This window comes from Papaver somniferum, unplaced genomic scaffold (genome assembly GCF_003573695.1).
Source record: "Papaver somniferum cultivar HN1 unplaced genomic scaffold, ASM357369v1 unplaced-scaffold_79, whole genome shotgun sequence".
NCBI lineage: Eukaryota > Viridiplantae > Streptophyta > Magnoliopsida > Ranunculales > Papaveraceae > Papaver > Papaver somniferum.
Window position 1 is genome coordinate 1,789,711 of NW_020650859.1, and position 72,089 is coordinate 1,861,799.

At 36.6% G+C, this 72,089-nt stretch overlaps 4 protein-coding genes, 1 long non-coding RNA gene and 1 pseudogene across 6 annotated transcripts in view; 5 read left to right on the forward strand and 1 right to left on the reverse strand.

The window, feature by feature from the left end:
• Positions 1-6,770: 6,770 nt before the first annotated feature.
• Positions 6,771-11,412, forward strand: LOC113344688 (protein PAF1 homolog). 2 transcript variants are annotated; one of them, XM_026588613.1, is made up of 13 exons: positions 6,771-6,861; positions 6,957-8,026; positions 8,158-8,226; positions 8,359-8,466; positions 8,554-8,734; positions 8,834-8,910; positions 9,006-9,125; positions 9,523-9,628; positions 9,868-9,954; positions 10,104-10,172; positions 10,262-10,333; positions 10,423-10,569; positions 10,713-11,412. In XM_026588613.1, exons 2-13 carry the CDS (start codon positions 7,122-7,124, stop codon positions 10,851-10,853), a joined length of 2,082 nt encoding a protein of 693 aa, XP_026444398.1. In that variant the 5' UTR covers positions 6,771-6,861; positions 6,957-7,121; the 3' UTR covers positions 10,854-11,412. The 2 variants fall into 2 exon arrangements, with proteins under 2 accessions (XP_026444398.1, XP_026444399.1); XM_026588614.1 differs by having other exon boundaries at positions 6,790-8,026.
• A 718-nt stretch (positions 11,413-12,130) lies between these two features.
• On the forward strand, positions 12,131-13,712 carry LOC113344689 (aspartic proteinase PCS1-like). The gene is made up of 2 exons (XM_026588615.1): positions 12,131-12,636; positions 12,728-13,712. The coding sequence occupies exons 1-2, from the start codon at positions 12,159-12,161 to the stop codon at positions 13,528-13,530; spliced, it is 1,281 nt and encodes a 426-aa protein (XP_026444400.1). The 5' UTR covers positions 12,131-12,158; the 3' UTR covers positions 13,531-13,712.
• Positions 13,713-14,685: 973 nt separating this feature from the next.
• On the forward strand, positions 14,686-16,531 carry LOC113344628 (annotated as a pseudogene).
• A 7,133-nt stretch (positions 16,532-23,664) lies between these two features.
• Positions 23,665-26,377, forward strand: LOC113344629. Its single transcript, XM_026588561.1, has 3 exons — positions 23,665-24,341; positions 24,941-24,986; positions 25,094-26,377. Exons 1-3 carry the CDS (start codon positions 23,665-23,667, stop codon positions 26,375-26,377), a joined length of 2,007 nt encoding a protein of 668 aa, XP_026444346.1.
• A 4,851-nt stretch (positions 26,378-31,228) lies between these two features.
• Positions 31,229-34,298, forward strand: LOC113344739 (receptor-like protein 43). The gene has a single exon (XM_026588674.1). The coding sequence runs from the start codon at positions 31,261-31,263 to the stop codon at positions 34,264-34,266; it is 3,006 nt and encodes a 1,001-aa protein (XP_026444459.1). The 5' UTR covers positions 31,229-31,260; the 3' UTR covers positions 34,267-34,298.
• A 37,444-nt stretch (positions 34,299-71,742) lies between these two features.
• Positions 71,743-72,089, reverse strand: part of LOC113344746 — a 1,908-nt gene continuing 1,561 nt past the window's right edge. Inside the window, exon 2 of the long non-coding RNA XR_003357910.1 lies at positions 71,743-72,086. This is a non-coding gene — a long non-coding RNA (uncharacterized LOC113344746). The remainder of the gene's footprint in view (positions 72,087-72,089) is intronic.

A 72,089-nucleotide genomic window follows, 5' to 3' on the forward strand; every position in this document is an offset into this window, starting at 1 on the left:
CAGCAAGCTTGGCAACAACAACAGCTTGGCAGCAACAGCACCAGCAGAGCAGCAGCAGCAGTTGGCAGCAGTTGGCAGCAACTTGGCAGCAGCAGTAGGAGCAGCAAGCTTGGCAGCAGCTCTTCAGCACTGCAACAGCACTAGCAGCACCAAGTTGGCAGCAGCAACAGCTTGGCAGGGCCAACAACAACAACAGACTTTGATGCACACACAATACACTAGCAGCAGCTTGAAAACTTCAAAAAGATGGCAGCCAGCTCCCCGGCAGCGGCGCCAAAAACTTGGTGTGAATTCTAAGATGCACACAATATGCTTGCAAGTATACAAGGTCAATATTTGTAATAAAAGAGTGAGTAGGGGTTTGTCCACAGGGAGAGGAGCATATGAGAAGTTTTCCTAGGCTAATAAGAGTGGCAATGCACTATGGCAGTGAGCTAAACATGTAACTGATATGAACCAAGGCTTGGAAAGTAAAGCAGCAAAGAAACAGCTAAAAGAAGCAGCAAATAACCAAGGCTTGGAAGCCAAGGGCAGGTTGAGTTCAGTGCACTGACTTCAGTGCACAATAGCTACAAAATGCATGAAAATGAAAGGCAAGAAAAGTAACTGAAATACAAGCATACAGGACTGAAATTAAAAGTGACTGAAATTAAGATTGACTGAAAGAGAAGTGGTGGTAAGCCAAGGCTTATGATCCACCTTGTGTCCTAATCAAGTGACATGGTCTAGGTTATGTTCAATCCTAAGCATACAACTAGAAATGAAAGAACACCAACTTGCTCACTAGTCTACCCCTAGCATTGGCTGTCTTTTGACAGTACAGCCAATCACAGGCTCTATGAGCATTGGCCTCTCTCATTTGCACATTCAAAACATAGCAACAGGAAGTAACTATCTAGCTCATTCACACTTGACAGTGCACAAGGCTTCACTGAGCCTTGGCCTGAAACTGATTAGCTCATGCTAACCATGTTTTGGCAACAAACATACATCATATGAGATAAGTTAAACATAAATTGCAGCATATCAAATAACTACAACACATAAGCAAATTGCAACTGCAAACATACAAGCACTGAAATTTTCAGTTCATAAAATTTTTCTCCAATTCTCTACTGGCTAGTCCAGAGAGGTAAATAGTGTCTTTCTAGTACTTCCCCCAACACCCATTTATACCCCATACACATAATTTTGGGTTTCCCCAATTTTTCCCAAAGTCAGTAAAATTAGGTTTTGGTGAAAAATTAATTTACCTACTGTTGATGAAATTCTCGCTCCATCTCGTCGACCCAATCTTCTCCTGCTTCTTCTCGTTCCTCCCCAGCTCCAATTGATGCTTTAATCATCATATATATCATCAATTTCTCACCTAGGGTTTCAGGCAGAGAGATGAGAAATTGAGGTTGTAAATGATGATTAAAGAGATGGTACGTGATGGGTTTAGGTAGAATAGAGAGTTGGTGGTTTGGTGGCTGTTGCAGGAGGGGTGGTGGTGATGGTGGTGCGGCAGGGGATGGTGGTTGTTCTGCAGAGGGGGTGGTGTAGGTGATGGCTCGACTGTTTGGGAGAAGGGGGGTGTGTCTGGTTAGGTGGATGGCGCTCGGTCACTAGAGTGTGAGGCGGGTGTATCTAGTTTTGATGTTCTGTGACTCTGAGCTGCGAGATGCGAAGATGGTTGGTAGATCGGACGGTGATGTGGAGTGAAGCTTGGAGCGACCGTCAGATTATATGATACAGCAAAATCAACGATGCCAGATGGAGTTAGGTGTTGTAGTGTTAGGCGGAGATATCAAACTTTGATGCACAGCAATGGAGCGACCGTTGGATTCAACTACCATCTAATCTGAAGGCTTGGAATTTCAGCGCTGTGGTGCTTGGCAGAGACTTCAGATTTTGATGCTCTATGAAGGAGCGACCATCGGATGCTTCTGGGAACTGATCTGACGGCTGAGAACGGAGGCGCTTTTGTGTGTAGAAAATGAGGTTGTGCGCACCATTCTTCGCGGCTTCCTTGCGTAATTTCTCCCGGCTTTTCACTACTTTTCTGCTCTTTTCGCTCCGCGACTCATCCGAACTTTATTTATTACCTAAAAATGCAAAATTAATTAATAAAAATATTTATTCTTGAAAACAATGAAAATACAGAATATGGGATAAAATGTAGAATTCATGCACAAAAGATGAGTTAAAATGCCAACAAAAAGGGATAAAAATATACAATATTTGGCACTCATCATTAGCGCATTTATCTTCTCATTATTTATTGAAAACCTTTTAGAAAATAAAAACCAACCAGGAACCAAGAACCCTTTCAGTTTTTCCTCTGAATCTAAAAATTTCACAAATTTTTTAAGCTTTTATTCGTGCTTTCTATATAAACTAGTTTCTTCCTATCTTGGAATTATGAATAGCGAACCTAGGGTTTTTGTTTCTAGAATTTCTAGAAAATGGTTTCGAAACGATCAAAACCACTTCCCAGAAGAAGCCCAAGATTTGAAGATAAACAAAAAGATAAAATACCCTTTGAAATCAAGACATGTGAAGAAGAATTTTAGAAGAAGCTTTGAAATCAAGACATGTGAAGAAGAAGTTTAAGAAGAAGCTGAAGATATATATCATTCGAAGAAGATGAATAAGAAGAAGAATAAAAATAAGAAGTTACTTCAACTGAGGAAGGATCTTAAGAAAGCAAGAGGGAATGTAAGAAATGTAAGATGAGAAATTATTGTCCGTATAATTTTTTTTTTTTGATAGGAAAGATAAATTCATTGATAGATCAAACAGTTACATATGTACGGTCGTTCTCCAAATTAGCAATTAGAAAATTTGGAATGCCCAACCATTCCTCATTTGAAACATTTAATCTAGCATGTTTTCCTAAGGTATCTGCGCAAGAATTTGAAGTTCTCTTCTTGACAGATGTACAAACCCATTTATTCACTAACCTAAGTTTAACTAAACAATCTTGAACTACACTACTTGTAGTCCAACTAACACTAGAAAAGGAGCCATTGATGGCTGAAACTATATTACTACTATCAGATTCTAAGTGTAGGTGCTGAGTTCCTTTTGCAGTTTCCCATTGTATTGCTTCCAAGACTACTAAGGCTTCAGCTTGCTCTTCATCTAATGCTCTCGCTCTGCAGCCCTTTGCTCCTCCAAATTCACCTGTAAAATTCCTTAATATCAATCGCGATATTTGAATCATCAAGTTTATCAAACGAAGCATCCACATTGATTTTCACCCATCCAAATTCAGGAAATTGCCAGCTTTCAGCAGAGCTGGTTGTTTGAACTTTAGATAGCTTGTTATTTCTAACAAAATTTTCCCATTCAGAGTGTTCTGATGAGCAAGATTAATTATCTTCTACGGATTCACCTGTACCTTATCAAACCCAACTGAACATCTATGTTTCCAAACTGTCCACATACTCAAACAGATAAATCTTAAGGATTGCTGATAGTTCTCACAATTAAAGTTATTATCCTTAAAATAAGAACATCCAATCAATAAAATTATTGTTAATAGCAGGGGACAATAGAAAGTTATCAAGAGCAAACCAGATTCTGTGGACCACCCCAAAATAACCTCAATCAAAGTCGTCACCCGAAACAACATGTGAGAAAATATATTTTAGTTTAGGACGTGCACAAAAGAAATTACCGGACAAACAAGATGTTCCAATAACAAACTAAAATCAACACGATTATGTTTAAATGTTTGTGATAGATTGAATGGTTTATGAGGAAGGATCCATGGACACTCTTAGATGGACATTATCATACATAGTTTACGTCATTTTTTCCTCAAAACCCAAACGACAATAAATTTAAATCTAACATTTTGATGACACACTCCTCTTATAAGACTTTACATTCCTACAAAAAATGAGCACAATTCGAGACGTATAACACCACATCTACCCCTTTGAATATCAACCTTAAAAGTTAATAGTTGAAATTAAGATCGGTAGATGATAAGGTTTGGTATCTCGAATTATACTCATGTTTGGTAGGAATAAAAAGTCTTATAAGAGGAACGTATCATCAAAATATGAGATTTAAATTCATTGTCGTTTGGAATTTGCTGAGAAACTTGCACACATCATGTATGGTAGTGTCCACGGATCCCCCCTCATAATTTATAATCTTCTTTATATGGGTAAAAGGAGAAGGATATAAATAGTATGAGAAAAATGTTGCATGAACAAGGATTGCGCCCAATGGATTCCATCAAAAGCCTAATGAAGATTATTTTTAATTCAACCTCATATAAGATATATAATTGAACATTTTTATGCGATACAAGATGAAGTTACAAGAATTAATTATCCACTTATAGAGGATGATACAACAAAGAACAAACTTGAAACACTGGTTTTATAGGTGAAACTCAAAATTTGAATGATGCTCATCCCACTAAAGAATTAAGTCAACGGGTTCCTCATGGGTCAAGCAGGAGAAAAAAAGGAGATAGACAGGCGTTTAGACAACAAACCATATCATATGAATTTAAATGCCTAACTATCGCCTCAGATTAATTACATTAAAACCTACTACCTACAATCAAGTTCATGCCGGCACTTCTACATCTTTATTCGTGTAAAGCAATCATCGAAGGCCTAGGAACCCTCGATAACCTAAACCATATACACCTCACTATTCCAACAGCTACCGCCAATGCAATTCTGATCCGGAGTTTGCTTCTCAACACTGCGATCCACCGTCATGTTGCTGGAGATTTCTGGCATACCGATCCAATTGCAATTCATAACTATTTGGGTATCACATACCCTAATGTAATAGCTCTTTAGTAGTTTAATAAATCTCATTCTTCAACAAAAAAACATATTGAAATAGGTTTTAGTTTTAGAAGACAAGTCCTGAATTGAAGTTTTGTTTATCGTTTGTTTTTAAAAACTTGTAATTTACTGTTAGCTCTTATGCCACCAAAATGCACCTGGAGTGGCGAGCAAAAAACTTCATTATTATAGATGGATACCTCTTTGAGCACTCTATCCATTACAAACTGAAAGCTGAGGTGAATTTAAACTTTAAAATGGATTGAGTTTCATGCAAGATCTCCCATCTACATATGATTCCACAAAAACTTTCTTATAAGACAATATAAACAATACAACCAAGACCTTCTTATAACATATAATATAACACAAAGACTTTCTTATAACATAATATAATAGAAGTGTGCTATAATGTTACTGTGAACTAGTCATAAATCATATAACCTCACCGAGCATGTGCATAGAATGAAAAAAATTCATGAGCAATTCATTTTGTATCAGTCTCTATTATATTTGACATTGAACACATGTATATAAGGTCACTTCTATGATCTTATTATATTAGCGTTATTGAACCTTTAAAGCGGAATAACAAGATGCACACAACAAATTAAAAGCAGTTGGAAATGAAAATATTCGGTGTGATGTTGGAGTAATTGTTATCATTTAGGAACATGATCCCTCAGTTAAGAATATGGTGAGAAGGTATCAGTTCATTCCTAGACTTGATATGGTCTCAGATTGAAAAATTATGTTTTCTTTCATGGTTTTATAATCTAGCAATCCTTAGGGAAGCTCCAAAGAAATTTGGGCTACTAATTTATTCAAATCCAAAGAAGGTGAATATGGGGTGTCCTAGAGATAAAATATGTCCTTCTAACCCTTTCTTCCAATTTTTAATAAATTTTTCTTTATTCTTAATTATATATTTTTTAATTTATTTAAATTTTTTCAACTTTTAAAACTAAGATGATTCTTTTTCTTTAAAAGAAAATAAAAAAACGAATTCGATAGATTACTAACTACTGGTCATATAAGTGACCCCATATTGAAGTGTTTTTCCAGGTTTTGGAATTTGAAATCCGGTTCGTCAAAATGTATCGATTATAACATTAGCTCCGAATTTAAATGTTTTATCATATATATTAAAATTGATTTATATAATTTGCAAAAAAGAATTACAATTATTTTCCGATTATTTAAATTTTCGTGTCGAAAAAACCTGATTAATTTTTTTGGGTTGTAATCGACAATATTAAGATTTTTCAAAAATTGTCGACAATAATTGGTAGATAATAGCTAATTCGGCCCACTGATTATCAATATTCTTCAAAAACGAAGAACACCATTCACCTGTTAATTAGATTCCAGCATATTCATGATAAAAAGGAAAACGATCATATGTATGGGATGTAGTCACTTAAACCGCACAATTTGAAACATCGTAGTTAAGGGAATGTTTGGATACCAGAGGTAGAAGTCAGTCCATAAAAGATTTTCTTCACAAAAGTTAGTTTTTTTATTAACTTTTCTGAGTTTTGCGTTTAGATGTCGGAAAATAACTTCTCAACTGATAACCAAACAGGCTACAAAAATTTGTTCCGATGCCTTCTTACAAATTACAGAAAGGAAGAAAGCAATTCCTTATGTTTATTTTTATGATCTGGGACAGTAGTCTCTTCGACAACATCCTTAATTCCCAGTTATTTCTAGTAGTTTCTAGTAATTATGAGGTTCCAACCTACCTCCATAGTGGGAGGGGGCATGCCTATAATCGGATCTACAACAAGAAAACAAGAAAGTCAAACTTATATCAAAGTGACTTGGCGTTTGATTGCCGTTAGATGCATCTACACAGATTCAACAAAAACAATCAACGGCTATCCACAATCACGTCACGTGCTTCTCAGCCTCATCAGCTTTCCTATTTCCGGACTCTCTATTTCTTCAAAGTCCCCCTTTTTAAAAGCTGAACGAATCGGTATAAAGACCAGAGAAAGAAACCGATTCAGGAAACTCCCGACTCACTTCAGTCTCTACTTCCTCTTCATCATCTCCGGTAAGCCCCTCGTCCATCTATCTATATATACTCTCTCTCTCTCTCTATATATATATATCACTGTCGATCTCAATCAATAAAGGTTTCAACTGTAGGGTTTTCAGGATCAAAATCAAGAATTTACTCGTTTCAATCGAATTTTTCTAGGGTTCGATCAAATTCTTGGGTTAGAACACACTAATTAAGAAATTGAGATTCTGGGTTTTTGTTTAAATTACATTAGGAACAAACCCCTTGAAAGGATTTGATAGAGAATAGTAATGGCATCATTTAGGTCATACCCACCACAACCTCCGCCACCATCAAATCAAAACCCAGTAGCGCCACCACTTCCAGGTGGTGGAAGTAGTCAAAGTAGAGGTTTTTCAAGTCAGAAACCACTTCCACCAGCTCCTACATCATTCCCCCCAAATTCTCAACCAAATTCAAACCACCATTATAGACCAGCACCACCACAACCGCAGCAGGCGTATCCGTATCAGCCACCGCAAGTTCCACCACAGCCTTATCCAGCAGCAGCAGCAGCACCATCTATGCCCCCATCTGGTTCGCAGTATTATCCGGCATCACAGTATTCACAGTTTCATAATTCAGTACAGCCACCTACAGTGCCTCCTCCACCAGGACCACCTCCACCTTCATCGCCTCCGCCTCCACCTCCTCCATCTGTTCCTCCGCCTTCACTTCCTCCACCTCCACCGCCTTCATCGAGCTCTCAACCACATCACCAGTCTAGAGATAACAGGAGTAATAATCATGGGCACCATGGGCATCATAGAGGAGGACCTAGGGATTCTAGTGGCTCAGGTTTGCATGATCAGCCAAGGCATCATTTGAAACACGGGTTACCTCCTAAACAACACAAGTCATCAGGTCCTCCACCGCCCGCATCGCGTCCTGGTGGAAGGGTAGAGACGGAGGAAGAGAGGAGGATGAGGAAGAAGAGAGAGTATGAGAAACAAAGGCAAGAAGAAAAGCATAGGCATCAAGCAAAGGAATCTCAAAGCTCTGCGATGCAGAAGGCACAGATAATGGCTTCTGGGGCAAAGGGACATGGATCAATTGTTGGGTCACGAATGGGAGCGGGGAAAAGTACTCCATTTTTGAATGCAGAGAGGATTGAGAATCGGTTAAAAAAGCCTACCACATTCTTGTGCAAGTTGAAGTAAGTATGTCTTTACTTTCGTGACCAACCACCAGCTTTGGTTCACGAAGGCTGCAATTTGATTAGTTATTATTATTTTGTAGCTTAAAGTTCTGACCATCTGAACATTTTTTACTCATTACTCTTTGAAGGTTTAGGAATGAACTTCCAGATCCGACAGCACAACCGAAGTTAATGTTATTAAACACTAATAAAGATCTGTATGTTCCTTACCCTGTATTTTTCTACAAGCTCTGGTTATAAACCGTCATTTAAACACATTCTAATATTCCATTTGTTATCTGATGTCAAGTTCTCGTATTGATATGATAAGCTTACTGAACGTCCTGCAGATACACTAAGTACACCATTACATCATTGGAGAAAATGCACAAGCCTAAATTATTTGTCGAGCCTGATCTTGGGATACCACTTGACCTACTCGACATCAGTGTATACAAGTATGGATGTTTCAAGTTATTGTTTTCTACTCTTTGAGGACTTAATTCATGCCCTCACCACTGGTATCGTAAATTCTGTCCTTTCAGTCCTCCCGACACAAAACAAACTCTGGCTCCCGAGGATAAAGAGTTGTTGCGGGATGCTGAGTCAGCAACTCCTATCAAACAAGACGGCATAAAAAGGAAAGAGAGGCCTACTGATAAAGGTCTGTCGTGGTTGGTCAAGACAGAATATATTTCTCCTATTAGCATGGAAGCAGCAAAAACGGTTTGTGGGATCTTCTCTGGCTATTAAATTAAGTTTGCTGCAGGATAAAATGTTCTCCACTTGTTTGTCTTCATCTAATGTAACATTCTCATTTCGCAGCCCCTTAGTGAAAAACAAGCCAAAGATCTACGAGAAATCAGGGGAGGTCGCCATATTTTGGATAATACCAATAACAGGTCTTTTTTCTATTACACTTATTATGCACCATTACAGAAAAATATCAATTACTGTCAGACTTGTATGTTTAATGGATTTTAAAGTTTCATTTCAGGGAAAAACAAATCCAAGCAATTAATGCATCCTTCGAGGCATGCAAGTCGCGGCTAGTTCATGCCACTAATAAAAGGTTACAGCCTGTTGAGATTCTGCCGTTGCTCCCGGACTTTGATAGGTATGGAAATTTGACTTCTGGTTTCATAGGTGTATGTCCATATTTGCTTATGTTGCACGACTATAACGTTAGTTCTTAATTTATCACGCTTGCAAACCCTAGGATTACAGTCATCCTCTCTATTTACTCATTGCAGTAGTGGTTGATAAAAGAAGACATGTGAGTTAAAGCAATCTATGTCGTATGACTGTATTAATATCATGTCAGAAGGCCTGTGGATGAATTGGAATTTAAATCACTTAGCATGATAAGTTAGTAAAACAAGATCTGGAAGTATTTGTAGCTCTTGAAAGAAACCTAATCCTCAATATTAGTTATGATATTTGCATTGGCAGCAGGCATTCAGTTATGGGTGTTTGGCTTTTATCTAATAAAAGGAATCATGTTGCTGAATCAGGAGTAATGATAAATTTGTTATGGCTACATTCGATGGCGAACCAACCGCTGATTCAGAAGTGTTCAGCAAATTGGACAAAACTACGCGTGACGTGCATGAATCACAGGCGAGTTATTTCACTCCATCTCATATGTCAGTGTTATCTGTGCATGTATTCACACATTCGTTCACATTAACTTTTTAGTATAAGAATATCACGTTTGTTGTTTCTCCGTGATTTTATACAATTGTATGACTTAAATATACTTTTTAAGTGCAAACCCTTATTTTCCTATTACAATTGTTACAGAAGGGTAAACTTCATTGTGTATTATTTTCTATACTAATTCATTGTATTCCTGACAGGCAATTATGAAGAGTTTTACAGCGTCTGGCTCAGATCCTGCTAAGCTGGATAAATTTTTGGCATATATGGCTCCTTCACCAGATGAGGTGTATCTAACATATTACATATTGCTGAACACTTTGTAGACACACAATCACTTTCCTATTCTTTTGCACTGAAATAACTTGTCTACGTTTTCTGTGCTCTCTGTACATTTTGTTTCATACTAATATGTATATTTTTCTTTTGGCTGCAGCTTTGGAAGGATGTCTATGAAGAAAGTGAAGACATTTCATACTCCTGGGTCAGGGAGTATCAGTGGGATGTACGTGCCTTAGACACCAAATGTCTCTTTTCAGTCTTAGCTAAGTTAGTATGATGGCCATGTGAACCATGTCAGTTTGTAATGTGCAGGTTCGAGGTGATGATGCAGAGGACCATGCAACATATATTGTTGCTCTCGGTGAAGAAACAGCACGTTACTTGGTAATTTGCCGGAATTATATGTTTGACATTTACGCCATAATATTTGATGATCGTGGTCTTGATCACAGTAGTTCCCTCCTTTGATGCAGCCACTTCCGACAAAGCTTGTTCTAAGGAAAAAGAGGGCTAAAGATGGTAGGTCCAATGCAGAGATTGAGCATTATCCAATACCTGCGAGTGTGACAGTAAGAAACAGACCAGAAGTTTCTGCAAAGGAGTTGGTGAAGGATTCAGGAGTAATATTCTCAACCACTTTATTACTCGGAATTCTGTTTTTATATTGTTGATTCGAAGTTTTCTTCATTAAGGGAAGCTTTGGTATTTATATTTTTAGTTCAAATGTCAAATCCCTGACTGTTCTGTTTATACCGACAATCAGGATTATACAAATTCAAAGGGGAATTATTTAAGTTCCAAACGAGGGAGGTCCGGAAACGAGGATAACGTGCGGCATCATAAGTCCTCTCGAGTCCAAGAGATGGATAACTATAGTGGGGGTGAAGACGAGATGTCCGATTGATCTCCTATCAAACAAAAGTTCCCTATGTGGGTTTAGAAATTACAGTTTTGTTTGTCAAATGATGTAAGATAATTTTGTTGTCGCCGACTGTCAGATTCAAGAATAGAGAAGCGAAAATGATACTCTGGTTTTGTAACGTTGCTGCAATAGAAAGTTGAACGGTATTACAATGTTCTTCTGTTATTGTTATCTTTATACTCTTCCTACGTTTGTTATAATGCTAAATAAGGTGATGGTGGGGCAACAAATGTGCCAGTAGAATCAACCTGACGGTGCTCCTGCACAGAATCAACCTGATGCTCCAATCTGAATTCTGAAGGCTGCATTCGCAAACTAAGGTGAGCAAACAATTGTCTTATCAGTCAGAGAGAAGAATGTCTACTTTTTGAACAGTTGTAGCGTCAATGTTGTTATAGGTACACATGATTAGAGACACTGAGTAGGTTGTACATCTACATATTTCTCTTACAACCTTGCAACCCTTTGGTTAATTTTTTGCCTGCAACAATGATATTTTTTTTGATCAGATATATATTCGAGTGTACAATCTGTTTAAACTCTTTTCAGCTGAGTGTCATATTGCTCTGATCTTGCAATAGGAATGTTTACAATTATCATAATCATGTCAGAGTTGTTTTCTCTGCAACTGTGAGTGGCTTCTTTGTGTCAAACAAATTATATTATGCAAGTGGAGAAGTAATGCTGCTTGAAAGTTGAAACTGTCCATCTTTGAATCAACTTTACGAAAAGGAATATTGAAATCCTCCTTTTCTTTACTTTGCTTTTTCTTTTTCTGTATCAAGTGCATGTTACAGAAGTTTGAAAACAAGAAACAAAGAGTCATTTATGAACTATTCTGTCGGTGTCATTAAAAAATCGTCTTCTTTTCTAGATTCACCATAACGTGTCAGACAATTTCGCTTTCTGCACATATTTTTGTTACCATCAGCAGTAATTTTGTGATCTCCTCTTTCCGCCTGTTGATACTCTTCACTCTGTCTTGATCTGCTGGTGATAACGGGTTACGTATAATGTCAATGTCATTATTACTAATCAAGTTTTTCTTGCTGTAGCTGATGAATTTGACTTCAAAGTGCCAATTAAGTACTGTTTTTGCTAATTCAACTTTCTTTAACTATGACAGCAAAGTCATATCTCATTAAACAAATCCTAACATCTGTAAAGTTGAAAATACCCCAAAACCAACAGAATAACAGCAGGTAAATGGTATATGTTCTCAGTTATTAGAAAGGATTTTGAGCACTCTGAAACTTCTGTTCGCCTGTTCTTGCTTTGTGTCTTCACATGGCGTATATCTATATCCGTGCATTTCATCTGGTTTTACTCATCTTCCTTCAACCAGAAGTGTTCCTCTGTTCAGCTCTGAAAACGCTCGTATTACCCCTCAAAACTCAGCTATTACCTTCACCAAACTATCTCTCTTTCCACCGTAATGTCAGCTTAACAGTTTCGCTTACAGTAGGAACTCCTCCGCAAAATGTTGTAATGGTTCTTGATACTGGAAGTGAGCTTTCATGGTTGCGCTGTAATAATCCGCCCCTTCCAAATTCTCTGCCCACATTCAATCCTCTTAGCTCCTCATCCTACTCTCCGATGCTTTGTTCTTCTCCGGCTTGCAGCACCCAAGTCAGGGGGTTTACAATACCTTTATGGTGTGACTCGAATAAGCTCTGCCATACTACATTGTCCTATGCTGATGCATCATTCAGTGAAGGGAATCTTGCTTACGAAACGTTTCACATCGGAAGTTCCGCTGTTCCAGGTTAGTATAACCTTGAATTGCGCCATGTCCTTTTAATATTTCCTGATACTATAAGCAGGTCTAAGGGTGAAGAACCACATTCTTCTAACAGGTACAATCTTTGGGTGCATGTCTACGAGCTTTAGTAGTTCTAGCGAAGAAGACCCGAAGAACACTGGATTAATGGGAATGAATCGTGGGTCTCTTTCGTTTGTTTCTCAAATGGGATTTCCGAAATTTTCTTACTGCATATCTGAAGGCGACTCTTCGGGTGTTTTACTACTTGGAAACATGAGTTCACCTTGGCTGAAGCCATTGAGTTACACTCCACTGCTTCAAATATCTACACCATTGCCTTATTTTGATCGAGCTGCCTACACGGTCCAACTCCAGGGAATTATGGTGTCACAGAAGTTGCTTACACTACCCAAATTCGCCTTGGTACCGGATCATACTGGAGCTGGTCAGACAATGATCGACTCAGGGACACAATTCACATTCTTACTCGGCTCGGTTTACGAAGCATTGAGAAATGAGTTCGTCAATCAAACTCAAAGAATTCTACATGTTTTGGAAGAGGAAGACTTTGTATTTCAAGGAGCAATGGATTTGTGCTACCTAGTTCAAGCAACCCGAACGAGTTTTTCTGACCTGCCCACAGTGAGTCTGATGTTCAGTGGGGCAGAAATAGTGGCAACCCCGGATCAGTTATTGTATCAAGTTGCAGGAGAAATGAGAGGAACTGACTCGGTATATTGTTTCACATTTGGTAACTCGGAACTGTTAGGAATAGAGGCGTTTGTCATTGGGCATCACCACCAACAAAATGTATGGATTGAGTTTGATCTTCAAAACTCGAGAATCGGGTTTGCACCGATTCATTGCGGTATTGCAAGTCAACGACTCGGTATATGAGTCGTTGACATATTCCGGATCCTCGTCAAATCGATAAAAATGTAAAATCAATAAATATCGAAAATGATTTATGGCGCCCAGAAATCCGCACCCAGTGCACCCAGTATGTCAATCATTGTCTCCCCGAAGCTATAACATTTTCAACAGTTTTTATTTTCCTTTACCCATTTCAAATCCTTCAATTCATGGCCTTAAATTTCAAAGTGATAAAATCACTCAAGATTTGTCATTAATTTACAGCTACAACACATTTTCTGCAAACTAAAAATAGCGAGTAAAAGAGCGGAAAGAAAGAAAAAAAACATTAAAAGAGACCAAGAAGATAAACATGTTAATGCAAAATTATGTACTGACTACTATTTGCTCACTGAATGTTGCTACCACAAAACATGAAAAGCTATTGCATATTTGATTTTAGAAAATTCTAGTTCCTCATATGTACTGTGTTCCTTTTCGTTTTTTCCTCTTCTTCTTTTCAAGAAGAGGACGAAACTTAATCTGTTTCTAACAGCACAACCATATCCAAAGAAATAAACCTAAAAAATTTGTATTTAATCCGTCGATTCAGATGTACGGCTGAGAAAACTCAGTCAAAGTCAAAAAGAAATTTCACTCTTAACTGCTTGTCGGGTGACGTGGCGTTTAACAGGTTTTTTGCTTTTGTTGTGCCAGCTCAAACTGGGTGCATATTTCTGGGCGCCATAAATCATGATTGAATATCGAAAATGATTTATGGCGCCTAAAGAACCTAAAGAAGTCGGAAGAAAAATGACTAAAGAAAAGGTAAATGTCATGTTTAATTAGTACAATAATAAAGACGTTTGGTTGATTACATTGATACTATGTCTTTATTTACGTTGGATTTGAGTCGGCTGACTCCGTCTAATTTAGACATGGCTTATGTGATTGTGATTCGATATATTTGTATTTTGAGTCAGATGTAATTCAAATGACTAAAAACATTGTGAATATGCAGTTTGATACAATGAATCAAGGATATTTTGTTATCTGATATCCTAATATCTGTAAAGTTGAAAATACCCCAAAACCAGCAGCAGCTTAATGGTATATGTTCTCAGTTATTAGAATGGATTTTGAGCAAGACGGAGCACATTCTGAAACTTGTGTTAGCCTGTTCTTGCTTTGTGACTTCACATGGCATATATCTATATCCTTACATTTCATCTGGTTTTACTCATCTTCTTTCAACCGGAAGTGTTTCTCGGTTCAGCTCTGAAAACGCTCGTATTACCTCTCAAAACTCAGTTGATACCTTCACCAAACAACATCTCTTTCCACCGTAATGTCAGCTTAACGGTTTCGCTTACAGAAGGAACTCCTCCGCAAAATGTTGTAATGGTTCTTGACACGGGAAGTGAGCTTTCATGGTTGCGCTGTAATAATCCGTCTCTTCCAAATTCCCTGCCTAGATTCAATCCTCTCAACTCCTCTTCCTACTCTCCAATGCTTTGTTCATCTCCGGCTTGCAGCACCCAAGTCAGGGGGTTTACAATACCTGTCTGGTGTGACTCAAATAAGCTCTGCCATACCACGTTATCAGTTATCTTACGCTGATTCATCATTCAGTGGTGGGAAACTTGCTTTCGAAACATTTCACATCGGAAGTTCCGCAATTCCTGGTAATCTTTTTTAATTGATAAAAATTTTGATACTGACCAGTTTCGAACTCAGATTAATGGTATCGTCACCAATGACTTTACAACATTTTTCTAACAGGTACAATATTTGGGTGCATCTCTACGAGCTTTAGCAGTTCTAGCGAAGAAGAAGACCCGAAGAACACTGGATTAATGGGAATGAATTGGGGATCACTTTCGTCTGTTTCTCAAATGGGATCCCCCAAATTTTCTTACTGCATTTCGGAAGGTGACTCTTCGGGTGTCTTACTACTTGGAAACATGAGTTCACCTTGGCTTAAGCCATTGAGCTACACTCCACTGCTTCAAATATCTAGACCATTGCCTTACTTCGATCGAGCTGCCTACACGGTCCAACTCGAAGGAATTATGGTGGCAAAGAAGTTGCTTACACTACCCAAATTCGCATTAGTACCGGATCATACAGGAGCTGGTCAGACAATGATTGACTCGGGGACACAATTCACTTTCTTACTCGGAGTGGTTTACCAAGCATTAAGGAATGAGTTCGTCAATCGAACTCAAGGAACTCTACATGTTTTGGAAGAGGAAGACTTTGTATTTCAAGGAGCAATGGATTCGTGTTACCGAGTTCAATCGACTCGAACGAGTTTCTCTGACTTGCCCACTGTGAGTTTGATGTTCAGTGGTGCAGAAATAGTGGTAACCGCCGGTCAGTTATTGTATCAAGTTGCAGGAGAAATGAGAGGAAGTGACTCGGTTTACTGTTTCACATTTGGTAACTCGGAATGGTTAGGAATAAAGCAATGTAGTCAATATGGGCCGATATATCGGGGATATTTCAGATATCGCCCCAGAACGATACGATAAGAAGGATATCGGGGATACGATATGCGCCCGATAATATCGGCCGTATCGGTCGATACGAAATTTTCCTACATTTCCCGATATGAGACGGTATTGGTCGTTTTCTATAAAATTTAAGGGTAATTTTGGCGAAGAAAGTCTTCCAGGTGGTAGCAGAGGTGCATGTAGCTCTCCAAGCAAGTCTACTAAAGTTACTCTTTTGTTTTTTTGATAAAATTGATGTTATCTATTATATCTTATCCGAAAATGTGTGGAGAAAATGTTTAATATAAAATTATAATCTCTAAATCTAGAACCGATATTTCAGCGATAATATCCCCGATATAAAATCGTACCAGTGTATCGGTCCCGTCCGAAATGAACCGATATCCGATATTAACTACATTGGAATAGAGGCGTTTGTCATTGGACATCACCACCAACAAAATGTATGGGTTGAGTATGACCTTCAAAACTTGAGAATAGGGTTTGCATCGATTCAGTGTGGTATAGCAAGTCGACGACTCAGTATATGACTCCTTGACATTTTTATGTATCCTCCTCATAAATCAAGAAGATAAAAATGTAAAAGCAATAGGTATTTATCCCCTGCTACCAGGCTTGTTACTAAAAGGCAAAAGAAAAAAAAAGAGTCATTAGAAATTAATTTTACAAAACCCCTTAGCCAACCATTGTCTTACCGCCCATTATATCATTAATTAATTAGTATTAGTTAGTCGTTTTAGGTGAAATCAATTAATTTAATTCAAACTTAAAAACATCAAAAAACTTATACATTTTGATTTTTTTTCCCGAAAACACTATCCAGAATTGTATTACGTTTATGCACTCGTAAACCAATTCTGCATTGGTGTTTTGGTATTTACGAAGTACATCAAGAATAAGTTAAAGTACACATAAATAAAATCCAATTCTCATAATCGGGTTTTTTGGTGTCATATATAAACGATTGTTTCATTTTCATAAGAAAAAAAAATTCATTCTTACTTTCATTCATTTCAAATCCACTCCGTTTCCTAGGAATTATTGATGCACTTAGCTTGTGCATCAAATCTTTGAACCCCTTGGTGACCCGAGTGGACGAGTTATAGTCCCATGAGGGTTTACATAGAGATCTATCCACAAAATCTACACAAAAACTCCTAAAACTACAATCTTCATCCGAGGAATCCGAGTCTGGTTAACCCACCATAAAGTCCGGGGTATACTCCGGAATTTTGATACCATAAGTGATAGATTTCATCAAATGTTAATTATTCTTCATTTTCCTACAAGTACTGCGCTTTCACGACTTCATACTTCAAGAACACAACACAAACTTACTTTGTTAGTTACAAATTGATAAAAATAGATTATGTAGAATAACCCATAAAAATATTTATAAATTGTTGAAGTGACAACCTAAAGTGGCTAGTGTTCAAAATCCTTTGTTGGATAGCTATAAAAGCAACTATCACATTTTGGATGACTGGCTGTATATCAACGATTCTTGAAGACTTTTTCTCTTTGGATTCCTATAATCTTGCTTATATTTGTTATACATCTTTGCCCAAAAGGTTTCGGATTCTACCCTTTCGGGTCAGTGATCTAAAACTCGACTTTCGGCATACCATGCTTTATTGATTGCCAAATCCTCGGCGGAGTCAAATGATGTCATGCTTGTATGTGGAGGCATGAAATGAGTAGTGCTAGAATATATGTAGTAGGAGCCAATATAATGAGCAAGTTTGAAGCAATATGAGTCCGGGGATGAGGTCCTTTTATATAGAGAAAGACCCCAACGACTAGATTTTTCCGAAAAAAAGTAAAATAATTTATCACAATCGATTTTCTCAAATGTCCATAAAAATCGATTATTTTTCATGCCCGAAAGAAACAGTCTTTATGTTTGGAAACATAAACCGATTGTGCTTGAAAATCAATAAAAGAAAGTGAACTTTTCAGTGACAGTAATAGGTTTATATATTTGCACATGTAATCTGATTCTGACTAGAAAAAGATATCGAAACCTGATATTTCTGAGACATGAAGAATCGTATTATACTGATACCCACATAAACTGATTTCCTGATGAAGCCTCAAAAATCATTTTATAGGTATAGTCATAAAGCCCGATTGTGTGCTAGTATTTGCGAAACAAAGTTACACATAATTATAACTGTTAGTGCATTAAGTTCAGAAGCGCATTAAACCATAATTAAAGTCAAACAATAATCTTCTAAAAAAGAAGCCATAAACATCCAAAAAAAAAAAAGTGTTCCCATCAAACCACTGAAAATCTTAAAAACTCGAAAACTTAAACTCATAATATTTAAAAGAGGGAATCAACATCACGGAACAAAATGCTTACTTTATATAATGGGTTAAACAAATCCATTTCGGAAAAGTTGACTCTTCAGGTGTCCTACTGCTTGGAAAAATGAGTTCACCTTGGCTGAAGCCATTGAGCTACACTCCACTGCTTCAAATATTTTAGCCATTACCGTACTTCGATCAAGCTTCCTACACATTCCTACTCGAAGGAATAATGGTGTCAAAGAAGTTGCTTAGAGCAACCGCAGTGGTGCAACCAAAACCAAAGATCAAAGACTAAAAAAAAAATCAAATTTGGATTTAGTCTGGTGTGTGACGCTACGGTGGAAAGACTATATTTGGTCAGGCGTACACTATACTTTCGCCTGGTGTGGGGCGTGGACTATACCAACGCCTGATTGGGGAGATTCTGAAAAAAAAAAAAAAAGAAGTGGGGCAGAGGTATAAAGACCGCCCCACTAAAATTGTTTTGGAAAGCAAAGAATGGGGCGGGGTATAATTCCCGCCCCATACAAAATTGAAAAAAAAAAAATGGGGCGTAGACTTTGCGTACGCCCCATGTGGAGCGTAGACTTTACGTACGCCTGGTGTGGTGCGGGGACTTTACGTACGCTTGGTGTGGGACGTAGATTATATAACCGCCTGATGGTGTGGCGTGGACTATACCAACGCTCGACTATATTTGGGTTTAGTCTTGGTCCCAGACCAAATATACTTTGGGTTTTAGTCGTCGATCAAAATTTGATCGATAGTACGTTCCACTATGTCTGATCAAAAGACCAAATATTTGGGTTTAGTCGCCCACTGTGGACGCTCTTAGAGCAACTGCAGTGGACGACTAAACCCAAAATTTTAGTCGAGTGGGCTGGCTAGTGGGACGGACCATCGTTCAAAATTTGATCAAAGAGTAAAACCCAGACCAAATTTGGTCGGCGACCAAGACCAAAGCCAAATATAGTCGGGCGTTAATATAATCTCCGCCTACACATCGGGCGTTGATATAATGTCCGCCTACAAGGGGCGTTGATATAATCTCCGCCATTCATCGCGCGTTGGTATAGTTAACGTCCAACGAACAGGCGTGCATATAAACTTCGCCTGAATCGGGCGTTGGTAAAGATAACGCCCGATGGGGCGCTCATAAACTTAACACGCGAAATGGGGCGCTCATATACTTAACACCCCACTCCATTTTCAAAGTTTAAAATTTTTGAAACTTGCATGGGGCGGGTTTTATACCTCCGCCCAATTTTTTTTTTTTTTGTTTTTGAAGCGTATACTATACCAACGCCCCACGTCGGTCGTTATCTTTACCAACGTCCCACGTCGGGCGTTATCTTTACCAACGCCTGATCCCAGGCGTAATCTTTATCAACGCGCGACCAAATTTAATCTTTTTTGGCTACACCACACGACGGACTAAATCCAAATTTGATCTTTTTTTTTAGTTTTTTGTCTTTGGTTATACTCGCACCACTGTGGACGCTCTTACACTACCCAAATTCGCATTAGTACCCGCTCATACTGGATTTTGTCAGATAATGATCGACTCATGACACAATTCACTTTCTTACTCGATCGGTTTGGTTTATGAAGCATTAAGGAATGATTTCGTCAACCAAACTCAAGGAATTCTACACGTTTTGGAAGATAAAGAATTCGTATTTCAAGGAGAAATGTAAGGGTTGAGTTTGATCTCCAAAACTCAAGAATCGGATTTGCAACGATTCAGTATAGTACTGCAAGTCAACGACTCGGTATATGACTGTTTGACATAATTCTGTATCCTCATCAAATCGACAAATACGAATCCGATCAAGCTTTCTCCTATGTCTCGAACGTTGTTTTAACTGTTGCAATGTCCGTCCATCGCATTCTCGATAAAAGTCGGTTAGAGAAACAGGGTTTTCATAGATTTCTTCATTTCTTATTTATGTTCCGTCTTTAATATTTTTTTAGGTATTTAACGTTTGATATCCAATAAATGTCCAGCACTTAATTTTGGTACCCAATGTCCGAAATATTATGGGTTGGTACCTTGACCATACGTTGACCGTCAACTACCATGCTTTGACCCCACTCTTTATTATTTTCTTTTAATAAATATAATTTTAGTACTAAAAAAGTTATCATCCGTTAAATGATCCTTTCTTTTTTCTCTTTTTTTATTTTTTCTTGTTTCTTTATACTAATCCTTTTAAATATTTCTTTTTGCTACGTGTTTTCATGGATAACGGACCTTATGAAGCAGTAACCATGTTTATTAATCAGTTGCAAATCTAAACAGTCGTATTTGATCCATTGGTGGTTTCCTCCTCAACACTAGTCCATGTTTCAATGTTAGCAGTGGTATATTCTAAGGTAGTATTCCAACAGTGGTGTTCTCCATCACCTCCAAGATGGTGTCTACAAGGTTACTCAGAGTTGTCTCCTATCAAATTAGTCGTAGTATTGATAAAGCTTTTTCTTCAACAGTCAAGTTATTCAATCAGTTTCAAAATCCTTCGTCAGAAATTCTAGATCCATTTTCTGAAATTCAAAATTTGAATTCTCCCCCTCTTTGTTACAAAATTACAGCTGTCGCAGGAATTATTCAATGCAGTTATTAGATTATAGCTTTCACCGATATTCTTGGCTTAAATTTAGCTGCAAGAAATTACCTTACAGTCGGTTAGTGTTACGGCGGAAAAATCTTCCTAAGAATCTGCATTTTCCTGTATATCCTAACTCTTTATGGTTAAAAAATATCTTTGTAAACGCAAACTTAGGCGTTCATGATAATCCTATTCCTACTATAAATTATATCCTCCCCTCGTCTCTTCATCCTCACCTAAAACCTAATCATACAGAGCATCTTATCTCTTCACAAACTTTTCAGTTCAACTTTTAGTTCGAAGTTATCGAGACTAACTCTCAACCTCAAGTCTTCAGTATCACTTCTCAAATGCAAAATACTAATATTGGGGTTGTTTAACCTCAGAGAAGAACCCTAGGATCTACTCAAGTTGTTAACAAAGCTGCTGATGAATGGTCTAAAAGCGTGTTGGGTAAAATCCTTTGCCCTCTAGTTTTGGAAGTTAGATAAGTTCTAGAAGAGATCAATGCTATTTGGAAGAAGTACAAAAACAGAGAAACCAAAGTTATGGGTCCTAATCTGTTTGTTTTCAAGTTCAGCACGGACAAAGAAAAAGAGGAGATAGTTAAGAAAGCTCTGTGGACTGTCAAAGGGTACTTACTTGCTGTGGACATCTTTAATCCCAAAGTTCCATTGGCTGATGCAAAGTTCATATATAAAACTGGACTGTCAAGTTTAGAATCCTCCATTTGGAACATCTAAACGTGTCGCTGATAGATGAGATCATTCAATACTTAGGAGAGAAAATAGATATTGATCCTCCTAATGCTCATCCTAGGATTGGTAGAATGGTGAAGGCCAGAATTAGAATGAATTTAACAACCCCATTGAAGGGAGGTGCATGGCTACGAACATCATCTGGAGGAGAAGCTTGGGTCAAATATCACTGGGAAAAATATCCATATCATATATGTGATCAATGCTGGGTTGTCGATCATTCAGATGGTAACTGTGAGCAAGTTGCACTTCAACAACAACTATATTCAATGTATCAAGAGGAGTATGAAATATTGAGCCTGGAACAAGAGGAAGGTTATGAAAATGTTGCTGCAGTTGATGGAGACACGGGTGTTGTTAACATTGCTGGTGCCCCTAATCCTAATATGGGTACCCCTAATCCTAATATGGGTGCCAATATATAAAATGGATCCTTATCCGTAGATATTGCGAGAGATGAAATTGATAATGCTGAAGAGAGACAAACCAAAAGGTCTAGAAATGGAGTTGCTGATACTCCTCAAAGAAATTCAACCAAGGAGAAATCCAATCCAACTCTTCTCAAAAATTCAAACAACGTTTCCGATCTTTAACTCACTGATATCAAGATGAAAAGCAACAAGCTGAGATGGCTAACAATCAAACATTACCGATGGAAGGTGTGGAGATGAAGGAAATTGACGTATATCCAGCTGTTGAGAAGAAATTGCACTGATTAAGAACATGGGGGCTGCTAATCAGGTACCCCTAATCTTTGATTTTAATTTCCCTAAAATTTCAAACCATATTTCCTATTTTCGCCAATTCCTCTTTCTCTTAAATTTCTGTTTCTCATAAACCCTAATTAGGTCTTTAAGTTCTTATTGTTACTTCCTGCTTTCTTATAATATGATATCTGAGTTTAAGTTGTTAAACCAGTGTTGTGTGATTATCATCCCCACTGAATTATTTGCTGAAATTCTGGTTAGATTTACTTACTTTGGTAGTTGTACATTGAGTGATTCTAGACTTTTCATTTGCTCTGTTGAGTTGCAATTGTCTGGTTTGTTTGCTCCCATTACTCTCAGTTGGCTTGTTGAGACTCAACTAATTGACCTGGTTGCTGGTGTGTATTGTGTTGATTTCTTAGCTATCTATTCTGTCATAGTTACCACTGTTTATTTGTCTTGTTGGTTCTTAGTTGTAGTGTGTGACATACAGTCTCTTTTCATGTGCAATTTCAGTGTTTTTCATAATTTTTATATCTGTAGTCTTGGTTTTTTAAATTTTTTAAATACTCCCATTATGAGGATTTTGTCGTGGAATTGTCAGGGCTTCATCAATCCTACCACTAGAAACTCTCTATGGAACTTGATCAGAGGTCAAAACACTGATATGATATTCCTATGTGAGACTAAAAATAAATCTTCTAAGATGAATCAATATCTTAGAAGGTTCAATTACCCAAACTCATGGGTCTTTCCCTGTATTGGTCGTGCTGGGGGTATTTCTCTTCTTTAGAAAAAAGGTTTTCATTGCAAAATAGTACATAACACTGATAAAATGATTAATGTCATGATTTCTGATAATCCTAGTAACCTGAATTTCTAACCACTTTTCTCTGGTTTTGTATACCATGAAGAGAAAATGGAGCAATGGAAATACATTGGAGAAAATGGCTCTAGATCCAACCTTCCATGGGTAATTATAGGTGATCTTAATATTACTATGCATGCCCATCAAAGATCTACTTTCTCAACTCCCACTACTTTAGAGTATCCTGAAATCTGAACTATCATAGACACCGCTGAGCTTTCTGATTTAGGATACATTGGAAATAAATTTACTTGGAACAATAGACAGTCTGACAATGATTGTATTTATGCTAGACTAGATAGGGCGCTTGGTAATTGTCACTGGTTAACTCATTATGGTTCCTTTGTTGTTCACCATATTTACACTATAATCAGTGACCATATACCAATTATCTTGGAGATTAATCCCATGTCTAACCAAGGTAGTAAACCCTATAGATATTTCAAGTGTTGGAGCAGTGATCCATCTGTTAGGGAAGTTATCAATAATGCTTACTCTAAATATGTTAGAGGCTCTTATACATACAAATTAGCTAACAGACTTAGGTTTGTTAAACATGATCTTAAACTCTGGAATGTTCAACATTTTGGCAATATTGATCATAAGGTTAAAACTCTTAATAATCAACTCAATGACCTGATTAAACTTCCTTATTCCTCTGAGAATGTGGAATTGATTAAACAAGTAGAGTTTGACCTAAAACACTGGCAAAAAATTCAAGAAGAATTCTATGCTCAGAAATCTAGACAAGAGTACTTTAAATGTTTTGATAGAAATACTGGATTTTACCATAATTATGCAAATAGAAGGAAGCACTTTAACCATATTAGTGTACTTAAATTGTATAATGGGCAGTGGGATAATGATAGAGTTGATCTTAAAACCCTCTTGGTAAATCATTTCAGTTCTATAGGGACAACTTCTAATCCTTACAGAAATACTGAACTTCTCAACTGCATAGACCCTTGTATTTCAGATATTGATAATCTGACTCTGCTTAGACCAGTTAATAAGCAGAAAATTATTGATACCATAAACCAAATGACACCCTGGACTTCCCTAGGGCCCGATGTTTTTCCACCTGGGTTCTATAAAGAAAATATTGATCTTTTAATAGATGATGTTTGGAAAACAGTCAATAGTTTTTTTGAATCTAAACCTCTATTAAAGGATATGAACCATACTTTCTTGTCCTTGGTTCCCAAAATATATAATCCTTCTAATTCCTCTGATTTTAGACCCATTTCATTATGTAATTCTAATTACAAAATCATTTCTATAATTATTGTAAATAGAATGAAACCTTTTATGAGCAAAATGATAAGCCCTTACCAAGATGCTTATGTTCCAAATAGGAATATCCAAGACAATGTCATCATTACTCATGAACTGGTTCACACAATGAAAAGGAAAAGGAAAAAGCATAAATAGGGTGTCATGGGCCTTAAACTTGACATGTCTAAGCCTTCGACAGAGTTGAATGGTTTTTTCCACGTGATATTCTTAAAGCTTTTGGGTTTTCTGAGCATTGGTGTGACTTAATATATCAGTGCATCGGCACCACTAGCATTTCCATTATGCTAAATGGATCTCCATGCATATATTATAGACCAACAAGGGGTCTGAGACAAGGAGATCCCTTGTCTCCATACCTATTCATAATTTGCATGTAATCTTTTTCCAGGTATCTAATTCATGCTGAAGAGAATAATCTTATTCACGGCATTAAAGTAAGTAATATGCCCCTAGCATAAGTCATCTTCTTTTTGCCGACGATTGCCTCATTTTTGCAAAAGCCTCTCATACTGAAGCTAATAATCTGTTGGGATTAGTTCAGGAATTTAGTATGGCTTCTGGACAGGTGATTAACCTTCAAAAATCTGGATGTTTCTTTAGTAATAATGTTCATCATGATCATGCTTTCTCTCTTATAAATAATTTAAAAGTCAAGAAGATTGCATTGAATGAAAAATATTTAGGCCTTCCCCTTTTTATAACTAGGTCTTTATCTGATTCTTTTAACTATCTCAATGATCATTTTGATAAAAGGGTTGCTAAGTGGAAAGGTAAGCATTTTAACCAGGCTGGTAGATCTGTTGTGGTCCAAAATGTGCTAAAATCTTCTCCTATTTATCACATGCACACTTTTACAATTCTTGATAGTATTATTAATAGTATGGAATCTTCCCAAAGGTATTTCTGTTGGGGTAAGTCTAGAACAGGGGGTATTTATTTTAGATCTTGGCCTAGAATTTGTACTCATAAATATCAAGGTGGATTAGGCTTTCGAAATCTTAAGCATGTCAACTTGTTTCTTTTATCTAAAACTGCCTGGAAGCTGATTCACAATCCTAATGATATGTGGGTGGTCATTCTTAGATGCAAATACTTTGAAAATTGTCATCCCCTTCACTACTCTAAGAAGGGTGATTATTCCTGGGCTTGGAGGAGTATTAGTCGTGGTTTAGATTTCATTTTGAAACATTCTATTTGGAAAGTTAAGGATGGTAAGAGTATTTGTGCATTTAGAGATAGATGGATTCCTGATTCTTGTGAGCCTATGTTTGTTGCTAATCCCAATCCAAACCTTAATTTCTCTGCTTTCATAGATAATGAAACTAAATCAAGGAACTCTGAACTTGTTAGAGAATTTTTCATTCCTAACAATACTAAGAATATCCTTGATTCTAGGATCCCTCTTTCATGGAGTGATAGACTTATTTGGCCTCATTCTAAAAATGGCCAGTTCACTGTTAAATCTACATGTAAAGTCATTTCCGGCCAGATTGATTATATGAATAATGTTCAAAGTAGTAACCCTTTCTATAAAGCGTTATGGAGATTCTCGGTCCTTCCTAATGTTAAGATATTCATATGGAAGTGCCATGAGAACATCCTCCCTTCCAACTCTGTGCTTGCCAGGTTTGTTAATAGAGATAACAATGCTTGTAGTATGTGTAACTCTGACTCTCTTGAAACTCCTGTGCATATACTCTTACATTGCCTGTTTGGCAAGTCAGTATGGTCTCTAACCCCATATGCTGACATTATAGCGAAAGATAACAATTCTTCTATCAACCTACAGACAAGGTTGTCAAATGGATTACTGACAACAGTTTGAAAGATAAGGTTGCTGCTGTTTTTACAATTGCTTGGAGTATTTGGAAAGACAGATGCTCTTGTGTCTTCTACGGAAAAACTTTAAATCATCATGTTACTGCTAGATTAGTGATAAACATGTATGTGTTATATTTTATATCAATATTTATATTATTTAGAACTCGATATTTTAGCTAATAATAATATTTTAATATTTTTATAGAAAGTACAGATAAATCGGATCATCTATGGAAAGAAGTTTAAATTGGCGTTTGCGACAACAAACACAACTATTGTCCCAAGCACAGAAAACTGGCTTTCTATTATATGCCTAATTAAGTTCGGGTTCACACAGACTTTGCCGTGCCACTTGTGAAAGGTAACAAGAATTATATGCTTTGAGTTGGTGTCAGCTGCTTCATATGCCCCTTCGGCTTCTACCATATTTATTGAAAATGAAAGTGAATCCGGGCATGATTAATTAAAGGTTAAAACAAGTCTCTAGTTGGATTTGGGTGTCAACTGTGAAGGCATGTGCAAGGCAATCGTTTAGGAGAGTACTGGCCTATTTTAAGCATGCACGCATGGAAATTGGGGTTGGATTAAATAAGTCTACAAATATTTTTTGTTTTGAAGTAGAAAGTGCAAACCACCCAATGTACATATGGGGTTTAGGCCAGCCACGTGGGAACACTATGGATGTATTTCATTTGCTATGCAAGGAGTCAATGGGTCAGACTTTTTGCTTACTTCCTCATGATGGAGGCTTGTCGGATGTCCACTAAGCACACTTTTGTGTGTGGAAAACATTCGTCGTCATTAGTGATCTATGACAGTTGGGCTCATGCGTGGGGATTTTTGTATGAATGTATCGGTATGGTAAGAAGAATATGGAGTATATCATGTGTCCAACTGATGGTGTCGACAGGAGGAGTCTTTTAATGGCAAGTTTCGTCTTTTGTCCGACTCTCTTCACATTTTGGAGAAAAGGAGACAACAGGGACCAAGGGAGAAGAGGGGAGAGGCCGGCTAGAGGATTGAGTTTGGTTCTGGAGGTGACGCAAAGCCGTGAAGGTGAAGATCACAACAACGAGAGAAGGAGAAGGGGCTGAAAGGGCTGCGTGACACAATTTTATTGGGTTTAATCTTTTCTCTGATTATTATTTTGATGGTTTTTGAGAAGGGAATTTTAGGCGTAGGCCCAAAAAAAATTATTTTCTTACCGTCAGGCCCATAATTAATTTTGGATACTGTCGCACCCAATTTTTTTTTAAAAAATGCGTAGTTACTCTATTACCCTCAACGGTTTCTTTTCTCCTCCTCCAAAAACTCTGTAACGGATTTGCAGAGTAAATTTCTTTCTCCATTTAAACCCTAGAAAATCAATTTCATACTCTAAAAAACCAACCTAGAAACTACTTACAGTTTACAAATCCTAGAAACAACATTTCGAAAAAAATGAACGAAACACAAACAAAATCAACATTTTATTTTCCTTTGATTCTTTCACTTTCAGTTAACAAAATATAAATGTGCATAACCAGTTATGCAGTACAAAAATAAATGTGGATAACAAGTTATGCAGTACAAAAAAAAAGTGCATAACTAGTTATGCAGTACAAAGAAAATGTGCATAACCAGTTATGCAGTACAAAAAAAAGTGCATAACTAGTTATGTAGATGCATCAAAGGTTATGCTTATCATAAATCACTGCGGATGCAAAAAAAAATGCATAACTAGTTATGCAGTACAAAAAAAATGTGCATAACAAGTTATGCAGTACAAAAAAATGTGCATAACCAGTTATGCAGATGCATAACTTGTTGTGTGGCACAAGTAAAATAAATGTGCATAACCAGTTATGCAGTACAAAAAAAATGTGCATAACTAGTTATGCAGTACAAAGAAAATGTGCATAACCAGTTATGCAGATGCATAACTTGTTATGTGGCACAAAAAAAATGTGCATAACCAGTTATGCAGATGCATAAGACATTATGCAGTACAGAACAATGTGCATAACTAGTTATGCAGATGCATCAAAGGTTATGCTTATCATAAATCACTGCAGATGCAAAAAAAATATGCATAACTAGTTATACAGTACAAAGAAAATGTGCATAACTAGTTATGCAGTACAAAGAAAATGTGCATAACCAGTTATGCAGATGCATAACTTGTTATGTGACACAAGTAAAATAAATGTGCATAACCAGTTATGCAGATGCATAAGACATTATGCAGTACAAAACAATGTGCATCAAAGGTTATGCTTATCATAAATCACTGCAGATGTAAAAAAAAATATGCATAACTAGTTATGCAGTACAAAGAAAATGTGCATAACAAGTTATGCAGTACAAAAAAAAAATGCATAACATCTTATGCATGTGCAATCAAAGACAACAGAAACTCAAAATCCCCATATTTAAATCGCAGATTTTGAAACAGAAACCCTAGTTTTATTGAGAAGATTATTCAGAAAAGGATTTGAGAAAAGATTTAACAAAGCGAAAGGTATTTTCGTGGTCTAGAGAAAGATTTGACAAAGGGAAAGATCCAAATGTTAAAAACGAAGAATCAGAGTTCACCATTATTTTCTTCTCGCTTCTCTCTGTTCGTCTCTTGAAGAAAAAGGTAGTTTGGCCTTTTAAAAACTGAGAAGCAAAATTTCAGAAAATTATGGGTCTGCAACAATTTTTGACGGGGAAAATGGGTGCGCGCCTGAACTTTTCCGCCCGTGGGTTTGACAGTGATGGAAGTTGAGAAAATGAGTTTATCTGTAGTTTCTACTTTTGAGAAACCCGTAGCTATGTTCTAATTTCTTTGTAGCCAGGGTTTTTGGTGGAATTTAGTTCGATTGTTTAGACTCAAATATTAATCTCCATTAATGATTTAAATGCATAGTGATTTTCTTCAATATTTGCTTGGAAAATTATTGTTTTAATGGTTGAATTGATTAAATATGGTTTCGGTTTGATACATCGTGCTTGGATTTGATTCTTTGACGGTGTATGTTTGTAGATTGATATTTAATTCTTTGAGACTATATTTTGTTTAAATAGCTTTATTTTTTATTTATGATTTTAAATTGATGTGCCATACTTAGTAATATTTGATGGGACATGCTTTGCGATTGATAAAAAAATCTTTAGAATTATCAACTTAGAAGCAAAGAAAATTACAACGGTGAAACAATATTTATGTAGTGTGCGTTTTAGAAATTGAATATGAGTTTTACGTGATTAGATTAGTGGAAATCAAATTCCCTAGTTACCGTCTTTCTCATTGCATTAATTAATTCTTTTTATTTTCATTCTTTTGATTCCTTAATTCTTTCAAAAATCCGAAAACAAAATCTCTGGTTAGTCAATCAAAATTATTGGTTACAGTATTTCCACTGCTCCCTGTGGACTCGACCCGTACTTGCCTCTGTCTACTAGTTAGACACCGTGCGATTGCGGTTATATAAATAGGTATTCCCTGAATTCTATCAATTAGCAATGAAACTGGTCATAGACAGTGAGACCTTCTTGAATGATGCTATCTCACAAGACTCTGTCCATGCAGACTCTACTGAAGAGAAAAACCTTTCCACAATCACTGATTTTTTGCCAGATGATTGTGCGCTTGTTTTCATTGATGCTGCTTATGATAAAAATGCTAGCTTGTTAGGTATTGGTTTGATCATGACAAACATTGCAGGTTCCTTCATTGGATGCAAACTCAAAGCATGGTCAGTGAGGAATGCGGAGGAAGCAGAAAGTTTAGCATTATTAGAGGCAGTGACATGGGAAAAAGCTAAAAGACTGGAGAGTGTGTGTTTTATCAGTGATGCTAAAATAGTAATTGATGATTTCAATTCCACTAGCAACAATTTATTTTGGTATAATAAATCAGTCCTAGAACCTCAGGAGAATGGATGGGAAATGTTCCTGGTTTTCTCAACTCTGAAAAATAATTCTCTCTACTTTAATAAATTTTCATTTGGTTCATTTAGAAAAGATAGATCCTTTTGGTTACCCATATCATCGGCCGCGAAATAGGTTCGTGCAATGGTGAACGGTGGCACCATTCGCATACTTATATTTGAATGTGCTTAAATAATGATAATTTTGTGTGAGACTCTCTTGCCGAAGAACCAAATGTTGATTTTGAATGATAACGGACAAAATTTAGTGGAAAATATGAGGCCATGAGCATTCGTTGAAAAATCAAACTTAAAAATGGAGACTGGGAGTAGTAAAGATGTCCCGTTTTGTACGTCGGAAAGATTTGTGCCTGGAAAAAATCGTCCACACAAAATTTACAAACTTCCTATCCGAATCTGTCCGTTTGTTGGAAAATACATGTAGAAGAGAATATCCTTCTCTTTACGCAAGAGAAAAGTATTTCCAACCCCATGAGTCTGATGATGCATGTTTTCCTCTATTGGCTGCAACTGTAAGTCTTTGAATCAAGCATGTCCACTCGAAATCTCAGATCTTATCTCTGAAAGAACCTTCATCAAACACATATATCAATCATGTCCACTCATTTATCAATCTGATGATACATGTTTTCCTCCATTGACTGCACCTGTAAGTCTTTGAATCAAGCATGTCCACTCGAAATCTCAGATCTTATCTCTGAAAGAACCTTCACCAAACACATATATCAATCATGTCCACTCATTGTAAATGGATACTACTGCTAGGTAACGTCACTATGATGTTACCCTACACAGAAAAATAATTTCATGACTGACTGACTACCCAAGTCAAGCTCTAGAGAGGTGAATGAAAATTCAAACTCATTTGAGATGCTGATGTTAAAAGCTTTAAATACCACTCCATACCAGTGAACATTCTTCACATTTGATTAGTTATCGATTAGCCATTAATTCATTCAATAAGAATACTCAAATGACATCATTTCGTCTCCTTGTCATCAATCTTCATTTTTTGTTCTGTTTATTGATCAGCGTCACTGAATTTCCACTAACCTGTCATGGATGTCATGAACAGGATAGAAGTGCTCTCCTAGATTTCAAATCCTCATTGGAAGACCCTGCAAATCGTTTGGCATCATGGCAAGATAGCTACCAACATCAAAATTGTTGTAATTGGCTCGGAGTTGGATGTTCATATGACTCTTTTCGGGTCATCTCCGTCAGTCTTCGAAACACAGTCTATGAAAATAACCTCGGAGGATCTGATTTTTCACTAACAGGTAACTTCCCTCCTTCCCTTCTTAGAATTCCTCATCTCGAGTATATTGATCTTGCCTACAACGATTTCCAGGGAACACAAATTCCGCTCCAGCTTTCCAATCTAACAAAACTTACTCATCTTGATCTCTCCCACTCCAACATTGGTTCATCAATTTCAACACAATTCAACAACCTTTCATCTCTACATTACCTTGATTTATCTGAGAATTTTCGCTTACAACCATCATCTGTAAAATGGGTGAGAGGGTTAGTTAATTTACAGGTGTTAAATTTGAGTGGTATTGATCTATATACATTTTCGAAAGAAATTTTGGGTGAGCATATATCTCATCTTTCCAATCTCAGAGATCTTGATCTCTCATATTGCAATATATCTAGCACAACTTTTCCCAATTTTCCCAATCTTTCTTTTCTATCTTCTCTTAATATGCATTCTAATGAAGAACTCAGTTCCCGAATCCCAGTACAACTTGCGAATTTAACTTCACTTTCTACTCTGGACTTGTCTTTTTGTGGGTTACAAGGTTCTGTACCTTATCTTCCTCAGCTGAAAGTGCTCGATGTTAGTGATAATCCTAGTCTTAATCCTGATCTAACTAGGATGTTTCAACATCAGTGGCCTAAGCTTCAAAAACTTAGCATATCAAATACTAATATAAGCGGATCAATTCCGAGTTCAATTTTGAATGCACCGCTATTACACTCTATTTCTGCCAGACGGTGTTCAATTCAAGGGTCTTTACCTTCTTCAATCTATAATCTTTCTCAGTTAGAGACTCTATATCTCTCGGAAAATAACATTACAGGTTACATCCAGTCCTCAATATCCAACCTAAAGCTCCTCACAATTCTGGACTTGTCTGACAATAATTTCCAAGGATCCATACCAAAATCAATATCCAACCTAAAGCTCCTAACCGTGCTGGACTTGTCTGTCAATAATTTCCAAGGACCCGTACCATGTTCAATCTGTGAGCTTATTTCTCTTCGAACACTTGATTTCGAAAGTAATAATATAACAGGAACCATACCGAGTTGCATATTGAATCTTCATAACCTTAGTGCTTTTTCTGTCTCTAATAACTCGATTGAGGGAAGCCTTTCATTGAAATCTCTGATTAACGATCTAAACCTAACATACTTACATCTGAGCTCAAATAGGCTTACTGTAGATATTGATCAAAATTTCAGTTTGTACTCTAAATTCAAACTACAGTCTTTGTATTTGAAATCATGCAATCTAAAAGGATTCTTCCCTACTTTCATCTGTAAATTGAGTCATCTTTATGTCTTAGACTTGTCTCATAATAACCTGACAGGAGTTATTCCTTCTTGTATCTCCAAACTCAAAAATCTCTTTTCATTTGATATATCGAACAACCAACATTACGGTCCTCTGCCTCTTCCACCTCAACCTGATATATCGATCCCACTTTCTTTTGATATATCTAATAATAAACTCAGTGGTAAAATCTCAATAGAAGTTGGAAAAAGACTATCTAATTGTTCCAACATCAATCTAGCTGGGAATCAACTTTCGGGTTCAATTCCCTCTTTTATATGTTCAAAAAGTTCAAGATCTTCTCTTCAAATAATCGACCTCTCTAACAACAGATTCTCAGGGGTTATACCAAATACCTTAGGGTATTGTAAGAGTCTTCTATCACTAAACCTTGGGAGCAATAATCTCACAGGAAATGTTCCAAATGAGATTGAAAAACTAGAATCATTGGGTTATCTTCAACTACAAGGCAACTATCTCGATGGTGATCTTCTCAACTTCATCAGTAAACTACATTCGTTGGTAGTTCTTAACTTGGCGAATAACCGATTCGAAGGAAGTATACCAACGACACTATTTGGTGCACAACACTCTCTCTTAAGTATCATTTCTTTAAGGTCAAACAAATTCAATGGAACAATCCCTGATGAAATTAACAATTTGAATCAACTGCAAATTTTGGACTTATCGCACAACAATTTCTCCGGCAATATTCCTAAGCAATTAGGAAGCTACTGGATGAATTTAACAGGCGCGTCTCACGATGTTATGAATGTGTATGACATTCAATTGCAGATGGTGATCAATGGGATCATGTTGCACTTTGAAAAAATATACACTTATACCACGGGATTGGATCTATCACGCAACATGCTTGATGGTAACATTCCAACAGAGATAGGTCGGTTAAGCGAACTTGCAAGGCTCAATTTGTCCCACAATCATTTGTCGGGTAACATACCTGCGAGTATTGGAGATATGTCTAAGTTAGCTTCCCTGGACTTAAGTTTCAATACACTATCCGGGAAAATCCCACAATCGTTAACATCACTTGACTCTCTTGGGGTTTTTAACCTATCTTACAATGAGTTGAGTGGTCAAATTCCAAAAGGGATTCACTTTAGCACGTTGGGTGGTGATGGTTTGGCTTTTGTTGGGAATGTATTATTGTGTGGAGAACCTACAAAGAATGTTTGTGAAGTGGAAGAAGACGATCAAGAAGATGATCAAGAAAATTACCAAGAAGATACAAATGAGAAATTGATATTGTATAATATTATTTCTTTGGGGTTTATATTGGGATTTTGGGGTCTATTCTTTGTGATGCTTATAAAAAAGGAGAAATGGTGGTTTCCATATTGGAGATTTATCGATTCTACTGTAGATGTGATCATAAGATGTATTCAAAGTGAATAATTATAATACCACCTGAATAATTATAAAAAATTTGGCAATTACGGTTATTACTCCCATGGATGCAATGATTAAGCACCATTTCTCCACTTCATGGCGTAGATGACGACCGTGAGTCCTGACATCAGTACAATATGAACCCACTATCAGTGCAATGATAGACGCGAGTAGGGCTGCACAAGACCCGTCCACGATACCCAAACCCACCCGTACCAGCTAAATCCGTGGGTTTTTAATCCATACCCGCCCGCTGTGGGTGCGGGGTTGGTTATGAAAAAAACCCCGCTGTCTGTGGGTGTGAGGTTGGTTTAAGCTAATACCCGCCCAAAAATCCGCAGATTATATACCATTAGATAAAACTAATCCTAGTCGTCCATTATGAAACCCTAATACTAGTAGATAGGATAACTGATAACCCTCATTCACTTTCTACACTCTTCTCTCTGTTCGGCCTCTCCTCTTCTTCCTCCCCAGTTCTTCTTCTTCACCTACGAACGACAATTACCAGAAATCTTCACCAGAAATCGACAACAACAACTTCGAATCTTCACCAGAAATCGACAACAATCGAAAAATCAACAGATTCAACACTTAATCTTCATCTGTGAACTTCCTAGATATGAATATTTTGGGGGTTTTGGTTTTTTTCTCACTTAATCAAGGAGAATAGAAGTTACTCTAAATACTTGAATATAAAGCGGGTTTAAACCCATTTAAACCCATACCCGCCCAACCCGTAGCGGGCGGGTACCAAAACCCGCCCGCTGTTTGTGGGTGCGGGGTTGGTTATGAAAAAAAAACCCGCAGTCTGTGGGTGAGAGGTTGGTTTTAGCTTATACCCGCCCATACCCGCCCATGTGCAGCCCTAGACGCGAGAAGAAGATTAAAAGACCCAAATATGGCAGCACCAATGCTCCCTAATAAATTTATAGTGATTAATTACCGATGTCAGCAATCACGATGTTGAAACTTCAATTTTTGATTCTTTATAAATATGATGTTTGTAGAAGCGTGCAGGTTAACATTTTCAAGTGTAGGAAACCTTCCTAACCCGGGAACATCAACCTCCTTAATTTGACCAGTAGAGATTAAGTTATAATTCTCGTCAACTACAGATTTTTGTCTCTTATTCGTCTTTATGCGACCATTGAACCTCGATGTTAATTTGTTCAACGTCTGTGCACATACACGATAAATGCAATTTCATAATTAAAAGACCAACCCTCGAACCAAAATTCACATATATTGAAACCAACAAAATTTCATCATATTTTTATAATTCCATAAACATTTATGTTCCAAATTCTATAATTCCTTAAACACAAACTATATTAATTCCAAATTTTATAATTCCATAAACACAAATTAAACCGTCTACATGTATTTCGAACATATTAGAAACAAAAATTAATCACTTCAAAATTCTATAATTCCATAAAACAAAAAACAACATAAATTAATCACTTCAAAATTCAAAAAAACTCAATACAAAGTCAATTGTTTTTGACCTTATTTACATACATACACATTAGCTCTTCTACATGTATAACCACAAATTTTCAAAACTTAAATATATATTGCTATAGAACCTACAAATTAGGTCTTGTACATGTTTGTAAAAATTTCAAATTATCAAAACTTCTTTTAACCTAATTTACATAAACACAAATATGATCTTTTTTCACATACAACACACATATTCATCTATAGAAACATAAAACAAACGAATACCCAATTTTATTTAAGCAATTACATGTTCATATCAATTCTTTACAACCCAACTTTATAAATTATATCAATTCTTTAAAACCCAACATTGCAAAAATCTAATTTGCGAATCAAAACTAAATCATAAATTATACTACAATATAGAAAAACTCAAGAGATAAAGAGAAGAAACATAGCTCATGAAACCATAAAAGTAAGGTTAATTTCTCGGTTTTATTTTTCTTGTTGCTATTTGGGAATGGGCGAAACAAGGTGAGAGAAGTGTTGTTTCGAGGCACGTAAAGAAGAAAAAGTAGAAAAGAGAAGAAGACCCGAGAAGCTTAGGGTAATCCGCCTGCACACTTGTGATGTACGTGTGTATAGTGGGGCGAACATATATAGTTCGCCTGTTTCTAGGCGCACATTTAACTTCCGCCCCATCAAACATAGGTACAAAGTCCGTCTCTCAGAGGGGCGTGGATTATACACCCGCGCCACAACAGGCGTTAATTTGATTTACGCCCCAGAACATGCGTAATTCATATGTACACCCAAACGAACGCACATTATACCCACGCCCCATAAGCAAGCGAACATTATATTTTCACTTAACCAAATATACTCCATTACCGTCGCGTAGCACTACGTACTAAACCCAAAATTTTTAGGTTTTTTTGATTTTTGGTCTTTGGTTATGCTCGCACCACTGCAGTTGCTCTAAGTACGGATCTTCTTCATCAACAAGAAGTTCTTGGTTAGTATAAGAGAAAATAAGTCATTTACCTAGAAACATTCAAAAACAAGTTAATATGGACTAGTGAAATTTTGTCTAAATCAAATGGACCGAAAATAATTTTAACTTGAAATGACCATTATACTCTAGTTCCTCTTTCTTCTGCACTTCACAAAAAAAACCATCGATATTATCTTCACTTTTCTCCGACATCTCCAATCCCATCTGACACCACCCGCTACCATCGTCGACATCTCTTGTTCTCCAACATCTCTATGTTCTCTTTCTCCACATCATTAACTATAATCACCAACACTACCATCATCAGCTGTAATCGCAGCCACCACCCATATCAACAATAACTACAACCACCACCACCCACAATAACTACAACCACCATCATCATCTATAATTATTCAAAAGCATCAGCTGGAATGGACTTGTACAATTTTGTCTGGGTCAAATTGGACGAATTTTTTTTTTAACTTGAAACTGACCATTATACCCTAATTCCTCTTTCTTCTACATTTTACAAAGAAACCATTGATATTATCTTCACTTTTCTCCGCCATCTCCAAATCTCATATGTCACCGCCGCTACCATCATCGACATCTTCTGTTCTCCACCATCTCGATGTTTTTTTCCTCCACAACATTAACTATAATCACCCACACCACCATCATCAACTGTAATCGCAGCCACCGCCCCCATCAGCAATAAATACAACCACCATCGCCCATAATAACTACAACCACTACCATCATCATCTGCAACATCTATAATTAACACCACCATCTTCCTCCTCCATCAAATTCTAATGTCCTGATTTCGGTAAAGTTTCTCAATTTCATCATCGTCTCATAAGTTCAGGAAGTTAAATTAGGTTTCAAATCCGTGGATTCATAAAATGGGAACTCGAAAATATGGATTGGTTCTTGATAATCCTTGAACACATAAGTGTCCTAACCCTAATTTTATTTTTTGAACGACTTGCATTCACCTATGTAAAATCTAGTTTAAAACATGATTAAATTTGGTTTGGATTAAATTGGTTTCATCTTGGTTTAATTTTTCCAAAATCCAGTTTAAAATTCATTAAATTTTGTTTGGATAAACTAGTTTTATCTGGGTTAAGCTTATGCAAAATCTAGTTTGAAATTGATTGAATTTGGTTTGTATGAAACTGGTTTCATCTTGTTTTGGATTGAGTTGAGATTGATTTCATTAAAGTTTATAGAACGATGAAACTGTACTTCATTACGCAACATTGCTGGAAAGAACTTAGGAAATAAGCATTAAATATCACTAATTTGTCCAGCAATTAAAACAACACCAAGTAGTCCTGGCAGAAAGCCATAAAATTTCATATGTATAGTAGCATGAAGTATAAAGGATAAAGGCAGAGGCTGCAGAGAAGAATTATGTTCCCTACCTGAGAACATCATGCTCCTAACCCTAGTTAGTAATTCGGGATTCGGCAAACGTACGGAACGGCAAAAGTACGAGTATTATACGGTTTTGTAGAATTCAGATTCGGTCCAAAATTCGGTCAACGGGACGTGATTCGTCAGTAATTCGGAACGGCATACGTACGTGTATGATTCGATTTATAAATGTGAGTGCGGCTCTGAAAATTCGGTATCTATATATAACAAATAATTTGTATTTATAAGGTCATAGAACAATTTTTATGCATATGTGTGAGTTATTTAAAGAAAAAATAAACTTAATATGATGATATTAATAATATATACAACATTAGTTATCCAAGAGGACGTCGTATGGTGGTTTAGATGCTTGGTTAGTGAGTTTGAGATATCTCTCACCTTCACCTTCAAATCTCTTCAGTCGTTTTTATTTCATAAAAATCACAACACGTCTAATATTCGGTCGTGTATGCTCGGGAGGCAGTAAAGCCCAAAAAATGGAGTCTTTGAAAAGTAAAAGCTAAAGAATTTATGGCGAATTAAGCGGACGTATTATTCGGGATACGTAAAATTCGTGAACGGTTCGCGAATAATTCGGAAATACCACATAATACGCGACTTGGGTTCGGAGTTGCAAACGTACGCGAATAAGACGGTAAAATTCGTGATACGGAAAGTCATTTTCTCTCTCATTATACCAAAGTAGAAATGCTGCAAAAAATTGGCAATTACGGTTATTACTCCCATGGCTGCAACGATTAAGCACCATTTCTCCACTACATGGCGTAGATGACGACTATGAGTCCCGAGATCACTACAATATGACTCCACTATCAGTGCAATGATAAACGCGAGAAGAAGATTAAAAGACCCAAATATCGCAGCACCAATGCTCCCTAATAGAGCATAAAGCCACTCTGCAAAGATGAGTTTCACTAATCTCCATATAGATGGAGGCTTATGATTTTGGGTATCCTTTGACTCCTTGCGTTTCAGAGATATAACATTAAGTTGACTTCCCACCATCAGCAACCAAGCCTCGTAACAGAATCACCAACAGGCAATTAATTTCTTCAGCATGACACTCTCACTCATCAACCTAATTCACCTAATTATGCATTCGGATGAAAATTTAAACTGAACGAACACATTACTAGAATCTCTCAGTTGCCAAATACATGAGTAACATGACCAAGCAATAACTCCAGCAAAATTATCAACGAACAAGTAAAAAACCACACTGTCGTATACATCTCCAAATTCACCCACAAAACAATAAACTGAAAATCATTGTGCAAGACCCCCTTTTTCTACACAGAAATCTCCACATTGCTCCACTTTAGGGCTTTGGTGATAGAAACTTAGATATTGCACTCAAACTCCTGGTACTCTGTCAGGAAAATTATCAAACAAATACACAAGCAGTGCTAATAAAACCACTATTAGTTAAAATAAAATCAACTGATTCACTAGACGACCTATTTAATTGATACCCATTGGTAAGAATCCTGGAAATATTCGTTTAGGCAATAAAAACGAACAGACATCAAATACAAATGAACCAGCATCATTTATATTAAACAATATTTATACTCAACTCACAAAGTAACCTAGAGAAAATAATACAAGTAAAAGTTAGACTAAGACCTTGTTTGTTTGCAGCTGACTCGTCGTCTGAATCTGAGTCAATCTCTGATTCGGGCTGAGTCAATAGTCAGACCGTTTGTTTTGCATTTTGAGTCAGATCTGACTCGACTTATGACTCGGAATAACCCCTGACTCGGACCCATTTGAGTCAGGTAATAAAATACTCCTGACTCACAGGACCAAACCACTGACTCACGTTTTTTGAGTGAGGTGAGTCAGATCTAACTCGAAACAAACATATCGAGTCAGATCCAGATGAGTCAGGTAATTCCACTCAGATCCAGATGACTCAGATCCAGACGACTCAGATGAGTCAGGAGTAAACAAACATGGTATAAGTTTGCAGTTGACTCGGCGTCTGGGTCTGAGTCAATTTATGACTCGCGCCGAGTCAACAATCAGACGGTTTATTTTGCATTTTCTGTAACACCTGACTCGGTATTTGACTCGCTATCAATCCCTGACTCGAACTCTATAGAGTCAGGTGTGAACATGTCATTGACTCACTTGCTTAAACCACTGACTCGTAGGAGGAATATACGAAAATACCCTTGATCCTTTAAATCTGATACCGAGAGTTCTCTTTTCTCCTCTCCTCGTTTGTTACGTCAAGATTTTATCGAGAGCAAGCAGAGATTAAAGATTGGGTAGATCTCTTCTCAGTAACATAGACATCAGGTATAATTTCCTAGCATAATCATAACAATTTCCTTAAGCCTTCCGTCAAGGTTATTTCCTTCATCCTCTCTCAACAGATCTACTATCTTCTTAATTTCCCTCTCTTCCGTCAACAGATTTACTGATCTTCTGCTTCATCACTCTCAACTAATTCTCCATTCTTTCAACTCCTCAGCTTTTTTTAGAAGGGTCAGACATCATGTATAATTTCAACATCCATATGTTTTCAATCATTTTCATATGGGTTTTTGATGATTTCCCTCCCTTACTTAGTTTCCTGATTAAGAAATTTATATTTAATTGTGGTTAAGGTTCAGGTTCTATGATAGGTCCTAAAGTATTCTTTAGGCATTATGGAAGTGATAATCACCCCCAAACTTAGAGTTTTCAGTGTCTCTATCTAGACTAGTCACAATCTCCCTAATTTCTATATCATCAGATTCTTGGAAATGGTCAATTAATTCTTTTAAGTTATTATCAGGCAATGCATCTTTACTCATTTCTACGGGTCTATCTTCATCGTCTAAGACTATTGTTTTTAAGTCGCTAGACTCTAAAACAACATTTTCAGAAGAAACTCGTTCCTCTAAACCACTATCGGCTTCGTAATCAAAAGGAAAAACTACATCGTCTAAAACGGTGGTATCCCTAGTCAAATCCCCGTCCTTTTGAATAGGTGAATAATCATTAAAATTATTTGGATTTGAAGTAAAAATAATATAATCATTATGAAGCTCAACTGGAGTAACAAATTCCTGATCACTATGCCTACATATTTCAGATTCTTCATCAGCACTATTCTCATCATTATCATGATATAATTTTTGACATTCAAGAATTCTTAATCTTTGTTCCAAACTAAGCGTTATGTGTTTATAATACTTCTCGTAGATCATTAGAGGTGATTCCTCGCTTACCGTTGGAACATCCCTATATCGTTGCCCATTCATATATTCACCAAGAGTTACTTTAGATGACGTCTCCTGAAAACGAGAATTTCTACACTTATATTCTCGTAACGTCATCTCTGGTGGCGTCTCCTGAAAAGGATTCATCACCCCTAAAATACAAGCAACAGAGGAATTCTACACAATCACAAACAAGGCTGACTCGACCAAATCAAACCTATAAAATCTAACAAATAACAAGCATGATGACTCCTTTACATTGTTTCTAGACATACTTCTACTCTTTCGAAAGGGAATTCGTTACAATATAAGCAAACCTCTCTAGATCGATCCGAATAAAGTGAGTCGAAGAGAAGTAGGGGAAGCTCAGAGGAGCTTTGATACCCCCACCTCTTTGGCAACGCTTCCCTGGGTTACAAGGCGGCTCTAATAGACTCACAGTAATCTTCCTGAATTTCAAAGTATGCTCAAAAGAACAACCAATATTTTTCGAACGACTTTCCTATTAAGATCGTTACCCTATAGGTTTCGTTCTAGTCAATATTTTCAGCTTGGGTTCGCGTTTGGTATTTTTTTCCTAAGGCGGTAAAGAAGGAAACAGTGATGAAATCCGAGTCCTTATCTTAATTTGTCCAGGCCTTTCCCTTTACTAGGAAATTAAAGTCCGTATTCAGTCCTCAGCATATATTCACCTTAAGGCAGATAATAAACCCGCTGACAAGGGATTCGCTGGTGTTCAGAATCTTACCTCCCGTTCCAGACGAGGGATGAATCGGTTGTAGTCGACTCGGGCCACGACTCCTATGTCATGTACGAACCCGAGGGGCCGAGACGATATCGTAACCGCCGTCCTTCCCTGCAAACAGTTTATATTTAATTTTATCCCTTTCTTAGGGTTTAAAAATAATAATGTCCAAAATAATGTCCCAAAATAAAGTTCAAAGTCCAAAAATAAAAGATTACAAAAATAAATCCCTAATTACAGTTTCTAAAAAAAAATATAAATATATATAAATTCTCTCTTTTTTTTTCGCTCTTTTGGCTTTGTCTTTGACTCTAAATCTTTAGTGGATCACCAAAATCTTTGGCAACTCCTTGTTTCTTTCGCTCCAAATCCAAAAATCTGTAGTAAAAAGACAAATACCCAAAAATGTAAAATAGAACAAAAAAATAAAATAATAATAGGACAAGTCTGCGTCGGCTGCGCCAAAAATTGATCGAATTTTAATATAGTGGTAAATAGGTTGTCGTTCACTCGGACTTGTAGAGATTAAAGTTTTGAAAAATACTAAATAAATACATAAAAAAACTATAAACAATGGGCGCGAGGTACTGGGACTAAGAATTTGGCCAATTTCATTTCTTAAGTTTCAAATAATAATTCTTTTAAAAATTATAGCTCAATAAATATATAAAATAAAGTGACTTATTTTTGCCAAGGTAGATTCTCAAAAAATTGATTGTAAATCCTAAGCATGATGTATCAAAACACCTAACCTAAGTATACATCATCAAATTAAATAACAATAATTAATTCAAATCATAATTTCAATTAAAATTAGTGCAAAAGTCATGAAAAGAATTAAATATAATTACCCAACTGTGAAATAAGGCTTCCTCCATCGCCCCAGTGTTGGGGTTTACCTCGTTATGTTGAAAAAACGCTCAAAAGATTTATTTATAGCTCATATGGTGTTTACAAAAGAGAGAAAATGGTGTAAAACAAGATTTTGTGACGGACAAAAGTAGTCACAAAATGAACGATAAAACATAAATGTTGCTGTCTTTGTAGCAATACGACCTTCAACCAATTGTCGATGTCGCTGTTGAAGAATGACAGATGTTGTGCGTCTTATGTTCTTCGTGTTCTTGATGTTCATCATCATCAGCAGCAGAAAAGTTTTGTAAAACTCTGATTTCTCCTTCTCTGGCTCTCCTGAGCCCTCCAGACTCTAGACCCCCTCCCTATAGCACATTAGGATCGTATTTATACGTAATTGCACCATTGAATCTCCTCCATTAACTCCAAATAATCTTCATTTACTCGGGTTATTTTCTTTCCATTTTTATCACTGATATTGTTTTCACGCGTCAAAATTCTTCCAGCAAGCTCCAAATAATCATTTAAACGCCTCAGATGTAGTTATACACACTTCAAACACGAGCCATACACGCTAAATCCCTCACAACTCGTGCAAGCTTGTGTTTTTCTCCAACTCCCTGTTTTAACTTAGAACGGATTGTCCAGCCAATTTTGATCGAAACGAACACCCATACCAGCTTTCTATGGTCATATAACGTCTACCCACTAAATTTCAGGGATTGAATCTCACTAAATCACGTCCCAATATCCAATCGAAATTGTGCCAGTGAAGAGAAATGTTTTCCCGCCAATTTTTTTTTTGAATTTGAGAAGAAGGTCACCCCTTATCCAGTGGTCTCCCCTTATCCGCTGCTGGAGTCCTTATAACACTTGTCCCTTGGGTGCATTTAGACAACTTTTCGGGCCGATTTTTTTTCCAGAAATGCTTATTTTCCAAAAATACCTACACACATAAAACGCCATAATAAGTACAAAATCGAGTACCAACAATACAGAAAATTAAGGACAATGTAGACACAAAGATGTGTCTATCACGAGTTCAGAAGTATCATAATAAGGTCTAGTTTTGATTGTATTTTCCCAAGACGAGTAACTAGTACTATAATGTTCCTGATTTTCTTGCTCGTATGACCAATTCGCGTGTGGATAGTAATTGGGATCACCATGGTATGAACCATAACCTTGAAAAGGGGTGATGTCCATATTCAAATTCAGGTCGATATTCATTGTATTGTCTTCTATTATACCAGTTCGACATTCTTAATTGCAAGTAAATTCTACAGAATCACAAACAAGGCTGACTCGACCAAATCAAACCTATAAAATCTAGAAAAAAACAAGCATGATGGCTCCCTTAGATTGTTTCTAGACCAGCTTCTATCCTTCCAAGAGGATACTAGGTATAGTTTTAGAAAACCTCACTAGAACAATCCGAATAAAGTAAGTCGAAGAGAAGTAGGGGAAGCTCAGAGGAGCTTTCATGCCCCCACCTTTTTGGAAACGCTTCCTTGGGTTACAAGGCGGCTCTAATCGACTTACAGTATTCTTCCTGAACTTTGAGTTAGTCTAAAAAGATACCCAATACGATCCTTTTGAACGACTTTGAGTTAGGCTAAAAAGATACCCAATATTTTAAGGCTTAGGTTCGCGTTAAGTATCGTTTTCCTAAAACGGGCAAAAAGAGAACGGTGATGAAATCCGAGCCCTTACTTTATATGGCCTGGCCTTGCCCTTTACTAGAAAATTAAAGTTCGTATTCAAAGCCTCAACATTTATGCACCTTAAGGAAGACAGTAAACCCGCTGACAGGGAATTCACGGGCGTTTAGAAGCTTACCTCCCGTAACAGACGTGGGATGAAACGGTTGTAGCCGACTCGGGACACCGACTCCTGTGTCAGTGTGCGAAGCCCAAAGGCCGAGAGGATATCGTAATCGTCGTCCTTCCCTGCAAATAATTTATATATATATATATATATATTTTTTTATTACCCTTCCGTTGGGTTTAAAAATAATTAAAGTCCAAATAATTTCCCAAAAAAATAAAAAAATGTCCAAAAATAAAAAGGTTCCAAAATAAAGTCTTATTTATAGTTTCTAAAAATAAGTAAAAATAAAATAAAATCTAAAAAATAGTAAAAATAAAATAAAAATAAAATTTTGTTTTCTTTTCGTTCTTTTCGCTTTAAGCTTTAGCTCCAAGTCTTTATGAAATCACCAAACTCCTTGAAAACTTCTTTTTGTTTTCGATCCAAACTCCAAAAACCTTTAGCACACATAAAAATATCCAAAGAAACATAAAAAAGAATAAAGAAAAAAAAATCTAAAAACAAATCCACGTCGGCGGCGCCAAAGATTGATGTGATTTTGTAGTTGTATTAAATATGAGATTCGAACTCTCGGACTTGTGGAGATTAAAGTTTTTAAAAATACTAAATAATTATATACAAAAATATTAACAAAGTGGGCGAGAGGTAACCAAGACACTAGATTCCACTATTACGCAAAATTGAATGATAAGTATTTCAAAACTCTATTCAATTCTTAAGTCATGTTTTATCTTTAATTCACTATCAATCATATAAATTCTCAAACATTATTTGTAAACATTAAGCATAGATTATCAAGAGTTTTTAACCAAGCATAACCTATCAAATTGAATGACAAATAATTAAGAAAATCATTAAAACAATTTAAAACTATGCAAAAGTAGCGATTAAGTGAATTATATAATAAAATAAGATAAAATGAAATAGTTACCCATTTATGTTGCGTAAATAGCTTCCTGCATTGCCTTGGTTACGAGGAAATTAGCTCATCATAGTATTTATTTATGGTCAAAAAATGGTTTACAAATGATGAGAAAGGGAGAAATGATTAAAAACTGGGTTTGTAACAATTATATTTGTTACAAACCAACTGTTACATAGAACGATAGATATAAACTGTTGTTGTCACTGTAGCAGAAATGACAGTTTTGTGCGTCTTATGTTCTTCTTCTCCGCGCACCAGCAAAGAAAATTCTCTACAACTTCTCCTGCAGCTCCAACGTGTTCTCTGCTTTTCCCCTAAATTTTCGACACCCCTTATATGACCTCCAAGGAGTCTTTTTATACTCGACAACCTCCTCAAATCCTCAAGAATCTTTTTAATCAATTCATTATTCTCTCTCGGGTTTTTCGTCTTCTTTACGAAAATAATTTTCATCTTTTGATTCTTACGCGTCTGCGTGGCTGTTAATTGTTTCTTAAACTAGATATAGTAAAATAAGCAGCTGAGAGCAACCACAGTCATGAGCCCCACTAAAGACCAAATCCCATACTAAAAGCTAAATTAATTTAGCTTTTTTTGAGGTGCACCACAGCGGCAGGCGACTAAAATATAGTCTAGCGGACCTTATACCAACGCTTGAATCTGGACGCACATATTATGGTCGTTTGTTGATGAAGTGTGTTTATTATGACCGTCTGAGTGTGATACAGGTACAATGGGCGCTTGATGTGAGGCGTATGTACAATTCACGCCAGACTCTGGACGGATATAGGAACCACGCTTGTTGATGGAGCGGACCTATTAGCCGCGTATAGATGGGCGTGAATTATACAACAGCCTCTTTTGGGGCGCATATATTAAGTGCGTCTGGGTATGATATTTCTTCGTTCTTCTACAGAAATTGTGCAGAAATTGTTCTGATGCAGAAATAAGTTAGTAGTAGTCATCAAATGCTCAAAGATTTCATATATATATATATATATATATATATATATATATATATATATATATATGAAAGAGTCGTTGCAATGAATCAAACGGTCGGAAAAATCAGCCGTTCAAAAATATAACTGTTGGCGCACGTATAACTAGCTCCTGGCAGACAAGAGAGTGTATATTCAACGCCTGTGAATATACGCTCATAATATTTGCGCCCAAACCAGGCGTACATTAAAGTTACGCTTGCTTCCAGGAGAATTTTATAACAGCGCCCCATTGGGGCGTATAATATAACTACGCCTGGTTTGGGGCGTATGTATTACATGCGTTTAGTCCGGCGGTGTTTATGCGTGATTCATACGCTAATTTTATCTCCGCCCCGAGCTCATACGTTAATTATACTAGCGCCCAGTATGAAGCGCTCACTATACTCTCGCCTAGATTCATACGCTCTTAATACCTACGTCCCACTATATGGTGATTTGGTCTGGGTTGACGACCACATTTAGTCTCAAACCCTAGTTTTCCAGACTCTAGATAGATTTAGTTGCTTCCACTACGGCTCACTTTGAGAATAAATTTGGGTATAGTCCCAAATTTGGTCGTGAATGTGGTTGCTCTGAGGATATCCCTTTTTCTCCACGTACTTTCCATATTTTAATCCCAGAAAAAATCCGAGAATATCATGTTCCCTGATTTATCAAAATCCGAGAATCTGCTCCTGATTTGTCAAATCTTGGAGATATATCTTTCCTGTTTTATAGCACATAACAGATTCGTGTCTTGATCCCATGAATATCTCCTTGAAATTATGTCGAAAATTCGGTCCACAAAATCTGCAAACGAGAAGCATAAATTCCCGCCAAAACCAAATCATTTAAATTATGATGAAGGGCAGCCCATATCCAAAACGTGGGTGCCTTCATCCAGTGGGGTGCCCTTATCCAACTTGGGAGTGCCTTTAGAAATTGTTCTGAGGTGTTTTCAACAATTTTTCCGGGGTTCCCCGTCGCATGTATGGGGTGCCTTTAGTATTTTATCCTGGGGGTGTAAAACACCACTTTTCAAGACAATTTCGCGGCAAGAGCTTATTTCTCTAAAAATACCTACAAAGACATAAAATAACAAAATGAACACAAAATCGAACACGAAAAATATATACATATTAGACACATAAATGCGTCTATCACCGTGACATGCGGAATCGACGTTGGAAATTTTGATCAGAGTACACACAATTGGGAAGAAAATAATCGTGCATCAGCTTCTGGAGGTAAAATTCCCTCCCTCCATATGCATATATTCTTGAAAATAATTATTGTAGCTCTGGAACTCTAGGTATTTTTTCCGAATGTACAAGCATCAGAGTGTCGGTTAATTGTTTATCTTCAACTTCCTCATCATCAAGTTGTTGCAACCTCCGTTGATGCATTTTTTGTTGTAATCTAAACAAATTCATAAAACATTCCTCTCTTCGTTGGATCTCGCCATTAATGATTATGAAGTTTAAAATTGAGAATTTAGATAGAGAAATTGGAGAAATATTTGTAGAAGTAGGTGTGAGTAATTTTAAGAAGAACAAGAGCGTATATATAAGAACTACCGGGAAAATAACCGTTACAAAAAAGTTGTTGATCGATATTCATAATGTCGCCAACTATATTAAGTAAATCGCACGATGGGGTCTATGACGCCAACGAGCATAATGTCGCCAGCGCTGTTGGTAATAACTGGCGATAGTAACTCTATCGCTTTTCCCATAATAGCGCAGCTCATTTGCCATTCCACCTAGCATGTCAAACACTATTTTTTACCCTTGTGCATAGGTGTAGTTGTAAGAAGTAATACATCTTACATCTAACATCTGATATGAAGTAATTGCATGATAAACAAGTAAAGAGACACATAAGCACAAGATATACATGTTTCGGCATGATTACCTACATCCACGGGAGTGAAAGGGTGATATTATTATTTTTCTCAAGTTACAAATGTTATTGCTCTCCACAATGATTAGTATCTCACCTCAATTCTCTCCTTACAATGACCTTCCCTTCTCTCAACTCAATGGTGTATATTTATAGGCTGAGGTGCGTATACAACCAGTTTACAGTGTTGGTCTTATTCTATCAATTCTGAGGTTCTTATCGGAAGAATATTGGTACCTTCTACCTATACTTGATACCTGATCTCCTAATCGCCCGAAGAGTGTACTTGATGTAGTTTTTTAAGTGGTAAATAAAGTACGTTGCTCGGACTTGTTGTAGACTCGATTTCAGACTCAAAAATAATAACATATACAAAAGACGTCACAAGATCAAGAGACTGAGACTCAGGTTTCCACCAATTCTTATACCCATGTGATTCAACTATTAATTCTAGACAATTATAGCTTATAATGATAACAAATATTGACTCTTTCTTTGCCAAAAATAGATTTTTTAAAGTATTAGATGTAAATCATAAGCATGATGCATCAAAAGTTCTTATACTAAGCATACACCATCAGACAAAATCACAAATAATCAAGAAAAATCATAAATCAATTTAGAATAGTGCAAAAGTCATATAAGAATTAAATAGAATTAACACATACGTAAAGAATAGATTCCTCCATCATCCCAGAGTTGGGGTTTAAATCCTCATATTAATCACTTTCTCAAAATACATATTTATAGCTCAAAAGTTGATCAAAAGAGTGAAAAGAATAAAATCAGTGAATCTGCAATTCTCAGAAGGCGTAGAGAAAAGAACGATAAATCTCTAATTCTGCTGGAAAACGATACTTAACTCCTGTTGTTGACTGCGGCAGTCTTCTGCGACTGTCTTCGATAGTCCGTTCTTCGTCGTTTTCTGCAACTTCTTGTTCTTCGTCTCTGCAGCCTCTGATCGACCCTAAAACTCTTGATAACCTTCTTTGAAACCCTCCTCCACTATTTATACCCCACAGGTCCCAATATATCCCGAGATAAATCCGAGAATAAATCGGTTTTCTTTTTCCTAAAGACACGGACTTTCTTCCTCTCTGTTGATCCCTTTACGCTATTAACTGTTTTCAACTTTCCAAACTCCTCTCTATTAAATATAAGAGAATCCATATAAGGTATCTTCCCTTAACTATGCGAAACTTTCTCAAAATAATCCCAAATCTCCGAGATATCCTCGGTCGTCTGTTATTGAAAACCTTACGTAAATCTTCTATATGTTCGATCCCAAACCATACACTCATCCTTTTTTTGTCATGACAGGCTCATACCAGTCCATATCCAATAGAAATTCTACGAGAATCTGATCTCCCTGATTTATCAAAAATCAAATGATACAGCTCAATCCAATCGATCCAATCAACATACGATCCTTGTTTTGCTGAAACAAATCCATCCCAACGATATTCCGTGTTTGAATCTCATTTAAGCTCTTCCAAAACTCTTCCCAGAATATCGCACACGAGCTGAACAATTTCCCGCCAAAATCTGTATTCTCAAATAATAAAGATGGTTCCCCCTATCCAGAGTAAGGGTGCCGATAGCAGCTTCCTTTCGAGACACCCTAGGGTGTAAATATCCATGGATACCCCTTAGGAATTAAGGTGCCCCTTATCCTGATGAAGGGTGCTTTTAGCAATTTTCTCTCATGCGCGCAATTACCACATTCCATGCCAAATTCGCCGCAAAAGCTTATTTTTCCAGAAGAACCTACAAATACATAAAATATCAAAATAAGTACAAAAATGGGTACTAACAATATATACAATTGAGATATATTAGACACATAAATGCGTCTATCAAATACCCCCAAACTTATTATTTGCTAGTCCCGAGCAAATCAAAACTACAAAATAAAATCCTAACTCACTGTCGCAGACATCGTCGATTGCATTTAGCGTATGCAATAAGCCTTTAAACCCCTAGGTGTCCCTATTGGACGATTTATAGTCTCGGGAGGGCTTACCATAGATATACCCACAAAATCTTTACTCCAGACCCTAGCTATCTACGCAGAACCTTGGAATGCACTAAAGAACCTCCTTGGTTGGCATACTTATTGATTACAGGAGGAAGTACCCTGATGCGAAATTCCAATTGTTGTACACGAGTTTGCACTCAAGTATACTAAAATTCATATATAAGTGATAGAGCTCTACTCAAATAGTCTCACTATGGACATCAATATCCGGAGTCAACAAATCATATGGATAGATTAAGAGATGGATATGGAAAAACATAGATGGTTTTGATGTTGACTAGGTGAACGGTGTTTCTCATATCTGTCTGAAGGTCACTGCCAAAATGAACCTATCCTAAATGACTGAAATACTGGTCTGACTAATATCAACACAACTGGCATATACAAGGGAACCAGTGGTCGATAATCCTAACTCTAGGTCAACACAACTGGCATATACAAGGGTACCAGTGGTCGACTTTATTGAATTCACATTTATTTATTTTTATTTTTATTTTTTTAAGAACTAACAACATGATTAGATCTTGTGGATCCAAGCGCATGCTTTTTGTCAACATATTACATGGTAATTCCCGTGGATCCTGCATTCCACGCTTGTTTAGGCGACGGAGACAGGGAGAACATCCACATATTGCTATCCAAGTGTTAATATTTATTCTGATTGGTCTAGTCTCAATTTTTTTTTTGGTATCTCAATCATTCTATTTCACTCTAGCAATGGTAACAACTTGAATCGTGAGACCCACCTAATCACTTAGAGAAACATAGTTTAAAAATAAAATAAAAACAGAAATGAAAAGGACTCAACAAGATATGGTGAAACTATCATGTTATTTCTAACACCTGAGGTCTGTGCTTTTATGAATAAACTCTTTAGATGTTTCCATCTAGTCAGATTGGTCCCTCAACTCCTAAAACCAAAATGCTTCCACACACTTAGATTGATTAGTGTTATCCTTAATATGCATAAATTTCTAGGCTCTGGAGTTTATTTATTGCAACTAAAAAGTTTTCCCCCATACCCCCAAACTTAAATCTAACATTGTCCTCAATGTTCTAAAGATAAAATTAAAAGCATGAACAAGGAAAGATATTACCTGGTTGCATGAGAATGGGTTACCTCCCAAGAAGTGCTAAGTTTAAAGTCTTCAGCTAGACTAAGAAAGGATTAATCACATCGAATCATATAGAAATAGCCGAAATAATTGTGGGTTATCAAAACCAAATAATGCTATCAGAAATAAAAGGAACCTGCAACAAGCCAAGAAAGTGAATAAACCGAGCAAACCCTTGCCTAGTTTCCTGTTTAAGACAACTATATCTAGTTGTTGTTCAGGTTCAGGTTCTATAACTGTGTCTAGATAAAATATTTTTATAGGTTGAATTTCCTCATAGGTAAGATCCAAACAATCAGGTTCTAAAGTCTGGAAAAACTCAGTTAAAAATTTAGAAGCACACAATAATAACCTGAATAATTGGGGATCCTAAAAGTAAATCATCTTTGACTTACATAATTGACCATAATGAGAGTAGTGGTCATTCTTAAGAAAATGTTTCGATTCTATTAACCTAAAGTACTTAGGTTTAGTCTCAGAACTTAATAATTGACACATTTGAAATCTATATATTCCCACATTCGGAAGAAAACTATTTGGTGGGAAAATAAAGTCGATCGGGGTATCATAGCCTGGGTAAACCACATCAACCAGATGATGGGTTTCTAACAACTGAACTTACTTATGGACATCATTAAGTTCGGGATAGCTATCATATAAAATGGTAGAGGTACTTATTTCACGTCCCAAGTGAGGGATCTATGTAAGAGCTAAAGGTAAGGAACAGGGAGAATGATAATCACCCCCAAACTTAGAGTTTTCAGTGTCTCAAGTTAGACTAGCCACAATCTCCCTAATTTCTAGGTCATCAGATTCCTGAAAATGGGCAATTGATTCTTCTAAGTTATAATCTTGCGGTGCATCCTCACTCATCTCTACGAGTTCATCTAAGACTATTGTTTCTAAATCGTACGATTCTAAAACATCATTCTCAGGATAAAACCGTCTCTCTGAACCATCATCGATTACAGTTTCTAAATCGTACGACTCGAAAACAGTATTCTCAGGATAAATCGGTTCCTCTAAACCTTTATTGGCTTCGTAAAAAGGAAATACTACATCGTCTAAAACGGGGGTATCTCTAGTTAAATCCTCGTCCTTTTGAATAGGTAAATAATTATTAAAATTATTTGGATTTGTACTAGAAATAACATTATCATTATAAATCTCTATTGGAGTAACAAATTCCTGATCACTATGCCTACATATTTCAGATTCTTCATCAGCACTATCCTCATCACAGTAATCATTATAATAACATGAAAATGGTTGAACCTCATCTAAAGCAGTGTCACCAATTCTAACCTCATCATCCTGATTCTGGAAATAACTATCCTCAAGGGGACTATCAGAAACACTATATTGGAAGTTAAGATTATTTTGAGCAATTATTTCGTTTGTCTCAGCTATCTGCTTGAAGGATTCCTCTATATAAGGTTTACTCATTGGTGTAGTTTGTTTATTCACTTCTGACACAAACCTATTTGTTTGTTCAGTTAACTTTTTGAGAGTCTCTTCTAGAAAAATGGAAGGGTCATAAATAGCACTAGGGTATAATTGTTTGATTAAATCATTCAACGGGGAACTAATACTGTTATATTCCTTATTTTATTGCTCGTATGACTGGAGTTTGTGTGGATAGTAATTGGGCTCACCATGGTATGATCCATAACCTTGAAAAGGTTGTGTTCCCAACCACTATTTACACTATGTTTGTAATGTGAATGATGTCCATTTGAAAACTCGGTCGGATATTCGTTGTATTGGCTATTGTAATACCAGTTCGATATTTTATTTCCAGAGGTGTTTGTTTTGTTAAATAAAACCCACTGACATGGGATTCGTGGGTGGATAGAGTCTTACCTCCCGTACCATACGGGCGATGAACCTTTGAAGTCGACTCAGGACACCGACTCCAATGTCAGTGTGCGAACCCGAGGGGTCGAGACGATATCGTAATCGTCGTCCTTCCCTGCAAACAGTTTTATTTAAATTTTTTTAACCCTTTCTTAGGGTTTTAAAAATAATATCCAATGTCCCAAAAATAAAGTCCAAAGAAAAGTTCAAAAATTACAAAAAAAATTACGAAAAGTAAAACCCTATTTATAATTTCTAAAAATAAAATAAAATATATTCTTCACTCCTTTGGGATTCCTCTTTTCTTTCCTTCTTTGGCTTCGCTTTTCTTTTCAGCCCTTTCTCTTTATTTTTACTTTAGCTCAGCTCCAAGTCTGAAAGCAAACAAAAATGCTAAAACGAGTAAAAAAGAACCAAAATAATTAAAATAAAAATAAACTTAAAAACAAATCTGTAAACAAGTCCGCGTCTGCGGTGCCAAAAATTGATGTAGTTTTTTAAGTGGTAGATAAAGTTCGTTGCTCGGACTTGTTGTAGACTCGATTTCAGACTCAAAAATAATAATATATACAAAAGACGTCACAAGATCAAGAGACTGAGACTCAGGATTCCACCAATTCTTATACCCATGTGATTCAACTATTAATTCTAGACAATTATAGCTTATAATGATAACAAATATTGACTATTTCTTTGCCAAAAATAGATTTTGTAAAGTATTAGATGTAAATCATAAGCATGATGCATCAAAAGTTCTTAGACTAAGCATACACCATCAGACAAAATCACAAATAATCAAGAAAAATCATAAATCAATTTAGGATAGTGCAAAAGTCATATAAGAATTAAATAGAATTAACACATACGTAAAGAATGGCTTCCTCCATCATCCCAGTGTTGGGGTTTAGCTCCTCATATTAATCACTTACTCATAATACATGTTTATAGCTCAAAAGTTGATTAAAAGAGTGAAAAGAATAAAATCAGTGAATCTGCGACCTACCTTAGGCGTCCAGAAAAGAACGATCAAACTCTACTGCTGCTGGAGAACAATACTTAGTTCCTGCTGTTGACTGCGGCAGCTTTTTGCGACTGTCTTCGATAGTCCATTCTTCGACTTTTTTTTTCTTCAACAGCAGCAGGAAACTTTCCTGCAACTTCTTGTTCTTCGTCTTTGCAGCCTATGATTACCACACCTATGGTTTTGGTACACCACCACTTATGATTACCACACCTATGCTTTTTAGTTAAGTGCTACTAAATTTATGCCTCTTTCTTCCCACTCATGTGAACGACACAATGGGAAGAAACTGCTTCAGTTTTTGTAACCCCTCATACATCGCCTTATCTTCCTCCACGTTTCCCACTAATTTTATTTTATGACCCTCCTCCTCTTTAGCCGGTCAAAACCTTTCCCCGTATTTAATTTTTCTTGGTACATAACTTTCTTCATTCCTTTCAGACATTCCCGCTCTACTCAATTTCATTCTCATTCAATTTTCGTTATATTTGCGTCATTATTTCTCCTGTTTTACTTCTGTTTCTATTGCTGCTACGGCCATCCTCACCATTGATGTTACTATTGCTGCTAGAACTTCTATCATCAAACTTATATTTTAACTCGTCAGGTTGTCCATGGATTCATCAACTCAATTGATGACAGAGAAAAGGTGCGTAAGTTATATATTCTCTGATGAAGATTTTTCCCTGTTGGTTCATTATTTTTTGTCGAGGATCCCTCCATCTATGATCATCACGCGCTTGATATGATCTTATTTGATAATACTTCTGTATCTGCGTGTAGGGTTGAGAAGAAATCTTACAAGTATCCAAATCTCACTGATGCTCAGTTCATCAACCAATTGCGAGACCATTTTGGGTGGGTACATGGGGTACATGATGCTCTACGTCAATTCCATTAGACATACAAAAACCATCAAATCCTTTAGATGTAAATTCTCCAGCATTATCAAGTCCGATAGACTTGATTGGATGATCATGGTGTTGAGCCCTTAGTCGTATAATTTGTGTTAGGAGCTTTGTAAATGCAACATTTCTTTTGGACAACAATGCAACGTGTGACCAACGGGTCGAAGCATCAACCAGAACCATAAAATACCTGAATGGTCCGCATTCTGGATGTATAGGTCCACAAATATCACCTTGTATTCTTTGCAAAAATGAAATATTTTGTTTGGTATCTTTAGCTTAGGATGGTGTCGATCCTGTTTTTGCTAAAGAACAAGCTTTGTAGAATGAGCGATGTGCCTTCGATAAGGATAGCGAAGAAGAATGGGATAGGGGGTGCGCTTCAATTACTTTAGAATGCATAAAAGGTACATCATTACTTTAGAATGCACATTATTACTCTGCATTGTAACAATCTTTTATCTCATTTTCTTTTTCATTCTAAAGAAATGATGTCCATGTGAGTTCTTAAAAACACGGATCATCATATCACGACCTGGGTGCCCTAGTCGATCGTTCCAAAGCTTATATAAGTCACTGGCCAATAGTTCATCGTTGGAAACCACATAGGATTCGATAATCCTAATAGTGGTGATATACAATCCACTAGAGTGACTCATTAGTTTCTCTAAGATCAGCTTCCTTCTGCATTCAGTAGAGGTCACATATATGTACTCAATTCCATTTTCACAATGAGTTTCCAAGTGATAACCATTTGCACGGATATACTTGAAACTTAACAAAGTGCGGTGACCTCTTGGTGCATATAGAGCTTTTGTGACTTTAATCATTGTGCCGTATGGAAACAAGAATTGAGCAGTTCCTCGCCAAATTATTACTTGCGATGATCCAATCATCGTAGTCACACATGTATTATAAGGAGTAAAATCGACAAATAATTATCTATTTCTTAGGATAGTGTGGGTGGTTGCACTTTAAACTAAACATTCAATTTCTCCTGAAGACATTCCTACAAGTACATTAGGCAGGAATGTTACAAACAAAAAAACATGAACATTTTATCTAACTTTCTTTAGAGAATATTTTTATACTAGAATGACGTCCTTTCCATTATAGTTGATATGCTAAACAATAGATTATCATAAACAAAGTAAAATTCTATAGAACATAATAGAAAATAAGTACTTATAAATAATCCGTACACATAACATAAAGATGGTAAAAACATGTTTAGCAACAACAAAACCTACTTAATCCATGAAACAAACGATAGTCTAAGACAACATAACAAGAGAGAGTCTAGCAATCCATAAAACAAGAAACTAAATTCTTAGGCCCAAGCGAAATCAGGAACATCCATTGTTGGGGAAAAATCCTCATTGCCCAGGAAATCTGAGATTGTGAGGTTGACGTCAGGGGCTACATTATTTTCTTCCACATAGTTAGCCTCTTGTTCGAGAGTTTCCCGGTACTTTTTATAGCTCACAGCTATATTGGCACTAGCCTTGCAATGCTTATACCAATGTCCGGTAGATCCACACCTAAAACAAGGCGCACTTTCATCTGCGACCCTTTTGTTAGTGCGATTTTTGGGTGTTTTCTCGAACTTAGGATTACTACCACTATGACAAGAAGTTCCTTCTCTGTGCCAAACATTAAAATTACTTTTACGTCCTCGACCTCGATTATTTCCCTTACGTCCTCACCCACGAGAGGTGTTATCTCCACGTGGGTATGGATCATGGGGGTGTGGATCAGAATGTCGAGTCATCTTTCCTTTGGGGTTCTTTCCTATATTGACCTTTCCATGGTTAGCTTCGGGAACTTTCTTTTTCCCGACAGCTCTAGCATTGTAATTGACAAAAATCTCATTGTGACTTTCGGCCACTTGAAGTAAGTTTATCAACCTACTGAATGTGGTGATTCTCTTGTTGTCAACCTCTAAACGATACTGGTTTTCTAGTATAATGGAAGAGGTTGGAAAGGTCGATAGGGTTTTCTGAATCATTTCCTCATCACTTAGTTTATTTCCACAAAAGTCCATACGTGCCTGAATTTGCAGCATGTCTTTTTGGAAATCATTCACTTTTACATAATCAAGGAAGTGGATTTCGTTCCACAGGACATTCAATTGTGGTATTAAGGAATCATGAATGTTCCCAAAACGGCTATCAAGAGCATCCCATATCTTTTTTGGTGTCTTCAAGTGATGATAACCCCAACATAGGTTAGGATCGATATGCCTCGGGAGGAACATAAGAGCATGAGATTTGTCTTTCTCAGTTGCCGAAGCAGCGTCGACAGATGGCTTAATAGTGGAGGTGTATTCCTTTGCCACAAAGGTGGTTTCCACATCAGATACCCAACGGTAGTACTCAAGTCCTGTTGAGTCCAAAAGTTCGAATTCCGGTCACATTGGGTCCATCTACATAGACAAAAATAAAGGACATTAATATGGTGCTCAAGTCCTTCTGAGTCCATGACAAATCCCGATATCATTTTCCCGTGACCAAATTTCTTTATGGCCAAGATGGATACCAAAATCAAGTTTCTTTATGGTTTTGTGGGTAATACGGATATGTCATATAGTCCAATATATGATCATAACCCAGTCCACAAAATTATAATAACAAGCTTGAATAAAAATTCTTTAATTTGTACAAATATATATTATTATATGACTTTAGTTACACATTAAGACAATATAATGATTTACCAAAAAAAATTAAAAAATCATGGCATAACATTGATGTATAAGATAACATGCATCCATACCATATTTAATCTATAAATTAATGATAATAATTTGTAGTATACTAAAGTAGTACAAAATCATAATATCATCTTCTTTCTTTTTCTTTTTTTTTTCCAAACAAGAACAAATATAACTATTTATTTAATAAATATCTAAAATCATGAACGGAGATAAAACATGCATTATGGGTTAACATATTTCCTATGAGTATTTTGTTTTAAGGGAAAAAGAAGAAGACCAAACATGCATGCAAATCAAAATAATTACCATTATGAGTATTTTGTTTTAAGGGAAAAAAAGTTTGAGGAATACCTTCTTCTTGAGAAAAATCCTACTTGATATTAATGGTAGAATCAACAACTTTTGTTTGTAAAGGATTAATGCTCAGTTGGGAACAAAGTGCTGATAACGTGTTTAAGTTTGTTGCATGGAGAATACAAAGATTAAAGCATAAAGGAGACAAAAGAGAAGTAGAAGGAGAATCATGGAGTTCCATTCATTGATAATCACATATATATACAAGAGGGAGATAACTCTAGCTATTACATGTGTTAGCTTGCATGTGAGATGGTTTTACATCTGTCTAGAAGAAGGGAGGTGCATGACATGTGTCCAAGGAGAAGGGAGGTGCTTGACATGTGTTGATTGAGTTAGAGGAAATCCTACATGTGTATAGCATGGAGAGAAATTTCTCATGCATAGTGACACATGGGGGTGGTCAACCACACCACCAGTAATATTCCTACAACACTAAGTAGATTCTCAAAAGATTAGTTGTAATTCCTAAGCATGATATATCAATATATTTAACTTAAGCATACATCATCAAATTAAATGACAACTAATTAATTCAAATCATATTTCAATTTTAAATTAATGCAAAAGTCATTAGAAGAAGAAATTAAATTTACCATATGATAAAAATCGACTCCCTCCGTCGTCCCAATATTGAGGTTTAGCTCATCATGTTGTACTCACTCTCAAAAGATTTTTTATTTGCTCAAAAAGTATTTACAATGGTGAAATAAAGAGAAAATGGTGAAAATGGAATTTCGCGACGCTGAAAAATCATCAAAAAATCATTGTTCCATTAAACAATACATCAGAGGTTTTGTAGTCACTATTCGGAAGTCGCTGGAAAAGTGCTACCCACTGCCGTAGATATTCGACAGTTTCCAGAGATTTTGTTTTCTGGGATTTGTTCTTCGTTTTCTTCTTCCTTGCACCAGCAGAAAACAACAATAGGTAGCTTGCTGTTCTTCTTGATTTCTCGCTCCTGAGCTCTCCTCAATTTCCAAATTCTCGATACCCCTTCTATGACACATTGTGAAGATATTTTTACGTGATTGCGACAATGAATCTCCTCCATTATCTCCAAAAGCTCCTCTTTTACTCGGTATATCAAAAATATTTCGGGAATATTTTCTTCCCTAATTTGGCTCCTTGTTTATCTTCTTCACGCATCTTTGGAGTGCAACACACTCCCTTATCATGCATTACACGCCTCAATTCATGCTAAACTCAATAAAACTCGTGGCCACTGTTTTGGATTGAAACACGTTATCCAGTCAAATTTGATCGATAAATCACCCATACTAGCTTCCTTAATCCTCTAGAAACAATTCCAACAAATTCCAGCCCTTTAATCTCACTAAATCACGTCCAAAAATCGATCGAAAATTCTGCCAGTTTTTTACAGTATTTTCACGCTAAAAATTTATTTTGAAAAGAAGAAAAAGTTGGTCGCCCCTATCTACTTCTGGGGTCCCTTTAGCACATCGGGAGGGACCTTTTACTTAAAATTGCTGACATGGATTCTTGTACGATGTATCTCGCTGCTAACTCATTAAAGACTAAACTATGATGAGTAAAAAATGGAGATTACAAGTGGTCCATTTCTATCTTAGTAAGAAATAGAGACCTACAATTCTTCTTCACATCCACCGACATCAGTATTTGTTCATACAACGAAACCAACATGATTCGAGTACGTGAGTATTCGGGTGCCATATCTTATGATGAAGATAATCAAACAACGATTACAAAAATTAAAATCTAGTGACCCAAATTGGAAATGCCCACTGAAATATTCTTCAACTTCTTAAGGAGTAAAAGTCATAGTTGAGCCCGGGATATGAGACTTGATTACAGTTTCTAAGTGCTGCAAAAGCAACCATTATGTATCAATTTTGGTACGAATAACCAAAGATCATAAATAACTAACCAAAACTTCGAGAAGAGTCAAACAACATAAAAAATAACAATAAGTGACAACTATATTCCCTTTAATCCAAAATATATATAGAAGAATAAATCTTACCTTTGATATCATCTTTCCTAGATGCTCAGAATCCATCCTATGAGCAAAAAGCATGTAATCGGGGGGTTGAAGAATGTCAAAGTTTGAGTCTTTGACAATTAGTACCACTGTTGTGCATCCGACTGTAACTAAAATCCCTACCAGGGATCTTGTCCACACCTGCAATACTAAACGAGGAGCATTCAGAAGAGAACAACGTGCACATCAGCATAACAAACTAAGTTTATTTATCACTTTAAGAGAAATGTCTCAAGTTAAGGTAAGGAATAACAGCTTCTCCAAACCTTCGTAGACAACACAGAGCCATTTGATCAGGTTAGCAGCAATTGTCTCTTCCTTATTTGGGAGGTGAAGTCCTGCAATACAAACAATTAGATTCCACATCATGAAACTGGCAGGCCATTAACTGGTCCACCCAATTATGTTTAAAGACTAAATTCCATTCATGGGTAGAGATATCCCTGGCAAAGAAAACTAAACAAAGATTTTAACAAAACTCTATTTTTTAAAATAATAGAAACTAACCATTAAGCTTATCAACAGCTTCCTGAACTTCATATGGATATTTATATCGGAAGAAGGAAATGAACACCAATTTCCAGTCCTAATTCAATATGATAACATCCAATTCCAATATTTTTTAGTGTTTAAAAAGACTAGCAAACAAATCACTGAGGCACACAGAGTCTAGTTAATCATCTCTTTAGGATATGAGATTGTAATGATTAAAGAGGAGAGTAAATAAAATCCAATCAAATAACTGAACTTTCCCGTATCTAACCCAGTTGGAGCTTCAAGGTCAGGGCATTCCTCTATGGTTAGATATGCCTGGCCTACCTTTCTCTCCAAATCCATCTGCAGCCAAGCATACAAACACCATCAAAAAAGGTCCATAGCCAGAGTTACAAAAGCAAATGAAGATCGAATATGAATATAACCTACAAAAGCCAGGAATTCTTGATAATTGTTTTATTCAATTCAAAGAACAAGAGTCAAGAAGTTTTTTCTGCCTACAAAACAAGAACAATAAAACCCCAAATTCACTCATTCAATCTTCAAAGTGCAAAAACTGAAACTCAAACAAAATCAAATGAAGTAAATCTATCAAATTCACTTACTGAAATAGCAAACCTGAGTGCGTGCAACACAGTACTAAGTATGTAGAAACACCCAATTCCTGTATCATCAGAATGTCGTAGTACACAGAAGATACGAAAACATCATGTGAGTTAAGAGCTCCTGAAATTGATCCAAAAACAACTCCTTTAGAAACTATTTACCACTAAAACCCATGAAATAAGAATTTTTCTAAAACCCAAATTGAAGACACAAAAACAAACTAATTAGCTCACCTCACAGAACAGAAGCAGTGTAACCAACAATCTCTTAGCAAACTGAGCCATCTTTTACTTCATCACTACCACCACACCATCGTTATCAGGAATGACAACACGAACCAGTAGAAGTAAACAACAACTCTAATGAAGAAAAATAACACTTCAATCGAAACTACAACCAGGAAAATCAAGAGCTTCGAAATTCACCCTAACCCTAATATTAAATATCAATTTCTATAGTTGAAAATGATGAATAAAATTGAGACATAGATAATTACCCCAATGAATCGTAAGACGGATTTTATGACTCCCCAAATCTCAATTAGGTCTCTCTATATTCCACACAGAGACTAATCTCAAAATCACACTCTCCCAATTCATCAAAACCCAATCTCAAGCTCAATCCGATCAATCAATCAGTCATGATTTCAGAATTCTTTTACAGAGAATTAACCACAACTCAAAAACCCATCAACAGCTCCGGAGAACAATTCCCAATCTGGAAAACCAAAATCGAATTCATCCTCTCCGACATCGAAGTCTCATACGTCCTCCAACAACCAAAATCAGATGCACCACCAGACTCCAAAGAACACAGGAAATGGATAATGGACGATTTCACTTGCCGGCACGCAATTCTGGGCACACTGGAAGACGATCTCACAACACACAGACTACCATTGAAATCGATTATTTGTTTGAGGGTATTGACTTCTATTTCACCTTCCGGATCTGGATCCATTGTAGAAGAAGAAGATGGGGGAGGTCGATCGAGAGAAAATTAATGTTTAAACTTACGGAGAGAGAAAAGAAGGGCGATGCGTTCTGCTGTGAGTTAGTGAAAGAGGTATGGGAGAATAAAGATAATGGATAAGGAGATAGAGATGAGTACAGATACATCGATAATAACGAAGTCACGATCAAGCTGTCCATTCATCTAGATCGATGGCTCAAATTTCAAACATTTTTCAGCCGTTCATCTGACTACAGATACATCACTAATCGTGGGTAGCGGAATCGATCTCTGAATGAGGGTAAAATAGTAAATATTCAGAGACTGTTTCTAAGAGATTGGATATTTTTTATTATATCAGAGACGGCTTTCTTTGGTCAACAGTCTGACTACCGTCAGTGAGGGTCTCTGATGTGGGTGGTAAAACACCCATTTCCCACTAGTGAGACTCGAACCCAAATATTTGTTGATCAACTGGTACATTCCCAATTTCAGTACACAATTTTCTCCGTCTGTCTGTTAAGGATCTCAAGGGTGTAGAACAAGTTCTTAGCTTCATCTTCTAGGCTTTCCGGGAAGAACTTGCACATAACAATATCATTTCTTTTCCATTGAAGTAGTGGAATCATATACATCTTGACATTCTCTACGGCGTCTCCTGTCCCAGCGAACCAAGATGTAAAAATTGGGAGAGTGCACCTGGGAGGGAATGACGCTTGTTCTAATTCTCTGGTGAAAGGGGTATTTTCTGCTTCATTGATGACTTCCGCCAATTTATCATCTTCTCCATCTCCTGTTAGTTTTTTAACCATTTCCTCTAGTTGTCGGAGCTTGGCTTCAATTGCTGTGTCGGGTCTCCTATTTTGTCGAGGGAGTTCATCCTCGGATGTGCAGTCATCGGGAGGTCCATATCCCATCCTAGGGCCGTGAGCTGGTTCGGGCACATGCCTTCGTTGCTGAGGCGGGTCAGTACGGTGCTCTTGTTGGCTTAAGCTGTGATCACTTGACTCTCCTTGACTAGATGACCCTCGCGATCTCTCCTTTTCATTTCGAAGCCGAAGGTTCTCCTGCTCGAGTGTCAAGTTCCTGCACTGCAGCTCTCTCGTGAATTCGTCTTCTCTCCTTTGATTCGCCAAGATTTTTATCAGAGTCGGGTCCGTGCTCTCATGGCTAGATGGATCATGGGAGTGGTTTCCTGGTGCCGCGGGTGCCGTTTGTGCTGCATGTGTTTCTCGTGTTGCATTGCTCTTTCTCAATCGGATCTGTCGAAGTCGTTCCTCTTCTCGGTCTACAGCTACCTGATGTTCTGCGTGTAATCTTTCAGGTCGCATTTTTTATTGTGCCAATAACAATTTCTTGCCGTCCACAATGTCGGATCTCGTCAACCCATCTATCATGTTCTCCGGTGTCCTCTGATTTGGCTCAATACGTCCCAGGAGAGTGATTTCATCATCGTGTCCTAAGTTAACCTCTTCATCTACTGTTTTCATTCCGGTTGCAGGTGTTGAGATTGCCTCGGGTTGTTGCCTATGACTACTCTCTTATCGCTAATCAGTGATTTCTTCATGCATGCTCATTCCTGCTACTGTTCCCGAAGCACTTGTCATCGGGCTTAGTCTGCTATTCACTCCGACGATTTTACCTATATCATGAAACAAGCAACACCTCACTTTGAACTTTTTTCTAAAAATTTTGAGCATAATGCAAAATAAAAGCTTTTCATCTGACAACCCTTCTCTACAAGTAAGATTCTTTTATTTCCATCATGATGATCTCAGCAAATCTGTTTGTTTGACTTTAAAAGACTATTATTTTATAAGCTAATGATTAGTCACTATTCGTACTTTCTTCCAACATTACTCATTGTTTGTCTTAACATATCCTTTTTCGGGTACTAAATTCATCTGTACCGGTGATCAGAAAAATAATTTTGTTCCAAAACAAGCACAACAACTTTCTCAATCAAGGTTTGAAGAAGAAAATTAAAACGGTTGAGGGCACTAGATTAGTAAGACGTAAAATCGCCCCTCTAATGGTTTTCTCTTCGAGTTCAACAAGGATAATCTTACCTTGGAACTTTTAGCTTTCCGTTCGACTCATGATTTATTCTTACTTAACAATAAAATGATATTTACGCTAATGTGTCAAGTGTATATCGAAACTGCTGTCTCTTGAGCTCCGACTCATCGTAGTTGGGCCGAGCCTGGGAAGACGATAGTAAAGTCCGACGATGGCGCTTTCAAAATATAACTGATCTCTTGGTTTTTCAAAGCACAAATCATATTTGGTTTTTCGTTTCTTTGGAGAGTTGAAGTTTCTACTAGCATCGCTGAAACATCATAGATGTTCATTTAGGAACTTTGATAGTCTTTCTATAGGGCTGCACAACGGGTAGGGTGGGTAGGATATAGCCTATACCCGCCACCCTACCCGTTTACCGGCGGTTAAGAAAATCTTTACCCGCCACCCTACCCGCCAAATAATGGATAGGGTAGGATACGGTTAAAAAACTGGCGGGTAGGGTAGGGTTGGCGGGTAGGAGTAGTGTGCACTTCTAGGTAGGGTGGGTAGGATATGGTCTATACCCGCCACCCTACCCGTTTACTGGCGGTTAAGAAAATCTTTACCCGCCACCCTACCCGCCAAATAGTGGATAGGATAGGATACGGTTAAAAAACTGGCGGGTAGGGTAGGGTTGGCGGATATGGGTAGGGTACGTGCACCCCTATCTTTCTAACAACTCGCACAATTTGAGAAAACTTTTCACACCTCATCTTTCATTATTTAAATCGAGTTTAACAGCCAAAATCAAATAGCTTTGAAAACCTTTATCGCTATGAAATAGAAATCTTTAGCGAAAACACTATAATGACTAACTACAAGAGTTCATCTTTAGGTTCAACTATCATCAATGATGGTTAGGATCTTAAGAAGCTACTCTTTTAATAACCCTCAAGGTATCCAAGGATATTACTTGGTCCCCTTAGTCGCCCCAGAATGTAGTTTTAAGAAGTAATAAATCCTACATCTAATATTTGATATGAATTAATTTTAAGATCAAATAAGTAAAGAGACACATGAACATAAGATATACATGATTTGGCATGATTACCAAGGGTGATATTATTAATTCTCTCAAAGTTACAAAAGTGATGGCTTTCCACAATGATTAGTATCTCTCCTCACTTCACTGCTTACAATGACCTCCACTTATCTCAACTCATTGGTGTATATTTATAGGATGAGGTTCGTATACAACCAGGTTACATTGTCGGTCTTATTCTTTCAATTTTAGTTGTCTTATCGGACGAATATTAGTACCATTTCCCTATACTTGATACCCGATCTCCTAATCGCCCGAAGAGTGTACCTCTCGATATATTCTCTCTTGGTCACATTATCTCCGATCATTGTTTCATCCAAAAGAGAAGGCTCCGATATGCCTGATCTGATACCAACTGTCCACTCTGACCCGAACCTGCTATCCTCTGCGCCGGGGTGCATTATGACTTGACTCTTCTGCCCCCACGCGCGCTCTGTCAGTGCATTTAATGCCTTTCTTCCCGATGCACGCCACGCCACCAAATCCGACCTCAGGATCAACACGTGTTGGTTTCTCGTGTGGTGATAGATTTATCGTTTACTGAGTCGAGAATAAAGGGTGATCCTACACTTTGTCTTGATCATTCTTTTGGTACGCCACCCCTTAGGATTGCGCCACCTATGCTTGTGAATTAAGTCCTACTATAATAGGAGTAGGCCTAAGCCTCTAAAGAGTTATTTCCTTTTATTTTTAAACTGGTTCGTAAGAAGATGGAAAATTTATGCGACTGTATTCAAGTTGGAGTACAGTACTTGATTTGAACAGTTTGCTGAACTCCCACAAGTGATAGGAGAGAATCCTGCAAACACTGATGGTAGTACTGACACGCGGACATGAGGATTATCTAAGGATGAACTCTTTACTGTAAAATCCTTGAACTGCTTTCTTAATCCAGGAAACAGTATACTGAGTTTCCTACACACTACACCAAATCTAAGTTTTTCTAACAATAAGATTTCTAACTAATTTTATTTTGGTAACTCATATCGTTCATTATAAATATAAGATCTTAGAGCAACCACAGTCATCGATTATAACCAAAAATTTGGTCGAAAATCCAGACACTACGGAGAGGAGTATCGATCAAATACCAGACTATAACCAAAAACCAGACTATATTCGGTCGATAGTTTGGTTTTAGTCGGACGTAATTTAAGACTACGCCCGACATCAGGCATAATTTAAGACGACGTCCCTTTTTCTTTTAATAATAAGTTTTGAGTGGGGCGGATTTTATAGCTTCGCCCCATAAATTATTTTTTTTCGATCTCGTTTTATCGGGCGGATTTTATACCTCCGCTCCACCAAATTTAGTCTTCTACCACTGCATCACACAACGAACTAAACCCAAATTTAATCGTTTTTTTTACTCTTTGATTTTTGGGTTTGATCGCACCATTACAGTTGCTCTTAGATCCTGTATGCATTATATGTTTTGATGCTTCACTAACAACACAAACCCTACATGCTGTTGGTAGCATGTTAAGATACAGACAAGTACTGATGATGCTTATTATTTCTTTAAAGCAGGACTTCCCCACTTGCTGCTCTGAATGCTTCCGTTACATATCTGAAATGGTGCTTTAGGTGCTTGTTTAATTAATATTTTTTGTGCTAGCCAGACCCTTACATTACATTCATTGTATTACCACTCATGTCATATATCCAGCTTAATCAACAAACTATGGTGTTTCAGAGTGGATATGAAGCATGATCACAGTCACGTGAGTGACTAAACTGCAAATCCTTTTTATACTCTTAGTATGTGGTGGAAGTTGTTGGTGCCGAGACTAACCACAGTCATCGATTATAACTAAAAGTTTGGTCGAAAAACCAGACGCTACGGAACGGAGTATCGATCAAATACCAGACTATAACCAAATACCAGACTATATTAGGTCGATAGTTTGGTTTTGATTGGGCGTAATTTACGACTACGCCCGACGACTACGCCCCACTTTTTTTTTATATATATAATCTGTTTTGAATGGGGCGTAACTATTACGCCCCATAAATTTTTTTTTTTTTTAATTTGTTTTGAATGGGCCGTAACTAATAGTTACTCCCCATAATTCTTTTTTTTTATAATCGATCTCGTTTCATCGGGCGGAATTTATAACTACGCTCCACCAAATTTAGTCTTCTACCACTGCGCCACACAACGGACTAAACCAAAATTTAATCGCTCTTTTTTTACTCCTTGATCTTTGGATTTGATCGCACCATTGCAGTTGCTCTGAGACATACAGCCTAGTCCAAATTTTTTGTAATTTTTTTCAATTCACTTTTTTGTGCTAGCTTGTGACTTGTTACTTGATGTTTGATACACTGAGTTTCTTTAATGCCAAGCAACATTGACTTCTTGACTAGTATACAAGAAATATTTAGTGTATGTTGAATCCACATGGTTTTTGTTATGTTGAACCAACTGAGGAGATTGGATTACGGAAGGAAAACTTGCTGATGACTGTTATGTTTCAGTTTTTTCTCCCACACAATTTTTCAATCCCTTTTCTGACTCACTGTGTCACTCGAGCGACTAAACTTCAAATCACTTTTTCGTAAGGGTATCATGAAATTGTGTGTTCCATGGATTTTTTTGTGCTTGCTTGTGTCTGTTTTGAGTGATTAAATGTGTCTGGAGTTGACAAACTTGGAAGATAATCGTATATGTCTTTAAACCATATGTGTTTGAATACTATTGAATCTGGGGTGCAATGGTAGCACGTCTGACGTCAAGGCAGAAAATACGTGTTCGACTCACGCCAGGTTCACTCATTGTAATGCAAATTATTTAAATCCACGCCAGGTTCACTCATTGAAATGCAAATTATTTAAATGTGCGAAATTGTGCATGAAGGTTCATAAGGAATTGTGTTTTGAGTTTGCATGCAGCTTACTTGCAAGTTTTTGTATTTGCCTCTTGTAAAGATGCACATTCCTAATAACCTACTAGATTTGTTTCCATGCTACGCATTGGACATTTTTCTTCTCTTCATTTTTAATTTGGTGTGCGCGGATTCTCCCCGTCACGTGACTATGTATTTTGATTTAGTATGATGGGACGGGACGAATGCATTAAATAGGTGGAGAAAATATAAGAAATTATTTATTTATTCCCTTTATTTTCGCAGAAAATATAGGGTCGGATCCTTTGTGCCCAACAGAGCATTTGCCAAATGTGCCAAACCAATAGGTTGGAGACACGTGTCATCCTTTACGTACCTATTAAATCTTCCATATTTTCCTTTTTTATTTTTTTAGGAAAGGTAAATCAAATTGCTTTATCCAATTATTTTTAAAGATTCTGATTTCATAATAATTCTATTTCATCAGTAGTGTACTGCAATTAATAATGCTAAAATCCTTGCCGCAAAAACTGATAATTAATCTTGCAACACTGTTCATCTCAATGGCCAGCATACTGGTAGCCTTCGGTGCAGCATTTGCTCTTGTTCTTAGAGATAGATATCCATGGGCAACAATTTTTAAGCCAAGCAAATTGTCAAGAAAGTCGAAGAAAATTAAATCAAAGAGAGAAGGAAGTGATTCTCTATCGGTGCTGCCATTAGTTGATGGTATTGTTATTATTACGATGTATCTTTCCTTTTTTATGTTACTGTTTTAAACATTAATTTGTTGCTTCAAGTTCATGGTATCATGTCACAAACAAAAATGCGAACCCAATGCTTACTAAAACTAGCAAAGAAATAATCTTTGATCAAAATTGGATTAACATAGAATTGTTATGAAATCAGAATCTTTATAACTACCTTTACCTAATTAATAGAAACTAAAAAAAGGAAAATATGGTTGAATTAATTGGTACAAAAAAGGAAAGACGTGTGTCTTCAAGCCATTGGTTTGCCATATTGGGCACATCCTTTGTTGGGCAAAGAGGATCCGGACCCGAAAATATGTGTGAAATATGTGAGCGTTTATATATTAATTTAAAAAAAGAAAAGTTCTAATAAGTAATCGACTTCCTAATTGAATTTAGACTTAAATATTATATTGAGATTTTTTTAAGCAAAATTTTGTATTGGAAAAATTTTCCGCGGTTTGGCGGAAGTATTATCTACCTTAGACAGTGTTATTAACGTACGGTTAAATATTTGGTGTAAATATATATTAATTAGGTTAAAATTCTTACGGAAGTGTTGTTCACTTTCTTTTTTGTTGACGTTTTTATTAACGAACGGTTAAATACTTAATGTAAACAAAGTGTAACCTAATTTTTAATATCCCGACCGATAAAGTTATGTCAAATGTCCCCACCATATCTCCTATATTAGAAAAGATTTATTTTGACAAATACAAAGCGAAGGTTTCATTTTTGTTCAACGTGAGAACTTATTTTGTCAAGGCCTTTAATGAGAAAGTTTTAGTTTCTCAATTTTTTTATGAAACCATGGTAAAAACCCACATGAAAACCACTCTTTCACATTTATTAAGATATTGGGGCCAAAAAGTGACCCACTACTAATCCTCAAAGGATGGGTCCCCATATGTGAGGTATCGGTTTCAGTTTAGTTTTTTTGTGCGTTTATTTAAAATTATTGTTAATTTCTCCTATAAAAAATAAAACCATATCACTGCACGAGTCATTTTTGGTTATACACAGCTAAAAACCAAATGGAAAAAATATCATAATTATGAAATTCAAAAGAAGTAACATTAAGGTGTATTAACAAAATATCATTATTGCACCCTCATAATTACCTATACAAACTTTTATTAATACACTGACCCGGAAAGGATAATCAAATTTTTACTTATCCGGTACATTTTATTGCATAAATAAAACAATAATTCTAGATATCCCTTAAGATACAAATTCGGTGTCACAGAATTGTCTTCCGGGATTTTCTTGAACCCGCAATGGGTGTCAACGTAGAACCACTTTAAATAAAATAGATGAGCTTTTGTAGACAATGATAACAAGCCTCTCAGAAATATAATAATAAAAAAAAAAAACTATTAGCCACTTCTAATTCTTAAGGATTTTTCGCAGGACTGATAGTTGAAGAAGTATTTCGGACATGCCATGTTTGAGCAACTAATTCAGGGGCAACATTGTAGGCATATCTTAACGAACTTAGCTGAGTTTTGTTTACTACAACCTTTACCTGGACATTGGACGGCGCTTATTTCTTTTTTGGAGTCTGTTACCCCATTTTTCTCGATGGTCTCCACCCCTATTGCTGAATAAAACATCTTACACAAACATATATAGCCGATAATGGGTCATATGACCAAAATCCATAAAATGCGGGAATAATGGACTTGTAAAATATAGGTATGGGTAAAAAAGATATGAAAAAATTTAGTCATATATACCCTTTATTTTAAATTTTATTTTTTATCATATTCTTTTCTCTCTCTTATATAATTTCTCTCCAATTTAAAATTAACCGCGAGAAAGGTTTTAATTTCCGAAATATAAATCGGATTTTAATAAAATTTATATTTTTGGAAAGGCATCAAAAATTTCCAGAAAACAAGATGCATTGTTGATATGAAATTAGAAAAAAATAAATAAAAAAATTAAAACCGGGTCGATTATACATTATGCACCCAGGTGCACCTGGTCAAAATTTATTTACTAAAAAGATATGCATTATGCTTCCAGACGCAACTTGACCAAAATTTATTTCATATAAAAATATGGATTATGCACCCAGGTGCAACCTGATCAAAACATAGAATATATGCATATACATTATGCACTCAGGTTCAACTCGACCAAAACCTCATGTCCTGCCAGTATATACTTTATGCACTCAGGTGCATCTTGTGTATTTCATGGATATATCTAGGTGTATCCTACTAATAGTCTGCAATATATTACACACAACCAAAATCACTAATTCATGATCTCCAACAATAAATCCAGCACCATTACCAATTATATTCACTATTAAAACATCAACCAAAATAAAAATAAGAGGAACAACAAAAAATTCAAAAAAAATATACGTCATGCACTCAGGTGCATTTAGGACAAAACCTATTTTCCAGTCAGGGTATACATTATGCACTCAGGTGCATTTTGTGCATTTGGTGGACAAATCTAGGCTTATGTTAGTAAACCCAACATATGGTGACATGTAATGTTATTATTAGCTACGGTTGAGGATCAACAGTATAACAAGGTCCAACATCACCATCAAAAATCACCAATAGTATCACCACCATCAATTCCCCTTAGACTTTTGGATTTCTGTCATTAGAGGGGGATACTAAGGGACTGAGATAACATCTTGGAGAACCATTTCTTCGGCTCCTTGAAGCTCTT

Bases quoted from the DNA above. Each gene is read 5' to 3' on its own strand.
- LOC113344688 (XM_026588613.1), top strand. From the start codon at position 7,122: ATGGCATCATTTAGGTCATACCCACCACAACCTCCGCCACCATCAAAT. The intron at 8,911-9,005 runs GTCTTTTTTCTA...GTTTCATTTCAG, and splicing joins TTGGATAATACCAATAACAG to GGAAAAACAAATCCAAGCAA. The intron at 10,570-10,712 runs GTAATATTCTCA...ACCGACAATCAG, and splicing joins AGTTGGTGAAGGATTCAGGA to GATTATACAAATTCAAAGGG.
- LOC113344689 (XM_026588615.1), top strand. From the start codon at position 12,159: ATGGCGTATATCTATATCCGTGCATTTCATCTGGTTTTACTCATCTTC. The intron at 12,637-12,727 runs GTTAGTATAACC...TTCTTCTAACAG, and splicing joins CGGAAGTTCCGCTGTTCCAG to GTACAATCTTTGGGTGCATG.
- LOC113344629 (XM_026588561.1), top strand. From the start codon at position 23,665: ATGTCTAACCAAGGTAGTAAACCCTATAGATATTTCAAGTGTTGGAGC. The intron at 24,342-24,940 runs GTTCTATAAAGA...ATCTTTTTCCAG, and splicing joins CCCGATGTTTTTCCACCTGG to GTATCTAATTCATGCTGAAG. The intron at 24,987-25,093 runs GTAAGTAATATG...GGATTAGTTCAG, and splicing joins ATCTTATTCACGGCATTAAA to GAATTTAGTATGGCTTCTGG.
- LOC113344739 (XM_026588674.1), top strand. From the start codon at position 31,261: ATGACATCATTTCGTCTCCTTGTCATCAATCTTCATTTTTTGTTCTGT.